The following is a 68016-nucleotide window of genomic DNA, read 5'->3' as shown; positions in this document are numbered from 1 at the left end:
TTTGGGACTTCTCCAGAGCGGCCGTCGACTGCCTGGCCTCCCCCGCTGCTTTCTGTTTCTTCAGTTCATCCTCCAGTTCGGCCAACCGATCGCTAATGGCGATCTGCTCCACCCAGTTCTGCTAGCAAATGTGGGCAGGTTAAAAACTTAATTCAAATATACGAAAAAAAAAGGGGGGAGAGCATACCCCGGTGGCTGACTGAAGGTTGCTGTCGCCGAGCTGCCCGGGAGTTAGCGCGGCTATTCGTCGCCGAGCATCCAACCAAGCTTGGGCGAGAGGGCTCGTCAGGGTGATCATCTTCTCAGGAAACACTGGCCGATCAGCAGCAGCCATGTACTCCTCCGAAGGAAGGCGCAGAACGGTTTTAAGTAAATTCTGGCCGCTCGGCTCGCTCTGAGACGGCTCACCAGCAGACGAGGAGGGTAGCTCGCCTAAACGCCTGATACGGCGCAAAGTTCTTGAAGGGATGGAAGACGACACCTCCGAACTGGCCCTCGGAGAACCCTGAGGGGTCGGGGTACTCTCGAGGGAAACCGTCCCAGACTACACCGGTGCATCCGCGCCCCGCTCGGGTTGTGGCTCATCAAGTGTAGAGGCAGGGGCGGATTCCGGTCGTCGGCGTTTCCTAGTGCGTAGCGGCACATCATCGGCCGAACGACCCTCCACCTCAGTTTCGGTAGGAGGTTCTATGTCGCCCGCGCCCTCATCATGAGGAGTTGGGGCGTCTGAGGCTTCGGGGATAGTTGGCATCCCCTCACCTTCTTCGCCTGCCGGATCAGCCGGAGCAAGGCCCCGTTCGGCGGCCTCCTTGTTCGTCACCGCCTCAATCTGAGCGGCCTTCAGTTTGAGCTTCTCGGTAGCTTTGGCGCGCCACATGACTTCAGCTGCAGGAGCAAAAAATAAATCAGTTAGAACAAAACAAATGGGAAGATAAGGAAACTTACTCATGCTGCAGGGCAGATCGGCTGTGGTAGAGGACAAGCCGAATATGTGCATTACTCCCGGGAGGAGTAGCTTGTCAATATGATAGCGCTGGCCAACTAGCCGTTCGGCAGCATGAAGGTAGGTCGCGTCACCTCTAAATTTGCCGAGCTCCGGTTGCGATGGCATCGCCGTCTGCCACTTGGTGCGAAAATTTGGCCGTTCGGGAAAACGTATATAGAAAAAATGCTCCTTCCAATGTTTGTTGGAGCTCGGCATATTATCGAAAAGGACGAAGCCTATCCTAGACTGGAAAACAAAAGTGCCCCACTCGGCTTGCTTGGGATAGTAGAAGTAGTGGAAGATTTTTGGGGTTAAGGGAACGCCGTTCAGTTTGAACAAAACTATCACTCCGCTCAGCAACCTAATAGAGTTGGGAACTACCTGGCCGAGCGGAATGCGGAAATAATTGCAAACTTCTAAGAAAAACTTGTGGGGTGGAAAACGTAGGCCGGCCAGAAATTGGTCCCGGAAGAAAACAACAGTGCCGGGCGGCGGATCATGAGGTCGATCGGACGGTGTGGCTAACACTATTTGGTGGTCGATCGGTAGGTCATATGCTCGAGTGAGGCGCAAGGCATCTTCCTCGTCGAACCGGCTTTCCATGTTCGAGTACCAAAGACCCGGAGTACCACCGGTCGACTGCGAGGTACTGGTCATGATCGAAAGGCCAGAATGCGGGATAGAAGAGGAGGGTTCAAGCAATGGAGGAAAACCGACTGCAAAAGATGATTAACAGAAAGAAGAAAGCGTCGGGAGCGAAAAAAAGGTCTTACAAGCGAGGAAGATGATCGGAAGATGTCGTATGGTCGTCGAAAAGCCTGAGCACAAGGTCGCCAGCGAAAGGAGGAACGACAGGGGTCTGGAAACGAAGAGGGCGAAATGCGGCGGAAATGGAGTCAAGGGCTTTATATCGCCGCCCGGGAGCGATCTCCACCATCCGATCCAGGTCGTTGATATCGAGGTTGTCATCTAGCCGTCCATTTCAAACGGCGGCTGTCCCATCGGAAGTGACGCAACCGCCATATGCTGACAAATGCACGATCGCCACGTGTCAGCCGGTTACTAGTCGCATTTAATGAGCTCCCCTTACCGTGCGCAGAGCACGTGATGGGTAGCATGGGAGAACAACGGGTGTGGATTCCAAGAAAACACAAGGCATGGACAAAATATCGCCGAACGGACAGATACCACCGCACGGATAAGCATCCTTATGCCTGGCCGAGTGGCCTAATGCAATGATCATTGCTCAGGCAGATCGGCAGTCCAGTCAGTCGGACTTTGCCTCCTTCGACTAGACTCGAGAGGAAGGCAAGTGATCCGGCGGTAAGAATCCGGAACCCCATAAGGAGGGGTCAACGCCATGGGGAGGTCAAAGGGTCCAGTGGCTCGCCGGAAAGGGACGAGCCGACCGGACTCGGAAGCAAGGGAAATCTGATAGTAAAAGGCACCCTGGTAGGGACCAGGGTTCCGACGCTCAAATGAAGCAGTACATAATGACCGAGCGGAAGGACGTGCTGTTGGGGATCGGACGGCCGGCTTGAAGGGGGGTTGGATAGACGGCACCCCCAAATACTCGCTTCCTACGTATTTGTTAGCACAGCGGAATACAAACAATACAAATACAAATACGAAAGCTAAAGACTAAGAATGAGAAAGACAAGCAAACCAATTGACACGATCGTTTAACGTGGTTCGGAGATTAGGGCTCCTACTCCACGGCTGTCCGTAAGGTGGACGATCCCGATCCTTCGGTGGATTACTCCCCGGCAAACTCCGGCTAGCACAATCCTCCTTGTCGGTGGAGAAACCTCGCCACAACTCGATCAAGAACACTTGGATTGCTAGAGCACTAGTTGACTACTAATTAGAGGTTACCCACCACTAATTTCGTCAACCCAAACCAAGCTCCCAAGCTTTGGTTTTATAGGCCACGGGTTGGAAAACCCCGCCTACCAGTCGACTGCTAAAACATGCAGTCGACTGCCCTCTGTGGAAATTCGACCGCTACATCCCAACCGCTCGATCCACACATTCTGCTCGCACCCAGTCGACTGCGCGGTCGACTGCACCAGTCAACTGCTAAAACATGCAGTCGACTGCTACAATACTGCTACAGTAAAACCCTAAAATTAGGATTTTACTCCGAGTACAATCTCTCGTGCACTCGTACCCTCACCTTTATGACTCACTTGACGGTTCTTTGCAGCCTTGACCTCTTGCCTTCAAGCTTACTTCCTTTGGCTCTCGTCCCTCGGATGCATTCAAGCCCGCGGCTCGTCCCCAATGCCATCCTTCGCGTATGCCTCGAAGTCGCTTCCCTCGGCCCTTGTCCTCGCTGCCTTGTCCACGGTCCCTCGGATGCTCCATCCTTCACCGGACCCGAAGCCATCAACCTGAGTCATATGTGTATCCTGCAAACCTGCACAACTCAAATACACATATCAAATACAAGGGTGAACCTAACTTAAACCCTTTGCCCAAACACCAAAACACATGGTCGCACGGACCATTGGGATTGCTCCAACACGTGCCTCCCGGCCGGCGCAAGGAATTAAGGCCGTCCGGACGACGTTCTTCGCCCGGCCGGCCAGCCGGACGTTCCGGTCAGGCGGTGGGTAAAAGACGGGAACATCTTCTGACAGCCGTCAAGTCGTATGGCTACGCCATACTCCTAGTCTGACAACGGGGGGTCCTGTTGTCCCATCGAAGAACATGCTCGGACTGTAGCAGTATGGTGTCAGGTAAGCTCTCTGACAAGTGCATACCGGGGTATGGGTTGCTGACACGTATGCACCTCGGTGGACGTGCATTAGTTCCTTCTCCGTCCTATATAAAGAGCCTATTATTCCGCCAAAGGTACGCATAATACAAGCTTGGCAGCCACTTTTTCCACCACTTACCTGACTTGAGCGTCGGAGGGTCGCCGCCGGGAATCCCTTCCCGGCTCGACTTTGGTGCAGGATTGCCGGAGCTTCGTTTGACCAGCCAGAAATCCACTCCATCGACTAGGAGCGCGCCACGTGCCCAGCGTCCTTTGGTTCAGCGATTCGGATAGGATCACAACTCAAGGAAGTTTTGACCAAGGTAAGAAGAAGAAGAAGACTAGAATGAATACTCAAAAGTCATACACGAAAATCATCAAAAAAAATCCTTTTGTACTCATCCAATGAATACCAAATGTTTTTTTGACTTTTGATCTTCCTTCTTCAATGTATGATTAATCCAAATCAATCATCACTATTCTTCTTTAATGAGTGGATTCAATTGAGTCTAACTCAATGAGTATAGTTCGAATTAGACTCAATCCATTGATTGGATTCATTTGAGTTTAACCCAATGAATCTAATTCGGATCAGACTCAATCTAATAGCCCAATGGTTCATCATATTGTTGGATCCTTGGCAACCAGCTAGAGGGGGTGAATGACCCTGCAAATAAAAATGAACATTCCTTGAACTTTTATAGCTTTAATAAATCTAACACTTGCACAAAAAATAAAAGACTAATTAAAAAAAAGGAAGAGACACAATGGAATATACTTGGTTACAACCAGGGAGGTTGTTAATCCAAGGAAGATGAAAGCGCACTAAACTCTCCATCAGTCGGAGAAGCCTCTTTACAGCAATTAAAGCACTCAGTTATAGAACAAGATTGAAAAGAAATGGATTACAAGTGTTGTTCTGACCTTCTAGGACCAGGGTTGTATTTATAGCCCTGGTCGGGGCGTCTGAAAGGGTTCCAAGGGTCTAGGAGGGGATAAACTTTTATCCCCGTCACACCAGAACGTGCCACGTCGTGTTCCGAATAAAAGTTTGCTCCAGGCGCTTGAATCCAAGTTAACATCATGTTAACTATTTGGTTCGGGTTCTTTCGCTTCGGTTGCTTGCTTGGGTCCGGGTCATCCGCTCTAGCTCCTGCTCCGCTTGGGTGATCTCGGCCATCCGGAATATGGCTCACCCGAACCCAACTTCCCACCTTTGAACAAACTTTCACTCAGACTTCTCGTCCCTTAGAAACGTCGTGCGCCTCCTTCTTGTCCGCCCGGGTACTTGTCCACAGCACCTCGTACCTCAGACGCACTGAGTCCGTCAGCTCTCTCCCATGCCTTCTTTCTCGACATCTTTTGTTCGACTTCCTGTGCTCCTGAGTTCCTACACACTTAGACACAGGGGTTAAATACTAACATGATTTAACTTTACTTGGTTGGTCATATCAAAATTACTATGGGATACTTATAATCTCTCTCTTTTTGATGTGAGCAAATCCCAAGTTAAGCTAGAGTAAATCACAAATAAAATAACAGTTCAAATTTTGAAATTAAAAATAAATTTGCAAGCACAAATTTTTTTAAAAAAATTGTACTACCCTCCCCCTAAACTTAATCTTTACTACTCCCCTTTTGATCACATAAAAAATATGGTACCTTTAAAGACGTTACTTGAAAGGTCTAATACAAAAGTCTAAGGGAAAATTTAAAGTTTAAGTTTGGATTTATCAATGTAAATTAAAATTTTTTAACATATATAAGTCAGATAATATAAAGTTGGAATTATCATAACAAATTTAACATTTAGAAAAAATTTAATATTTTTACAAAAAAAGTTATTTTTCTCAAAAAGATTAACTACTAAATCATTTCTAAAAAAAATTTTAAAAAAGTATTTTTATAACAACTAATTGCTTACTAGTTAGTTAATTAAATATTTATTTCAATAATTAGCTTCCACGTTGTGACGAGACACTAGGCCTTTTTGGATATTGGAGTAACAACCACTTTCTAAATAAAGCCTTTTAAAAAATTAAATATTTAACTTTATGAAAGTAAAAAAAAAAATTAATCTAAGTATGATTTTGAAATCCAAAATAAGTTTCTTGCTACAGGGTTAATAAAAATTTTTGGGGGAATGTATTTTTGGGATATTTTCCTAATTTGACCTTTATGGTATTTGAGATACTAGTTAAGTCCTGAATAATTTCTAAAATTAGACTAAATAAAAGTTGAGCATGCATGACTTTTCAAATTTTCTATTTCTTTTTTCAATTTTTAATTTTAATTTTTATTTTATTGAAATCTTCTAATCGACAAGATATAGCTAAGATTGATTTTGGCTCTTTCTTTCTTTTTTCTAACTTACATCAGTTTTTTGATAATATTTTTATGAATTGAAATAACTTGTCAGGAGGAAGAGTCCATAGCTGACTTACCTTATCGATCTCGCAATCTGAATCTCCCCCTGAAGTGTTGTTTTCTTCCTATGTCGCTCCCCTTCATCGATGCTCTCGATGCTCATTTTGGATGAGCTTGCATCATCTTCTTGGTGACTTGCTACTAGCGCAAGTCCGGCGAGGGCTTCTATTTCCGATTCGGATGATGTGTCACCCCACATCGTCTTTACATTATACTTGGACCAGGTTGGCTTCTTGTTCTTTTCCTTGTCCTTGTCTTTGCTCTTCAATTTTGGCAGTTATCTTTGACATGCCCTTCTTCATTGTAGTGGTAGCATTTTACTTTTCTTTTTCTTTTTGTACCCTGCACTTGATTAAATTTATTATATTTAAATAATTTTTTAAATTTTCTTACCATTAACGTCATTTCATCATCGTCAAGTAATGTCTCGGAATCTGGTTCGTTTGTTTTAGCTTTTAAAGCAATGTTTTGCCTTGATTCTTTCATTAGACCTGCACATCTTGACTCATGAATTTCAAAAGTTGAAAAAAGTTCTTCTAAAGTGCTTACCTCTAAATCCTTAGAGATGAAATATGCATCTACTAAGGTCGACCATTCTGGAGTCTTAGGAAATGCATTAAGTGCGTACCTTAGCGAATCTCAGTTAGTTACCTTTTCTCTAAGATTCGTGAGTCCGGTGAAAAGCTCCTTTATTCTTGAGTAGAGGTGTGCGACGGTTTCACCTTCTTCTAACTGGAGGTTGCTGATCTGGTTTCGGAGTAGGTCCTGTCTCTCTAGTTTAGCCTCCGAGGTCTCTTCGTGTAGTTCCAGGAATTTCTTCTAGAGCTCCTTGGCTGACTCGTAAGCTCCAATCCGGTTGACTTCTTGTGGCGGTAAGACACTCAGCAGATGGAACTCTGCTTTGTTGTTTGTCACAAAGTCAGTTTGCTCATTCTTCATCCATTGATATTCTTCTTTGTCTTTCGGAGCTACAAAACTATATTTTATAATTATTAATAATTCAAAAACTGTTTTAAAAAATACCTCCAATTTTTTCTTCAAGCTCACAAATTCCCCCTCGAACTTTGGTGGATTGATGCTCGGTCTGGCCATCTCGTGTGCTTCGTTCGGTGGTTAGTCCTCCTGAAGCGAACTCGCTCTAATACCACTTGTTGAATCCTTGGCGGCCGGCTAGAGGGGGGGGGGGGGAGTGAATGACCCTGCAAATAAAAATGAACCTTCCTCAAATTTTTATATCTTTAATAAATCTAACTCTTGCATAAAAAAATAAAAGACTAATTAAAGAAAGGAAGAGGCACAACGAAATTTATTTGGTTACAACCAGGGAGGTTGTTAATCCAAGGAAGATGAAAGTACACTAAACTCTCATTTAGGCGAAGAAACCTCTTTACAACAATTAAAGCACTCAATTACATTACAAGATTGAAAAGAAATGAATTACAAGTATTATTCTGATCTTCTGGGATCAGGGTTGTATTTATAGCCCTAGTCGGGGCGCCTGGAAGGGTTCCAGGGGCCTAGGAGGGGATAAACTTTTATCCCCGTCGAATCAAAACGCGTCACGTCGCGTTCCGGATAAAAGCTTGCTCCAGGCGCCCAGACCCGAGTTAACATCATGTTAACTATTTGGTTTGGGTTCTTTCGCTTAAGCTTTGCTTGCTTGGCTCCCGGTCTTCCACTTCAGCTCCAGCTCCACTTGGGTGATCTCAGCCATCCAGAGTAGGGCTCACCCGAACCCAACTTCTGGCCTTCGAACAAACTTCCACTCTGGCTTCTCGTCCCTCGGAAACGTCATGTGCCTCCTTCTCGTCCGACTGCGTACTCTTCCATAGCATCTCGTACCTCGGACGTGTTGGTGCGGTTAGCACTAACGGTCTAACTCAGGTTTTGATGAATGACAAATCAGGTTAAGTTAGGTTTGTCGTGATCTAACACTCTGACCGAGTGTGCAGGCGAAGTCCTGACAGGTCGACGGGCTGATTGGATGTCTGGCACGAAGTCCAAGCGGGTCAATGGGCTGACCAGACGCTTGGCGAGAAGTCTAGCTAGGTCGACGGGCTGACCCGATAGCTGGCGAGAAGTCCAAGCGGGTCGACGGGTTGACCGGACACTTGGCGAGAAGTCCAGACGGGTCGAAGGGCTGACCGGACGTCTGGCAGGTGAGTAAAGGTAAGTCACTAGAAGGGAGTGACTGTGAGGACGCGTTCCCGGGAAGGGAACATTAGGCGTCGATCCGGCTTAGATCCATTTCGAATATCTAAGTCGAGATCGTGACTAGATTCCGGTCTCGGAAAGACAGAATCTAAGTCATACCTTTTATATTGAACTTATAAACTGTGCTAACACTTTGTTTTGCATGATATACATTATCTATTTGCCTCGGACTAACCTTGTTTTGCAGGAAAGCTATTCCCTGGAGATAGGTGGTCCGGACGCCCGGAGGGGATCCGGGCGCCTGGGAGGCAATTTTTATCCTATCGCGTCATCGCCACGTGGAGCTCGCTGGTTGGACCTGCCACGTCTCACCAGGGCACCCGGAAGGGATCCGGGCCGCCCCGAGCCTCATATAAAAGGAGGGTCAGGGGTGGAGCTCAAAACAACAACTGACAAGAAGATCGTCTACTGCTTGCTCTGCTGCTCTGCGCTCCTGCAACGCTAACGAAGCTCCGACAACGCACGTTTTCTTTTCAAGTTATTCCTTTGTTGGTATCGCTTTTATTTTTTCATTAGCAATTTCTGTACTTAGTTTGTAATAAATTTCGAATTGCTAGTGATTGTCCACCGAAAGCACTCAACTAGTGTAGGCCTTGGAGTAGGAGTCAACACAGGCTCCGAACCAAGTAAAATTGGTCTGTGTTAGCATTGGTTAATTTTTCCGCTGCGTTTAACTCTTATCGAAGAATTTTTCGTAATCGATATTCACCCCCCCTCTATCGAAACATCACGATCCAACAGGACGCACTGAACCCGTCAGCTCTCTCTCGTGTCGTCCTTCTCTCTAGCTGTGTCTTTCGTTTGACTTCCTGTGCTCCTAAGTTCTTGCACAGTTAGACACATGGGTTAAATACCAACAAGACCTAACTTTACTCGGTTGATCACATCAAAACTACCATAGGATATTTACACATATTTTAGTCAAACTAAAAATAAATATATCTTCAAATTAACATATTCTTTGTATGTAATCCAATAGGTTCTTGTAACATTGACAATATATCTAATATAAACTTTTAGATACATAAGCAATGAGTGATATCTAGCAATGCATCATTACTACCCAAGTGACAAGAATGTCGAGATCTGATCTAACCTTTCTGTGTCTATTTTATTGTATGGCTTGGTCTTCTATTCTCGATATCTAGATTGATCAATGAGATATAAACCGTGTCATTCTCTTATCAATTATTGTGTTTCTTGATCTCCAAGTAGACTTATTTAACCAAATCAGTTCAATATCTTATATCGACTTATTTGAACATGACCATACATTTTAGTAGTTCTACTTAATCAAGGGATCCACAAATATTATTTCCATCATATGGAAAGGATATATCTCATCTACATCCTCATATCCCTCCACATAACTTATTACATAATCAGTGATCGGCTTTATAGTTCACCTTGTTATAGGTGACGTTTGCCGATATCAAAGCACACAACTTCCTATGTAGGGAACTGTAGTTACTTCAGGTCTAAGGACTATTCATACCAATAGTTACTAAGTCATCAATTATATGGTGGGTCAATTCAGTATATATTCTTTAATATATACCCATGTATAAACTTGATACCTTATATCTATGACTTGTGAGATTAAGTCATCAGTTGACCTACATGCAAGTCTCAACACATTAATATTATTCTTGTATATTAATTCTTGACTAGGAATAGTTAAGAGTAGTGTCTATACATATCTACAGTCTTCCATTGCTAATTCAACCAATTGATACACTATAAACTAGAACCTACTATCTTATGACATTATTATACTTATTTATCTAACATAGATTTGAAGTAAAAGTAATAATCATTGTCTTTTATTAATGAAATATGATACAAAAGTTTCCTTGTCAATCATCTCATAATTGGCTCTAAGGGCTAATATTAACGTGAAGAGCTTCCTATGGGACTTCCCCTATAAGAGACATTCCCACCAGATTAACCTTGTTCCAGGGTTAAGCTTACTTAATTAGCCAGCATACCGTCTTAGCCCTAAGGATGCCGAATAATTATAATAACAAGTTATAGAGCTATTGAGACGAGACTATATTCATGAGAGTATGAGCCCATGTGCAATCTCTACCCTACTAGTGCCAAAGAAAGATGGTTCATGGTGCATGTGTGTTGATAACAGAGTCATCAACAAAATCACGGTGAAGTATAGATTTTTTATTCCTCGCTTAGATGACATGTTGGATTAACTTTTTAGTTTTAAGATCTTCTCCAAGATCAATTTTAGGAGTGGATACCACCAAATTCAAATCAACCCTAGAGATGAAAGGAAGACATCCTTCAAGACACAACATAGGTTGTATGAGTGGATGGTCATGCATTCCGAACTGTCAAATGCACCCAACACATTCATGAGATTAATGCATCAGGTTTTGCAACCTTTCATGGGAAGATTCATAGTTGTATACTTTGACAACATTCTCATTTATAGTCCGACACAGGCTTTGCACCTTGATCACATCCGAACTATTTTTGAGAAACTAAAGGTGGAACACTTGTTTGTTAACAACAGGAAGTGTTTTTTCTTCATGACCTGAATTTCGTTTCTTGGATTTATAGTGTCTGTTAATGGTGTTTGTGCATATCCATCAAAGATAGACATAATCTTAGAGTGACCATAACCAGAAACCATTCATGACATCCGAAGTTTTCATGGATTGACCTCTTTCTACCGTCAAGTCATCCAAAATTTCATTGTCTTGATTGCTCCTATCATTGAATATCTCAAGGGGCGTGAGTTCAAGTGGATTGAAGCAGCTACGATTAGTTTTCAACTGGTGAAACAAAAGATAACTGAAGCAGTCATTCTAGCACTTCCAGATTTTGACAAACTATTCGAAATAAATTATGATGCATCTAGCATTAACATTAGTGGTGTTCTAAGTCAATTAGGATGCCCTACTACAATGAGAAATTATCCGATGCTAAGAAAAATTACTCTACCTATGACATATAATTTTACGTTATTGTGCACTCCGTGAAGCATTGACATCATAATCTCATGCAGAAGGAATCTATCTTGTTCACCGATCATGAGGCTTTAAAGTACATCAATGGACAACACAAAGCTGAGTAGTTGACGCACCAAGTGAGTAAACTACTTACAAGAGTTCATCTTCACGCTAAAGTATCAATCCGGGAGTCTTAATCGTATTGCAGATCGTTCTTCCTTGCTTACTACCATAAGCATTAGGGTTGTCGGCGTTGGAACTTTATTAGATATGTATGTTGATGATGATCCCTCCTTTGGCAAGATATTTCAAGAGGTAACGAATGAGTTTCCCAATAATTTTATTATGCACAATGATTATGTATTTCATGGACTATGATTATGTATTCCAGACTGTTTCTTAATGCATCACATTATCAGTAAATTGTATAACAAAGGACACTTCAACCGAGATAAGATATTAGCCCTCATCTCTTCCGACTTTTATTGGCCCAAGCTAACTAGTGATGTAGCTCATTTCTTGAACTGTTGTTTTGTTTGTCAGCAATCTAAGGGAACCCTCACCAATGCTTGTTTGTATACTCCCTTACCAATTCCCAAGGTCCCTTGGTGTGAGGTCAACATGAATTTCGTATTAGGTTTACCCCACACCCAACGAACCACAGATTCTATTCTAGTTGTGGTGGACCGATTGTCCAAGATGGCTCACTTTGTGACATGTAGAAAAATCGTGGATGTTGTTCGGATTATTACCCTCTTCTTCAAAGAGATTGTTCATTTACATGATATTCCTCAAACTATTACTTCAAATCGTGATACTAATTTTGTCAGTCGATTTTGGAAGACTTTATGGTGAAAGCTAGGTACAAAGCTAAACTTCAGCAGTACCTATCACCTCAAATGGATGGTTTAACTGAGGTAGTGAACTAGAGCTTAGAAAATTTCTGAGATGTCTCACAGGAACCAAACTGAAGCAATGAGATATGATTTTACCTCAAGTAGAATTCACATACAATAGATCAAAGAACATTACCACTGGCTTGATTCCTTTTGAGGTTGTTTATGGACGAAGCCCATCCGAGATACTGGATTTAGTCCCTATTTTGCATCCAGGATAAGCTAACCCCAAGGCTGAGAAGATTGTTGAGCATCTTCAAGTCATTCATGAGTAGGTTAAGAGGCAATTCAAGAAAACAACACCACGTATAAGATCAAGGTAGATCAGCGTCAACGCCATGTTCTTTTTTACATTGGCGATATGGTTTGAGCTGGATTAACTCGTGACCGTTTCACTATTGGTGAATACAACAAGCTCAAAGATCGAAAGATTGGACATTGCGAGATACTATAGAAGATTAATAATAATGTCTACATGTTACGACTTTTTATTCATTTAAAAACTTTTGATGTTTAAATGTGAAACACGTAAGTCATTGTATTGTGGAGCTGGATACACCCACCTTAAACTCAAGGGCAAGTTCTCTTCAACTCTGGGATGCAAGAGGGTATCCAAAGTATTCATATTTGCATCTTTTGAAATTTTTTTAATTAGTTATCTGTTGATTAAGTTTAGTTTACTTTTTTCCCTTAATTATATTGAATTTTGTCCTAAATCTTAGGGAACTAAGTCTTGTTAGTTAATTTATCCTAAATCTTATAGACTAAGACTAGTTGACTATTTTTTTTGTTTAGATATTTTGAGAGTTTTGAGAGCTATATAAACCTATGTTTAGATAATTTTTAGGATAAGTTATTTTGATATTGAATCATTTAGTTTCGCTTAAGTCATGTTATAGTTACATCTCTTTTATTCTTCTATTTCCGTTCTTATTTTCTTGAGAATATTTTAAAACTTAGCTTGTGCTACTTCTTTTTTCGTAATTTCTCTCTTATTTTCTCGTAATCCCTCTGAAACTTCATGTTCCAGAATAATCTATATTCTACTCGGTATCAATTTATTATAACTGTTAAATATTATGTAATTAAAATATTTATATCATAGCAGTCATGAAATTATAACTATTATAATTAGGGTTTAGGGTTTAGATAATAGTTACTAGATTATAACTGTTATAATTTTATAGCATGTAAATTTGTATATTACTACAATAGTGTCTAAACTAAAGATAGTTTTTGAAAAGATATATATATACTTGCTTAGGATAAGACAAATATATATACTTGCTTAGGATAAGACAAAATAAAAAAAGTGTTATTTTAAGGGTAAATTATTCTAAACTCTCTGTATGCAAACTTAACTTTCTCCTTAGTTTCTGTGTTAGAAAAAAATTATTCTTACTTTCTACATGTAATTTTTTTTACTTCAACTCCTTAATGCACATCGATTGACTTAATGATCTTCAATTTTTTTAGGTACAAAAAGTCTAAAATGAAGTATAATTCCTCCTAAATTCAGTATATTTTAACTAGAATTTAATATATTTTCTATCAAATTGAGTACAATTCTTTTTTCGCATGATCAATTGATTGATATACTCAATTCTAATTAAATGATACTGAATTTGGAAGAAATTATATCTTATTTTAAACTTCTTTTTACCTATAAAAAATAACGAGGGATTTTGGTCTAAAAATAATAGTATAATTCCTACTAAACTAAGTGCTATTTAACTAGAATCGAGTGCGTCAATTAATTAGTCATGCAAAAAAAATTGTGCTCAATTTGATTAAAAAAATATATTGTATTTTAGTTTACATATGTTCTACTTAGGAGGAATTATATTTCATTTCATATTTTTTATACTAAAAAAATAAGGATAATTAGATAAATCGATATGCATGAGGGAGTTAGAAGTAAAAAAAATTATTATAGGAATAAAGTTTTTCTAACATAAGGACCAAAGAGAAAATTTAATTTATGATTAGAGATTTTAGGATAATTTATAAATATTTCAATGATTCCAATAAAAAAATCGCTCATTAATTAATTAATTAATTAATTATTTATTATTATTATTATTATTATTATTATTATTATTCCGTCCTTCCACCAAAAATTCTAATTATTTTGAAAAAAGTCCGGAGAGAGAAAAATTTTCAACAAACAAGGACTTGACTATTTAACCCTAAAATTTCTGGAATCACTGTTTGTCGTCAATCTATTCGTTACCTATTGCCCTCTGCGGTTATTGCCGCCGGCGATGTTATAAAATCCTCCGGCGGTTTACTACAATGCAATAATTGCTGTCGCCGTTTATATATAATTATTCTCCATTTCGCCTTCCAAATCTTCCTCCTCTTTGATTCGATCGGCCCAATGGCGGGCCTCGACGCGGTTCACCGGCACCAGGCCTTCCCCTCCCGCCTTCTTCTATTCCTCACGGCGCTCCCCATGACGCTCGCCGCCTTGGCTTTCGTCCTCCAGTGGCGCGGCGGCGTAGATGATCCCGCGTCGCGGTGGCTCGTGGCCGACGCCCAGGGGTTCCCGGGGACGGACAACAGCCCCCGGAGTTCGTCAGGTTCGTCCACACCTTCCGTGGTTGCGCGCTTCTCCTCGGACTGCGCGGACATCCTCAGCTCTAATTCCTCACCTTCCTTCCCTTACTACCGCGGCTGGAAGTTCGATTTCGACAAGGATCTGGAGCCGAAGGTGAGATCTTGCGCGTTTCTGAATAGTTCTTGGGGTGAGTTTTAACTTTGTATGTGCGAAGCAAACTGGAATCCAGATCTCGGTAGGGATTTGGTGAGGTTCATCGGTGATCATGTTGTTTCATTTGTGATTCTGTCGTTGTGCCATGGGATACCTTAATCATGGACGAAGATCTACTAGATAAATATTTGAAGAAGGAGAAGGGCTTCGTTTTGTTGGCCTTCACTGATTTGTTAATTGACTGAAAAATTTAGCTTTTCTTATCATTCTTCAGATATGCATAACAACAAGCACCTCAGCCGGTTTAGAGCAGATTATACCTTGGTTATTTTATCACAAGGTCATCGGTGTGTCACAATTTTTTCTGTTTGTTGAAGGGAAGGCTGCGAAGCCTCATGTTTCAGCTGTTCTTGAATCTATACCTGTAAGTTAACCAGTCTTTTTTGGGGGGATCATAAGATGAATATTCTTATCTATTCTCTAGTTAATTCAAGTACTGCAAGACTCCTCGATTCTATTATTTGGATTTGTATTTTGGCAGGGTGTAAAAGTCATATACAGAACTAAAGAACTTGAGGAGAAGCAGGCAAAAAGGTCAGTTTATTCATTACGGTCTTCTTAAGTTCTTTATTCTTGAAGAAGCACAAAATCAATTAGAACTCACTATTGACTATTCTTTTGAGTGGAAGTATTACAGATTCATTTCACATAATGTCTGAAGCTAAAAATGCTAAAATGAATAGCTCCATTAGTGACTTTTAGACTTCATGAGCTGTGTGACTTTTAGACATCTAAGGTGAAATGAAGCAGATTGTTCTTTCTTATCTATTGAACCTCTACATAGCTTGCATAACATTACACATTACATCTTTTTGCGATGGAAAACTCCAATTGTAGCATAATGAAATATACATCAATGAATTTTTTACCTAAAAGTTTAGTGTCAAATTAAATGTGAAAGAAACTCATCTGCAAGATTCAATAGTAGGAAGTTTTTTTTCTTCTAGAGTTTTTTTCCTCTGTTAATCTGACCTTTGGTGGTGTTGGGACCGAGGGGCATGAGAGACTAATAAAAGTCACCTTCATTCTTTAGGTACATGATTAAATGATGTCCACTTAGATGTGTTTTAAATATGAAAGTACTTCCATCAGAGATTCTTGACATTTTTTGATGGATTATGTTTTTTCTTGAATTTCACACACCTAATAGAAAGATTAATGACTTCCTTTTGTTTCTTATAGAAATGTTTGCTTCGCATGATTTTTCAATGCACGGTAAAATGTTGAATAGACTTCATTTACCTTCATTCTACAGCCGAATATGGAATGAGACTTGGTTAGCGGGCTTCTTTTACAAGCCTTGTAATTATGAACTCTTTGTCAAGCAATCACTCAACATGGAGATGGCAATAGTCATGGCACGGGTATGGGAGCTTTTGTTGCATTTCAACATTCTGCAAAAGTGCATGAGAAGCAATTAAATATTTTGATGTGTCAACAATATTTATTGTGTTTGTCTAACAATTATCTTTTAGGAAGCATGGACTACTTGGAATTATATAGATAACTAAATTTGCTCCTTTCTAAGCAATAACTTGATTTCTTTTGGTGAAGGATGATGGTATGGACTGGATCATTCATCTTGACACAGATGAGTTAATGCATCCAGCAGGTGCAAAGGAATACTCTTTAACTCAGTTGCTTTCTGATGTTCCTGCTGATGTTGACATGGTTATATTTCCAAATTATGTATGTAAGCTTTTGTACTTGTAGAAGAACATGATGTTTTATTGCACCTATGATAGATGTTTTTGGATCCAGGAGAGCAGTGTTGAGAGGGATGAAATCAAAGATCCTTTCAGCGAGGTATATGACTCATTGTGTTTTCCTTATTCTTTTAAACCAGTGAGCATAAATATTACAGTTTGTATTCCAATATCAGTCTATACTTGTTAAACAATTTCCCTAGCTTATAGACTAAACCTCATATCATGTTCTTTCTCCACAGGTATCTTTGTTCAAAAAGAATTACGATCATCTACCAAAAGAGATTTACTTTGGTATGTATAAAGAGGCCACACGTGGTAATCCCAATTACTTCCTTACATATGGAAATGGGAAATCAGCTGCACGAATTCAAGACAATCTTCGGCCAAATGGTGCACATAGATGGCACAACTACATGAAATCTCCAAAGTAAGATGTTTCCTTGCATATGTTTGGACAACGCTCTGCTTTTGCAGTTGCGTATGTTTAGATCAGATAATGGACCATAATTTCCCCCCTAATATCCTAGCCTTTAGTGACAACATTTTTTGGTACTTTATTTTCTTTTGTGGCAATCCAAACAACAGCCCTCATAAGATCCCTTTCCCTGTAGTGAGATCAAGTTAGAGGAGGCTGCTGTACTGCATTACACATATTCAAAGTTCTCCGATTTGACATCCCGACGAGATCGGTGTGGCTGTAAGCCAACCAAGGAGGATGTCAAGAGGTGCTTCATGTTAGATTTTGATAGAGCGGTAAGTGCTTAACATTGCAAGAAATTACTTTGCAGTTTGTTTTCCTTTTTGATTGACGAAGAATGCTTATTTTTTCAAGATCATTTGCCACTACTTCATTTATCTATACACAGCTCACTTATAGGTTGAGTTTTTTATTTATGTATTTTATATCTGTTGTCAACCAACAGGTTATAATAACCATAATGTGTATATCCTTGTAAATTACATTTTGGTCTGTACCATGGGCTTCAGTACTTCACACCAAACCATATTTATAAAAATGGTGATTGAAATGGAGGAACATGCATTTCCTATATATTAGATTTTTATTCAAAAATCTGATAATTTTAGATATTATGGAAGCATGATTCAATAAGAATATGAAATAATCCTCACGGGGTACCCAGTTGGCTAGAGGGTGACAGATTGCTACAATGGGACAGGGATCAATTCTCGGCGGGCGCATGCCCTCGAAGAAAAACTTCTCTCACCCTTTAGCCACTTGGCGGTCGGCTATAAGACGACCCTGTGATTTACCTCTCTTCACATAACTTGGGATGGGTTGTGAGGGGCGCGTAATAAACTTTTGCTACAATAAGAATATCAAACAAGAATTTGGTAACTAAAATGAAGGTGACTAAAGAGGTTTTGTGGGATAACCGTATGCCATTTATACATTTATATTAGAAGTTAACTTGTGAAGATTGCATATCAAGGTGTTGGATAGCTCCAGAAAGAATATTCAAACTGGTATATTACTAGGGATTAAAATACTAAGCTTATGTGAGGAATTCTTGAAATTGAATACAATTGTGATTCATGCACTCTAAATTGTTGGACAAGATGATAAAATAAGAGAAAATAGGTTAAGATGACATGATGAAAATGATAATTAGGTTTATAATTATATAAGTTGAATCAATTGGAAATGAAGTGTAAGGCGTAGTAGAGTAAAGATAAAGGAATTCTTGTTAACCTAAGTGATTTAAGAGTGAATATTACTAGTGATTTATGCTTGCATAAAAGCTCAGCAGCTGCTTTATTTGTCTGTACAAGTTTTTGCCAAATTAAATAACAGTGCAACCTTCCTGTTTTCATTACAGGCTTTCATCATTGCTTCAACTGCCACTGAAGAAGAAATGTTGCGTTGGTAAGTTTCTGAGCTTTCAAATGAAGTTTCTAAAGGATGCTCATTGTACCTACAGACTTTGTTGGAAATCTTTAAGTCTTTTATTTATTTTTTTGTGTTTAATGTTTATTTTTCTTCTAGGTACAATGAACATGTTGTATGGACTGACAAACAGCTAAATCTGAAGCTCCTCAGGAAGGGTATCTTGACACGCATATATGCACCGATGGTAAGTGTCTACATTCCGTATTCGCTATGGTGTTCAAAACCAAAATCCCTAATCGATATCTGCCTGGTTTCTGAGTTTTTCCTCATGGTCTTTGTGTTTCATTTATATGTTTGAAGGCCATTATCCAATCTCTGAGGGAAAATGGTGTTTTGAGCTCTGCAATAGCATCTGCTCATGCATCTTCCAAACTCAAACTCAACTCGACAACCAAGATTCCTCAAAGGAAACCTGATGCACACCCAGATTTGGTCCACGGGCGATCAAAATCACAAGTGACTGCAAGGAAGATCATGGATATCTCCGGCGGCACCATGGACATTGCAGTCCCACCACTATCTCCCCCATGCTTGCACGATTTGATCACGGAGAAATGAAACGGCATCAAACTCCATTTCTTTCCCAGGTTCATATATTTCAAGAACTTGGAAATCCAAACGAGTTTAGTGAGGCTAAGAATTTTTCTATAGGGAATATTTTGAGGCTTTATGAACCCTTTTTTTTTTTTAATATACACGTAGAAGAGCAGTAGAGTGATTTAGGAGATCAGTAACATTCCTCTTGCACTGTTAGATTTAACAAACTCATGTATTATGGATTTCTTAACTGCTTGTATAGAAATTATTGGCATTTCACCTTACTTTTTCATTTTTAATAAAGTAAAAATCTTTGAATCATATTTTTTTTTTCTACTTTCAAAACGTTCAATCAAGAACACCAAACCTTCAATTATGGAAATCTTTTCATATATCATTACAAATCATATATGATTTGTATTTAGATAATCAATAAATATTTCAATTAGATAATTAGATGATGTAAAATTATAATAAATATGTATATTAAATGATGAAAAATAAGATTGGCCAATTAAATTTCAGGCAGTGTTATTCTATGCGTATGACAAGATCCACATCAACAACAAACACCAAGGTCCATTATTATCTTACATAAATTTGAGAAATACAATTTTAAAAAAATGCCCAATTTTTTTTTGATCAGACTGTTAGCCGCGAGCATAATTGACGCATCTCAATCTCCATTTCCCTTCACTCGTTTGAGTTTCTGACACTGGATCACACCTCATCTACCAAGAACTATGCCATTGTCTAACTCTACAATTGGATTATCTACCCGTCTGTGTTAGATCCTGGCCTTCTTTGGTTTGACAATGAAATCATTATCTCCATCATCATCATCATCACTATCGGCTTGTTTCTTGGCCTTGGCATTTCCATTCTTGGATTGAGGTGGGGGTTTCTTGGAGCTTTCTGCTTTGTCCTGCTTGGGTTTAACGGGGGTACCCAATCTCTGTTGTGACAGCCTCTTCAACTTTTTATCATATGTTTTTCTAGCTCTTTCAGGAGACAACAAGCCATGCTCCATCATCCTGCAAATTGGAGATGAAACATCATAAACGTTATGACTAAAACTACATCTGAGTTACACATTTAAATTGCGGATGATTGGTTAACAGATATGGGCATTATGTGTAGCTCCAATAGACAATAATATGGAAGTAAATAGGTTGAGATCCTATGAATATGCTGAAATACAAGAAAAATTGAATCTAATGTACATAAATAATTTAATCAATTATGTTGTAGATGAAAAAATGTACATTGTTTTAAGGCCATTCAGTTAACCAAATTTCCTCCTGTGCAACGAGGCACTTGTCTAACTACATCATAGCCCCACAAAGTCAGTTTTGTAGAAGTGAAGGTTGTCAGTTGGAGAATTGACCCACTACAGGAGCCGCAAGAGTGCCAAGTGCTTGGCATATGACAAGTGACATTATAGCAAAATATTACTAGTGATATCATTTCCGATAAAGTTTTATGGAGAGAAGATTTATGTAACCTACTCTAAATACTTGAAACAAAAACAGCTTGACGATGATGGTGGTGATATTCAATTCGATGAGTGTTCAAGCATATACTCAAGATTTGATTAAAACACCAAATTAAGGGAATTTTTCATAATAGAAATGACTTTAGGCCCTAAAATTGACACTTTTGGAGTAGCTCAAAAGTGGGCACTGCACTACAGAGGTGTGACAGGAGTTTGAAAAAGATTGCAGGATAGACCTTCAATTATATCCATTAAAATGAAGCGTACAATTTAATTCAAGAGAAGGTTGCTTCAACATGGAACCAGATTACCATCTAATTTGATCTATAACAACAAATTTATTGCTTTCTTTCTTTGTCACTCTCATTCATTTCATCTAAATGCTAACAAAGTATGCTACAAAAACTCTGCTTTAATTCTGTTATAGTTCTTAATCCCATGATCAGTCTTCTGTGAGTTATTTAACATATATTGCTTATATCAGACCGGATGTTCAGTTTCCATCATACAGCTAAAAATTAAAAAGCATAGCTTTGCTTGAGTTCCCATCTACCCTATAATTTTTTTCAGGTCATGTCACAGCAGATGTTTCAAAGGAAATCAAATTCTCCTACTAACTACCCAATCATATCTGCACCAGGGCCTGCAATTACAGGGGAATGTGTTTTGTTTTAGAATGACAGTAGGAGAATAGCATAATATGCACCCACCTGCATGATCTAGGGACAATGGGGTGCCCCATCAAAACAAATCAACCACCATTCTTCTTTAGGATATGATTAGGCTCAAGTTTTACCTAAATGCAAGCAGTTGATTTCTTGCATATGCTCTCAGGCAGCATAATGGAGGAGACAAATTCACCAAAAGGGACTTTCGGAACATTTTGCTAAAGAAAAATTGTTAGCACCATTATATGGGTCTCAGGTGTACGATCAAAGAATGAAAGTTACATGAATGGTCTTCTTGTGATGCATTGTCTTCTTACAGATACATGAAGATGCCTATAGTTTATCACCTTAGCAAGTCGATAGTATGATAATTCACTTATTACGGTATGCAAGCAGTATCAGCTAAAGAAAGGAGCTCAGAAGCAATGAACAAGTGTAGAGGTAGGGATAACAGAGAAAACAATCTTACCAAAATTGTGCCATTTCACTTGAGGGAATTTGTTTCGACAGAGATTCATAGAATATCCTCAAGGGTTCCCTCTATGTGAAACAACACCAAAGGAACTATTCACCCAACTGCAAGTTGCAACAAAGGAGAATTGTATGTTTGGAAATCACAAACCTCTTCAGGAGGATCATGCTTCTGGCCGGGCAAAGAATACACTTTCTTCACGGTTTTTGCTCTAATTTTGGTTTTTGTCACAGTTTTGGAGGCGTTGGATGCGGCAATTGTTGTTTTAACCTTCACATTAGCACGAACCAAATGTTTAACAAATGCAATGGAAAAGAAACACAATATGATGCATAAGAATGGAGAAGCTTCCGATCCAAAATCAATGGGTTCCGAAGCATCAAACTGAAGCAGAAACAGATCTGAAAACAAGCCACAATCTCAATCGAAGTTACCAAAATTGAACATTATTTTTCGACTTTTAGGAATTTATACCAATGATGTAAAGGGGAAATGTTATCTTCAACAGAATCCAAATCCAAAACCAGTCAAATAAGGCAAATCGTGCATTAAGCAAATCAATCAAGCAGGAAGAGACAGATCGTACGAACTCCCACACCAGATCGCAATTTTTCTCAGAAAAAAAGAGATCTTTACCTCGGACTTCTTGACTACCGTGGCAGATTTCGGCCTGGCAACCATAGTTGTTTTCCCCGATGCATCGATCTTCTTGTTCGCCTCCGACGCCGCGACGCCTTTCCCCTTACCAGCGCTGCCCCCTCCGGTTGTTGCCACAGCCGAAGACATCACCGGGTCGCTCAATTTAGCACCCAAACTCCGTCAAACAATCGTTTTGGATCCTACCAAGAAGATTGCAGCAGGAGCTTCTCTACGTCTTTCGATCTAAGAATTAGACCCGCTCTGGCTGGCGGCCGCCGTCGTAGCTTTGGAGGAAACGGGGAAACGGATAAAAGGAGAAGACCGGAAGTTTATCCTACACTGCGTCGCATTTTCGTCATTTCCCCGCTTTAAAAAGATTCCGCATCGATTTTCGGTCATTTGGCCTTTTTATGATATTCCAAGTATTTTCGGCGAACAATAGTTTCTTGTGATATTCAAATTATACATATTACTTTAGTCATCGAACGACAGGGTATCCAGGGGATATGGTAAAATTGGTATTGGATTAAGTCTTAGTAAAAAAAAATGTACTAAATGATAACTTCCCAATTGAAAGAAACCCTAGAATTTAAAATGGATAATCTGAATTAAATCCTTAGTTTGATAAAACTAAGGTTTATTAAATTAGAATAAAAAAAAGATAGATAGGTGTAGAGACCACGTAAATTTATATATATAGTATGTTTAGTTTAAATTATCATGTATAGTTAAGTTATAAGAAATAAAATATAATCAAATTTTATTTGATTTAACATAGATAATATAACAAAAAATTATCTATTTAAAGATTTTAATAAATAATCTAGTTTAATTTTTACGTAATGCCTTCCATTATAAAACTAACCCTACATAATAATAATAATAATAATAATAATAATAATAACTATTATTATTATTATTACTTAAACTCTACAAATTTTTATTTTTTCTTTTTCACATTTTCTTTATTTTTTTTTTTTTTTGATGTTTTTACCTTTGTTTTTTACGTTTTTTTAATTTTTTTATGTTTTTTTTATTTTTTAATTTTTTTAATTTTTTTTTCCTTTTTTTATGTTTTTTAATTTTTTTATATTTTTTGTTTTATTATGTTTTTATTTTTTTTACGTTTTTACATTTTTTTTAATTTTTTTATGTTTTTATTTTTTTACGTTTTTACATTTTTTAAAAAAAAATTATGGTTTTATTTTTTTATGTTTTTACATTTTTTTAAGTTTTTATTTTTTTTAAGTTTTTACATTTTTTTTATTTTTTTACTTTTTAAAAAAAAATTATGTTTTTATTTTTTTTACGTTTTAATTATTTTTTTTACGGTTTTTTAAATTGTTTTACGTTTTTTTTACGTTTTTTTTTTATCTTTTTATGTTTTTATTTTTTACGTTTTTTTTATTGTTTTACGTTTATTTATTTATTTATTTATTTATGTTTTTATTTTTTTACATTTTTTTACGTTTTTTCTCTTTTTTTTTATTGTTACAATTTTTTATTATTTTTTAATTTTTAACCTTTTTTCTATTTTTTATTTTTTATATTTTCTTACATTTTTTAATTATTTTTTACATTTTTTCTAGTTTGATTTTTTTACGTTTTTTTTTATTTGTTTATTTTATTTTTTATATTTTTCATTTTTTTCTTTACATTTTTTCTTTTTCTCATATTTTTCTCTTATTTGAGTGTATTTTAGGTAAAAAAAAAAAAATCGCTAATCCTAGAATCAAGAAAATCTCAGTTTTTCGAGGTTTTCCGATTCCAAGTTATATACCCCTTTTCTAACGTGTCGAAAATAGAACATTACTCGTGAATCATGGATTATCTAAATCAAATAAAATTTTCATTGATAACTTTGAATGAATAATTTTGAACCAAACGCATCTTAATAATTATAAGTATAACCGGTGCGGTCTGAGGGATCCAGATACAGCCGTTAATTTAACTGTCAATTTAGATTGAGTCTTTGGATTGATATCTGGCTAAACAATTTGAGCAGAATTTTATCAATTTATCAATGCATTTTAACATAATCAATAGTGCACCAACTCCATGCTTCTGTGATTCCAAATAAGTTAAATGAAAACTCAACAGACTTATAGATTTGATCCATCCATATGGCAGCTTAAATTTTAAAATTTTAATTAATTATTTTTTTTAACAGGCTCATGAATTAACCCATTTTGGATTGGAGTTTTTTCAATCCGATAACATGGGGGCCAGTCCGCCCCGCCTCTGTGACAGCACTGCCCCCAACCCAAGGGCATATAAACAGTTTGCTAAAGACATTCTTCAAAATCTTTGTTGTGGATTTAATCAATCTTAAAGATTCTCAAACACACTTCAGATCTTATAAATGATGTGAAAGAGGACGAGCAGCCATTAGTCCTAATTATAATTGAAATCAACTATATAAGCCCTATTGAAGTGAAGAACATGGCAGGAAAAGGAAAAAACACATAAAGGAAGCCAACCAAACTATTCTAAGATGTTCACGTAAATCCAGCATTTTCTGCAAAAGTTAGAACACAAGAGTGAGTTCAATCTGTAAGATTACAGCAACAAGTTGACAAAAAAAAATTTACAAATCCAAAGGCATTTAGTCAGCACTGGTAGATAGACAGATAGTTCCTTCAAGAGCTGAATCAGTTTTGATGTGCAAGTGATGAGAGCTAGACACAACTACAAAGTTTGACAGAAAAATTACATCTCGCCCCTATAGCCTCCAGAACCAAAATAGTCTCTTCTTGAACCGGCAATGGCTATAGATTTCTGGTGCTCCAGCTTAGGACAATCACGGATTCGATGGCCAAGGCCACCGCAATATGCACAACCCTTGACTCCACTAGCACTCGTGAGAACATCGCCGTCTTCCATCGGATCATTAAGTTCTGCCAATACTGGCGGAATCCTTTGCTTTGCCTCTTGCAGTAGGTGCTTCAAGTCGAGGAGTGTCGTCTCTGTTTGGTTTTTGTTTATGAACGTTGTCGCAATGCCTGTTTTTCCACACCTTCCCGTTCGTCCAATTCGATGTACGTAATTTTCAATTTCAGCTGGCATGTCGTAGTTTATTACATGTTGAATGTCAGGAAAATCAAGCCCCTTGGAAGCAACATCAGTGGCCACCAAAACATCCTTCTTGCCAGATTTAAAAGATGATATTGCATATTCTCTGTCTTCTTGATCCTTGCCGCCGTGGATAGCAACTGCTTCAACACCCTTATGAAGAAGATACTCGTGGATATCATCCACATCAGCTTTATTCTCACAAAAAACCAAGACCGGTGGTGGTGTCTTCTGGAGGCATTCAAGAAGATATACGAGTTTCGCTTCTTGTTTCACATATTCAACCTCTTGAATGACATCAAGGTTTGCTGCTCCGGCTCTTCCAACATTTACTATTACAGGTTTCACCAAAGCATTTTTTGCGAAGTTTTGTATCTTTGTTGGCATGGTGGCGGAAAAGAGTAAGGTTTGCCTTTGTGATTTAAAATGATCGAATACTTCCCTTATATCCTCCTCAAATCCCAAATCCACAAGTCTATCAGCCTCATCCAATGTCAAGTAACTGCAGTAAAAAATGATGTTAGAATCATCATAAATGTGAAATTGAAACAATTCCATATAACAATTGAAAATTGTATGGTTTTTTTTGGCATAATTAATGCAGTATCCTTTAAACTTGGTAATTTAACACTTCCCCAAAAGATACATCAGATCTATATAAATGAACTACATGGATGAGCAACAACATTTCTGCATCCACCAACAACAGCACTATCCAAATACCACCAAATTCTAAAACAGGTTACTTTAAACACACTGAACAATCATACAAGGCAAATTAAATAAACTGTTATCTATATAAGATTAAGAGTGAAAAAGAACCCACACACCTAATGTTTTGGAGTGGTTAGAATTATGGTGGACTCGACATCATAATATCTCGTTACATGAGGCAGATTTGTTTTATAGTGGTAGGAATAGAGTACCTAGATTATAGTAAAGTAACAACCATCTCCAAAGTGGTGTTCAGAATCACATTAATGAAGATAATTAACCATATCTGGATTTCTTGTGTCCTGTGCTCATTAGACGACAAACTGAGCCTAAATTCTCCTTTTGTTAGTTGCAACGATGCAGGATGCTTTTCATCTATCTATACTATGTTATTGCCCATTTCTGTCAATATTGTGAGAGTCAAGGTACTGCAAGATTCACTGATTAGATAAATGTCTACATTGCCTCCAAGGTATTCAAAGTTAGTTATTTTTGTTTACATATTTTTGTTTCCTTTTCTTTACTGTAATTAGGGTTATGTAATCAAAGGGAAAACAAACTAAACATACATGTAAAAAGTTGAGCTCCTTGGTCAGATTGGCATGCTTCACCAAACCGCTTAATTTCTGTTGGTATATGTGGAGATCTAGAATGTCTATTTCTTTGATTTGAATTGGATCATAATCACCAAATTGGAAAATGGCTAAAAGAAACTGTAATTACAATAAAATGTGGGTAGAAGATGATATTACAAGACTGATTTAGAGAGGCCACATGCTATGAGTGAGGGCTTATAGTCAGAAATGAATCCAATGATTCTACAAGGTGTAGGAAAGGGCATCCAAATCCCTATTTCCTCCAGCATAATCATCAGCATGAACAAGTTGTAGCTATGAATCACAACTATATTGTATGAGCTACATGTGTACTTGGATCGTTTCCCTTAATTAAACTATGTGTAATGTAATATTGTCTAATCCATTCATAAAAAGTTATCTTGTCTAATTCTTTCAGGATCCAAGTAGAAATATCAACACAAAAAGTGTATATTTTGTAGCAAATAACTTGAATAATCAAACAAGATGCTGTATTTTCAACTGAGTTTATTTTCACATATATCTTTACAAGATTATAATGAGTTAAAGCTATGTTGACATAGTAAAGGAATAGTACCTGCAGTTATCGAGATTCATCTTTTTCTTAGCAAGTAAATCTTTCAACCTCCCTGGAGTGGCGACAACAATATGCACCCCTTTCTTGATCACCTCAAGTTGCGACCTCATGTCGACACCGCCAATACATAACAACGGCCTCAGCTCTGGGTAGCCATGCTTCTTCAGAGGAAGAAGGAACTGCTCTACGACCTCATAAGTTTGACGAGCAAGCTCCCTCGAAGGGCACACCACGAGTCCAAATGGGCCCTCGCTGGGCACTATTGGCATCATAAGCTCCTCTTGCAGCGCTGTCATAATCAGAGGGAGCACAAAGACCAATGTTTTACCCGAACCAGTGAAGGCAATACCAATCATGTCTCGCCCCGACAGGATTACTGGAAGACCCTGCACCTGGATGGGGGTGGGCTGGAGGATCCCCTTTTCCTTCAGCTTCTGGAGGACAGGCTCCGGAAATCGCATATCGCGGAAGTTACTTATCGGGGCCGGCACGTCGTCGCCGTCAACAAGGATGTGCCACTTGCGGCGGATGGCGTCGGCTTGAGCCGCAGACAACCGTCGGATAGCAAGGGGAGGCCTCCACCCAGTGGGCATCGGCTCCGTGTAGGTAATGCCCTTGGCGAGTTCACGGACAGACATAAGAGTCTTCCGGTCAGAGAGGTGCTCGATCATCTCCTTCTCCTGCTGGACGAGCTGCTCGGTAGGGCTGACCTCGGGGAGCTCACGCTTGAGCTGGGAGGCCTTGACGAGGAGGCTGGGTTTAGCCTCGGCGATCGGGGGGCGTGGATCGGAGGCAGGGTCATCGGATTGGGCGGCGACGGAGGAGGCGGATTGGCTCTTGCGCTGGAGAACCTTCAAAGCTTCCATAGCCCGGCGTTTGTGGACAGGTATGTAATCTTCATAGTCATCATCATCAGAGTTGTCCAGGCGTTCAGGTATGCGTTTTCCGGAGATCGCCATGGGCGAGCGGAGGGAGAGAGTGTCGGCGAGCGGGGAGAGAGAAGAGGGCAAGGTGTCGGCGAGCGAAGGGAGACAGAAGAAAAGAGGGCAAGGTGTCGGCTGTTTGGAAATTGAATACTCCCTGATCCACTTTTTATAACCGAAAAATTTTTTTAAACCGAAATTTTTTAACCGAAAAAATTCTGTTTGGAAATTTTTTTTATAACCGAAAAAATTCTGTTTATAACAAATTTCCAAATAAACAATAAAAAACCAAATAAATTTTAAAAATTACCTTATTTAACTATTTTAAATAAAATTAAATTCTTAATTAAATTTATTCTTTCGACGGTAAAAAAAATATGATGGATTATGAATTGGAAGAAGGGAACATAAATATTTTTTTATGATGACATGCATGTTTGTAATATAATATATGAATTGACTTTTACACTCGAGGGCTTTCTAGGTTTTCATAGCTTGCTGTTTGTGGACAAGGATATAGTCTTCATGGTTATCATCTTCGTCCTAGTATTAAGGTATGCTCCGTTTTTCGTCGGTGGAGGTCATGATTGAAGGTGGAGTAGGAAAAGCGTCCGGAAGGAAAAAAGACGAATCTTCGTCGACGAGCGGAGGTAGAGAGAAGAGCAAGGGCGAACAGAGACAGAGACAAGAGGAGCAAGAGTTTCGACAGTTTCAGGGGAATCGGGAAGTGAATACTCGAAAGAGCCCTAATCCACCCCCTTTCTTATCGAAAAAATTTCTAATAAAACCTTATTTTTCCTTATAACAATTTTTCAAATAAAATATAAAAATAAAAAATAAAAACCTAATAAATTATAAAATTACCATATTTAACCATTTTAAATAAAACTAAATTGTTAATTTAATTTATTATTTTGACAGTAAAAAAAACATGACCAACTATGAATGGAAAGAAGAGAGGATAAACTCTCTTTTACGAAGATTGTGCACACGTGTTGCGTTTGTAATATATGAATCAGCTTTTGCGTTGGAGGATCTTCTGGGCTTTCATAGCCCGGCATTTGTGGACAGGGATGTAGTCTTTGTAGTCATCGTTGTCGTCCTGGTGTTCAGGTATGCTCTGTTTTCCGTTGGTGGAGGTTAGGATTAGAGGTGGGGTAGGAGAAGGCGGTCGAAGAGAAGGAGGATAAATCGTCGTCAGCAAGCGAAGGTAGAGAGAAGAAGAGCAAGGGCAAGCGGAGGCAAAGAGAAGAGGAGCAAGGGATTAGGCAGTTTTAGGGGAATCGGGAATTGAATACTCAAAAGAGACAAAATTCACCCCATTTCTTACTAAAAAAATTCCTAATAAAATCTTAATTTTCCTTATAATAATTTTTCAAATTAAAATAAAAAATAAATACCTAATAAATTATAAAAATTACCTTACTTAACCGTTTTAAATAAAATTAAATTTATAATTTTATTTATACTTTTAATAGCAAAAAAACATGACCGATTATGAATGAGAAGAAGAGAGAATAAACTCTATTTACGACGATTGTGCAAACGTGTAGCGTTTGTAATATAATATATGAATCGGCTCTTGCACTAGAGGACCTTCAGGGCTTCTATAGACCAACGTTTGTGGATAGGGATGTAGTCTTTGTAATCGTCGTTGTCTCGGCGTTCCGATTTGCTCCGTTTTCTATCGGTGGAGGTCATGATTGGAGGTGAGGCATGAGAATGCGCCCGGAAATAAAGAAGATGAATCATCGTCAGCGAGCGGAGGTAGAGAGAATAGGAGTGAGGGTGAGTGGAGGTATAGAGAAGAGGAGCAGGGTTTCAGCAGTTTCAGGAGAATCGGAAAGTGAATACTCGAAAGTGTCCTAATCAACCCCTATTCTTACAAAAAAATTTATAATAAAATCTTATTTTTTCCTTATGACAATTTTCCATATAAAAATAAAAAAAATGAAAATAAAAAACCTAAAACATTATAAAAGTTTCCTTATTTAAATATTTTAAATAAAATTGAATTCTTAATTAAATTTATTCTTTTGATGGAAAAAAAAACATGGCCCATTATGAATAGGAAGAAGAGAGGATAAACTCTCTTTACCACGATGTGTACACGTGTTGCGTTTGTAATATAATATATAAATAAGCTTTTGTGCCGGAGGACCTATAGTGCTTCCATAGCCCGACGTTTGTGGACAGGGATGTAGTCTTCATAGTCATCATCGTCCTGGCATTCAGGTATGCACCGTTTCTGTCGGGGGAGGTTGCCATAAGCGAGCATAGGAGGCAGAGAGAAAGAAGAGAGCAAGGTATCAGCATTTAGAAATTGGAAATTGAATACTCGAGCCCTAATCCACACTTTTATTACCGAAAAAATTCCTAACAGATTTCTAAATAAAAATAAAAAATATAAAACCTAATAAATTATAAAAATTACCTTATTTAATAATTTTAAATAATTCATTCTTTTGATAGTAAAAAAACATTACCGATTGAATAAGAAGAAGAGAACATAACAACACATATTTTTTATATAAAACAATCAGAGAAATTATTGATGAGAAAAATTCTCCATAATACATTGTAGCTGAGTCTCGAACTCTATATTCCTAATTAACTTATAATAAAAATTTTCAATAATACGTCGTAGCTGAATCTCGAACTCTAGATTCTTGATTGAATAATGAGAAAAATTCTCAATAATGCAATACAGCTGAGTCTCGAAATCTAAATAACTAGTTGATTAATGAGAAAAATTTATAATAATATATCGCAGTTGAGTTTTGAACTCTAAACACTGATTAATGCGTTTGTGGAAATTACTAATAAACTATGAAATCATTTTCAATGTGAAAAATAAAAAGGACATTAACGTAACTTAATTTTGAGCTTCACCGAATTAATTGAGACTCAGTAATGGGTCAAGATACTTAGTAAAAATAGTGAGATAAAGATGTCTAATTTAATCAACAAATCTTAATTGTTAATACTTAATAGTTAATAAACTATTTTTAAACAATCCTCCATAAAATTAATATATATATATATATATATATATATATATATATATATATATATATATATATATATAAAATCTTATTTGAGTGCTGAGTCGATGGTCCCTAGGGACGCGACGCTCTCGTTGACTCTGCGTGGCCCTCTGAGTGACGTCGACCTCCGGCGAGAACCTGCAAGCACAAAACTGAGCCGGGAAGGGGTTCCCGGCAACGACCATCCGATGCTCAAGTCAGCTCCTAGCGGCAAGAAATCGAAAGAGAGTGACAAGAACTGTAGCTACAGTAATCAATAGCGCATCCCTCCGTTGGAGGCTGGAGGCCCTTATATAGGGCTTCTCAGGGGCGCGCACACGCTCCCCGAGGCATGCACGCCCCTCAAAGCATACCTAGAATGGGCGTGTCAGAAAAGCGCGTCTGTCTCAATACCTCAATAGCACGAGCATATCTCTGACGTGACAGTGGAAGCTTCCACCGTACGATTCTCTGTCTGACCATGCCGCGGACTCTACTGTTGACCATGCCTCCTATCGACGGAACGGGTCTCTAGAAAGATACCACTAACCACTCTTTGTCCTTTACCAGTCTGCGCGGGCGGCCCGATCGACCAACACCCTCCCTGGGCCGAGTGGAGGTCACCTCGGCTAGCGGCCTCCTGAAGGATGTCCGCTCGGTCGGTTATTTTATGTCCAAGTTCACTATTCTAGGCGAGTGATCTCTAACTGCAGGACTATGCCTCGTCTGTCGTCAGCCGAGCGGGATGACCGCACGACCATTATTCTTTCCCGTTTTGCTTTAAGAGCGTCGGAAGCTCGACGTCGAGCCGAGTTGTCGAGATGCTGGGTTGGCTCTTCCTCCCGCCGATCGGGCACCTACAGGGTGTCGACCGGTCGAGCGCCTACAGGGTGTTGACCGGTTGGGCGCCTATAGGGTGTTGACCACCTTGACCTCCTGCTGGACGGACCCCCTCCCCCGTTTACCCACTGCATCACATGCCTTCTCTTCAAGTCTAGTCGAAGGAGGCTGAAAGTCCGACTGACTGGACGAATGACCTGGCGAGTAGTCGGTCGATCGGCTAATAGACGGGTTGGATCCTGCTCAGTTCCTGTAGGATTGTTCTTCTCTGGTCGTGGCTTTGTGTCTTTATGCTTAGTATCTCGGATACGTTTCCCCGCCGATTTCGAAGGGGTGCGAACCGGTCAGCTAATGTTGACGTTGTCCGAATCTCCTCGTGATGCGTACAGATCAGTTTCATTAAGCCTGAACACGCGCTCATTAAATGATAACCTGTGGGACGACGCCACGTGTCGCCGGCGCAGTCGCCGAACGTCCGAGGTGACAGCTGCTGATGTGACGTTTGGCGGTTCGAATTCAACGGTCGGATGTGCGCTTTGATTTCGGCGACCTAGATCGGATGGCCCTGATCAGCCGCGCCTATCTTTATAAGGCCTCAGCACTGCCGCTTTCTTCTCCGCGTTCTACTTCTGCTCTCCAACCATTTGCTCCGGCAACTTTGTTTGCTTCCAGCGTTCCATTCCAGCGTTCCAGTGATTCTCAGCTTTCTTCTCCAGCACTCCATTTTCCTGTAAGCTCTAATATTCGATTTATTTTTCTCCTGGTCTTTACCGATTTACGGCGCTCCGTCGCCTCTCTTCGATCCTTTTTTGCTTTTTCGTCGAATTCCCTAGCGAATCCCTCTGTTTCTATTTTCCGACTATGGTCAGTTCCTCCTAGCCAGTCGACCTGGCCCCTGGTCCTTTGTACACCACCATAAAGACCAGGTTTGATACGGGTGACTCGACACATCTCATAAATGCTTTTGACCTTCCGCCGACCACGAAATTGTCTTGGCCGAACCGTCTGATTGGCCACATAACCCGTCGACCGACACTATTTGTTTCTTTCGAGACCAGTTTGTGGCCGACCTTCGATTTCCCATCCACCCGTTCATTACCGAAGTTTGCAATTTCTTTCACATCCCGCTCGCCCAGCTCGTTCCCAATTCCTTTTGCTTGTTATGTGGTGTAGTTGTGCTATTCAAAGTGCACAACATCCCGTTGACCCCTCATGTCTTCCACTACTTCTACTACCCTAAACAATCCGAGCTAGGCACCTACCTATTCCAATCTCGCATTGGCCTAGTCTTCTTCGACAAGATTCCCACCTCCAACAAGCACTGGAAGGAGTATTTCTTCTACATCAGACCCCCTGAGCGTCCAAGCTTCCGGACTAAGTGGCAGGTCAGACTTCCCCTTTAGTCGGATTTGAAGAAGTACAAGACACGGCCGGACTATCTTCATACCGCCAATATGCTGGTCGGCCTGAAGTTCGATATTCACAAATTGCTCCCAAAGGCGTTCTATACATCATTGGGCTGAGTCCGAGCCGAGTTTAGCTCCTGAGTAGCCTAGGTACAAGATTTTTTTATTCCCCTTCCTTTGAGTCTAACTGATTCTGTTCTTCTTTTGCAGCTGACATCATGATGCGCGCCCGAGCCGTCGGGATAATGAAGGCCAAGCAGGCCGAGATCGAGGCAGATGCCGCCAAGGAGATGGAGCGGCTCGGCTTGACCCCGGTCGGCTCACAAGAGGGCACGGCTGGGGAAACTGCCACAGCTGGAGAGAACACAACTGCGGGTGATGAGACCGCCGAGCGGACCCCCAGCGTGGGTGTGGCAACCGAGCCAGGCTCAGTTCACGATGTGCCGCCCGTCATTCCCACTGAGGGATCGGGATCCTCGGGCGATGAAGTTCCGCTATCCCGCAAGAGGCGCCGAGCCGACGTGCCCTCCTAGTCCGCCACGTCCATTGTGCAAACTTCTGCGGGAGGCATCCCATCTACAGCCGCCACAACAGTGGAGGCTACCTCCTCCGATCGGACCCCATCTGTGGCCGAGCTGTAGGAGCCACTTCCCGTGCAGCCACTCGCCTCCCTTCCTTCGGCTGGGAGGAGGATAACTCGCTCAGCCATTCATCCCATTCGTCCCACCCAGCCCTCCGGTCCGGCTGCCTCTGCCCAATCAGCGTCGGGCGGGAGACGATTCGTCACTGTTACCCTTCGTCTACCGACCGAGGATCTTCGCTCGCCGAGCGATCAGGCCAAATCTCCCCAACATCAAGTCTACATCCGGGGTCGGCTCGGCCGTGTATGGGAGGAGGCGAGGGCTCGAGCGGCCATGAAACCCCCGGGCACGTTGGCCGACAACAATCTGGAGATGCCCACCGGGGTTAGTACTTTTGGTTATCACTTCATAAGTTATCTCCGATTGACACTAATATTCACTTTGTAGTACTGGGTGGAAAGTATCGTCATGTGCCAGCGGTTGGCACAGGTGGAGGATGAGCTGAAGAAACTCAAACTTTCAGGGGAAGGTTCTTCCTCCCGGGGGCCGTCACCCGCTCGGTTGAAGGCAGAGCTGGAGAAGGCCCAACAACTTTTGACAGAGGAGCAGCAGAAGTCGGCCAAATAGGCCAATAGGCTGAGTCAGATCAAGGTTCAATTGAAGACCTACGATAGGAAGCTGGAGTTGGCCTCCACGAGGAAGCAACGGGCTATCGCCGACCTGGAAGAAAAGAACAAGGAAGCTAGGCGACTGGCCGAGAAGCTAAAGGAAGCGGAGAACTCCTTGGTTGCTGAGCGGGAGAGCCGCTCGGCCAAGGAGACTGAACTACAAGGCCACGTGAAGCGCCTTGAAGATGAGCTGCTGGCGTCGCGTGCTGCTTTAAAGACCTATAAGGAGGCTGAGCCGGTTCGCTTTGCTGCCATGAAGCATCAATACCTCCGCTCGGAGCCCTTTCTGGAGAAGGCGACAGACCGTATCGTCCATTCGTTTGAACTGGCCATTACCGCCATGCTCGCTCAATTGAAGACGAACGACCACCTCTCTGAAGGTTTTTCCGACCGGGATGTCAACCGAGTCCAGCTCCTGGAGGATATCCCCAACGAGACCTTTGAATATATCGAGTGAGCGAGGAGCCGCTATTTTTAAAAGCCTTGTTTTTTGTAAGCCTTAATGGTCTTCCTACCGTTCGACAATGTCTATGAATGAAACCTTGTCTTTTTCATATGCTGTCAGCTTGCTATGTATGTGGTCGCGTAGTCCCGATCGGCAGTGACACCCAGGATATTATTGAAAGATTCTCTTGGGATTATACCTCTGAGGTATAGAATCGCTGCGTGACTTCAGCTTTAGTGTCTATGTTAGACGATTTTTCAAGGCCGGGGTTTAACATCGCCGCTCGACGGTCTCCCAAATGGGGTATTTATAGTCGTCGCGTCGACTTTGGGGTTTAACATCGCCGCTCCGACCCTGGGGTTTAAAGTCGCCGCTCGACGGTCTTCAAGGCGGAGTATTTATGGTCGTCGCTCCGACCTAGGGTTTATAGTCACCGCTCGACTCTTGGGTTTAACGTCTCCACTCGACGGTCTTCTGAGCGGGGTTTTTATAGTCGCCGCGTTGACTCTGGGGTTTAACGTCGCCGCTCGACGGTCTTCCGAGCGGGGTTTTTATAGTCGCCGCGTTGACTCTAGGGTTTAACGTCGCCGCTTGACGGTATTCCGAGTGGGGTTTTTATAGTCGCCGCGTCGACTCTGGGGTTTAACATTGCCGCTCGACGGTCTTCCGAGCAGGGTTTTTATAGTTGTCGCGTCGACTCTCGGGTTTAACGTTGCTGCTCGACGGTTTTCAAGGCGGAGTATTTATGGTCGCTGCTCCGACCTTGGGGTTTATAGTCACCTCTCAACTCTTGGGTTTAACGTCGTCGCTCGACGGTCTTCAAGGCGGAGTATTTATGGTCACTGCTTCGACCCTAGGGTTTATAGTCGTAGCTCGACTCTTGGGTTTAATGTCTCCGCTCGACGATCTTCTGAGCGGGGTTTTTATAGTCGCCGCGTCGACTCTGGGGTTTAACGTCGTCGCTCGACGGTCTTCCGAGCGGGGTTTTTAAAGTCGCCGCGTTGACTCTGGGGTTTAACGTCGTCGCTCGACGGTCTTCCGAGCGGGGTTTTTATAGTTGCCGCGTCGACTCTGGGGTTTAACGTCGCCGCTCGACGGTCTTCCGAGCAGGGTTTTTATAGTTGCCGCGTCGACTCTAGAGTTTAAAGTTGCTGCTCGACGGTCTTCTGAGCGAGGTTTTTATAGTCGCCGCGTTGACTCTGGGGTTTAACGTCGCCGCTTGACGGTCTGGTGAGGTATTATGGACTGGACGTTCGGCGATAAAGTCAGTGAACATTGCGCTTTTGGTTTTCAGCCTGTAATGAAAAGGCGCAGGAGAATGCAAAGGTACAAGATATTAGTTACATTATTGCACCTTTCATCCAGCTCAGTATGGCTGCAGGTGGTTAGCACTCCACGATCACTCTAGTCGCCGCTCGTTCTTGTCTTCCAGATAATATGCCCCCGGGCAGACCTTTTCCACAACCTTGAATGGTTCAGCCCATGGGGCCTCCAGTTTGGTGACGTCGCCGACCGGCTTGATTTTCTTCCAAATGAAGTCTCCGACCTGAAATGATCTGGGTACCACCCGCCTGTTGTAGTTCTGTTTCATTCTTTGTCGATACGCCATCAACCGGACGGCTGCCTTGGCTTGCGTTTCGTCCACCAGGTCAAGCTCCAATTGCCTCCGTTCGGCGTTGTCCTCACTATAGCGTCGGATCCGGTTGGACTCTATTCCGACTTCGACCGGTACGATGGCTTCTCCTCCGTATACCAAGTGGAATGGGGTGACCCCCTCCCCTTCCTTAGGCGTTGTACGGATCACCCACAATACAGCCGACAGCTCATCCACCCAGCTTCCCCCTTCATGATCGAGCCGAGCTCGTAGAATCCGTAAGATTTCCTGATTCGCTACCTCGACTTGCTTGTTACTCTACGGGTATGCAACAGAGGTGAAGGCTTGTTGTATACCGTACCCCCTCGCACCATTCCTTTAGTTGCTAACCTGAGAACTGTCTCCCGTTGTCCGAAATGAGCCGACGGGGAATACCAAACCGACAAATGATATGCTTCCAGATGAACTTCATGACCATCTGTTTAGTTATCTTCGTTAACGGCTTAGCCTCGACCCACCTGGAGAAATAGTCGACCGCCACCAGTAAGAATTTTCACTACCCGGGTGCCATAGGAAACGACGCTACGATGTCCATACCCCATTGGTCAAACGGGCAGGACACGGTGGAGGACTTCATCTCTTCCGTCGGTTGATGCGAGAAGTTATGGTATTTTTGGCATGATAGGCACATGCTGACTATCCGAGCGGCGTCTTCCTGGAGTGTCGGCTAAAAGTACTCGGCTAAAAGGACTTTTCTTGCTAATGAGCGACCGCCCGGATGTCCTTCGCAGGACCCTTGATGCACCTCTTGTAATACATAGTCGACATCTTCCGGACCAACGCACTTAAGTAAAGGCCTAGAGAATGCTTTCTTATAAAGCTGCTCTCCGATCAGGATGAAATGCCTGGGGATATGGTAAAATTGGTAGACGGACTTGATTGGATTAAGTCTTTGTAAAAAAAATGTACTAAATGGTAACTTCCAAATTGAAAGAAACCCTAGAATTTAAAATGGATAATCTGAGCAAAATCCTTAGTTTGATAAAATTAAGGTTTATTAAATTAGAATAAAAAAAAGATAGGGGTAGACCACGTAAATTTATATACATAATATGTTTAGTTCAAATTATCATGTATATATAATTTTAATTATGTAATTATTCAAATAATTAAGTTATAGGAAATAAAATATAATAAAATTTTATTTGATTTAACATAAATAATACAATAAAAAATTATTTATTTAAAATTTTTAATAAATAACCTAGCCCTACTTAATAATAATAATAATAATAATAATAATAATTATTATTATTAGTACTTAAACTCTACAATTTTTTACTTTTTCTTTTTTACATTTACTTTTTCACATTTTCTTTATTTTTAGGTGTTTTTACCTTTTTTTCTTTGTTTTTTACGTTTTTTAATTTTTTTTATGTTTTTTAATTTTTTAAGTTTTTTAAATTTTTATTTTTTTTATGTTTTTTATTTTTTTATGTTTTTTTGTTTTATTATGTTTTTTATGTTTTATTTTTTTTTTACGTATTTACATTTTTTTTTTATGTTTTTATTTTTTTTACGTTTTTAGATTTTTTTAAAAAAAATTATGTTTTTATTTTTTTACGTTTTTTCATTTTTTTAATGTTTTTATTTTTTTTTACGTTTTTACATTTTTTTTAAAAAAATTATGTTTTTATTTTTTTTTTACGTTTTTACATTTTTTTTATTTTTTTACTTTTTTAAAAAAAATTTATGTTTTTATTTTTTTTACGTTTTCTTTAAATTTTTTTACGTTTTTTTTTGTTTTTATGTTTTTATTTTTTTACGTTTTTACGTTTTTTCTATTTTTTATGTTTTTTAAATTTTTTTTACGTTTTTTTTTTTTTTTACGTTTTTTTATTGTTACAATTTTTAATTATTTTTAAAATTTTAAACCTTTTTTTTCTTTTTTTTATTTTTTTACATTTTTTAATTATTTTTTACATTTTTTCTATTTTTTTATTTTGATTTTTTACGTTTTTTTAATTTGTTTATTTTACTTTTTTTATTTTTCATTTTTTTTTTACATTTTTCCTTTTTATCATATTTGTTTCTTATTCGAGTATATTTTAAGTAAAAAAATTTCATTAATCCTAGAATAAAAAAAATATCAATTTTTCGAGATTTTTCGATTCCGAGTTACATGTTTCTTTGCTAACGTGTCGGACATAGAACATTACTCGCGAATTATGGATTATCTAAATCAAATATGTTGGTGCGGGAAGCATCCGATGATCGAACTTGTGTTTTGATAATGGCAAAGGATTCAAAGTTAAGGTGTTTTGTGATTTAACATGTCTGCTTGAGTATTTCAGGAAAGTCCTAGCTGCGGTTAGGCAAAGGGAAAATCTTAGGGGGTGGTAACCCTAGGTCATAGGGGGCGGTAACCCTATGCGGAAAGTCTTAGCAGGTCGATGGCTTCAGGCAAAAGTCCTAGGGGGGTGGTAACCCTAGGTGGAAAGTCATGGTATCGCGAACCAGGTAAAAGACTGGACTAGCCGGGAAGCGGATGTCCAGCAGAAAGTCCGGAAGCGTCGAGTGCTGAGCAAAAGTCCAGTCGATCTGGAGGATCGCACTGGCAGCAGGTAAATCTCCTGAATGGAGTAGGTGAGGACGCGTTCCCCGTAGAGGGAACAGTAGGCGTCGGGTCGACCTAGGATTTCCGGTCGGAAATCCGAAGTCAGATCCGGACAGTCCGGAGACTGTCACAATATTCTTTATCATATTTATACTGTCATTTTATGCTAACTTTGTGCTGCAGGGTGGTTTTTGTGATTAACATATCTTGCAGGGACCAAAGTGCACAATTACCCTCGGATGAACAGTGTCCGAGGCGCCTCCATGGAGTTTGGAGGCGCCTCGGGTGCAAAACCTGATCTGGCTGCGTAACCAGCTTGGAGGCGCCTCCATGGAGTTTGGAGGCACCTAGGGTGCAAAACCTGATCTGACTGCGTAACCAGCTTGGAGGCGCCTTGGACAGAAGACTGAAGGCGCTTTGAAGGGTGTTGAAGGCGCCTTCAGGTCCCAGCAATCAAAGGCTTATCGCAGCGAACTGATCGGGATAGAACTTAGCTTCAAGGCGTCTTGGAGCTTGTTTAAGGCGCCTTGAACACTGTTTAAAAGCAGGGTTCGAGCAGCACTTCAAAACAACAACTTCCAGGCTTCCTTTCTTCGACGTGCTGCTAACAAGATCATTCCGAGGTGCTGTTGCGACATACCGACGACCTGGAACATCAACTTCGATTCTGTTATTGTCGGTATAATTTCTTTTTGTGCTTACAATTGTAAATCACTTATTGTACTTTTAACGAACTTATAGTTGTTGCCCACGGAAAGCGATCAAGAATCGCGAGCCTTCGAGTAGGAGTCACCTTAGGCTCCGAACGAAGTAAATTCCTCTGTGTTTGTGTTTCTTTATTTTATTCCGCTGCGTTTTAATTACTCGACGATTGTTTTACGATTCCGATAATCAAAAGAAATAGCTGTGAGCGCTATTCACCCCCCCTCTAGCGCGTCTTGATCCAACAAAATAGCATTTTCATTGATAATCTTGGATGGATAATCTTGAATCAAACGTATCTTAATAATTATAAGTATAACTGGTGCGGTCTCAGGGATCCAGATACAGCCGTTAATTTAACTGTCAATTTAGATTGAGTCTTTGGATTGATATCTGGCTAAACAATTTGAGCAGAATTTTATCAATTTATCAATCCATTTTAACATAATCAAAAGTGCACCAACTCCATGCTTTTGTGATTCCAAATAACTTAAATGAAAACTCAACAGACTCATAGATTTGATCCATCTATATGGCAGCTTAAATTTTAAAATTTTAATTAATTTTTTTTTTTAACAGACTCATGGATTAACCCTATTTTGGATTGGAGTTTTTTCAATCCGCTAACATGGGGGCCAGTCCGCCCCGCCTCCGTGACAGCACTGCCCCAACCCAAGGGCATATAAACAGTTTGCTAAAGACATTCTTCAGAATCTTTGTTGTGGATTTAATCAATCTTAAAGATTCTCAAACACACTTCAGATCTTATAAATGATGTGAAAGAGGACGAGCAGCCATTAGTCCTAATTATAATTAAAATCAACTATGTAAGTCCTATTGAAGTGAAGAACATGGCAGGAAAAGGAAAACACACAAAGGAAATCAACCAAACTATTCTAAGATGTTCACGTAAATCCAGCATTTTCTGCAAAAGTTAGAACACAAGAGTGAGTTCAATCTGTAAGATTACAGCAACAAGTTGACAAAAAAAAAATTACAAATCTAAAGGCATTTAGTCAGCACTGGTAGATAGACAGATAGTTCCTTCAAGAGCTGAATCAGTTTGATGTGCAACTGATGAGAGGTAGACACAACTACAAAGTCTGACAGAAAAATTACATTTCGCCCCTATAGCCTCCAGAACCAAAATAGTCTCTTCTTGAACCAGCAATGGCTATAGATTTCTGGTGCTCCAGCTTAGGACAATCACGGATTCGATGGCCAAGGCCACCGCAATATGCACAACCCTTGACTCCACTAGCACTCGTGAGAACATCGCCGTCTTCCATCGGATCATTAAGTTCTGCCAATACTGGCGGAATCCTTTGCTTTGCCTCTTGCAGTAGGTGCTTCAAGTCGAGGAGTGTCGTCTCTGTTTGGTTTTTGTTTATGAACGTTGTCGCAATGCCTGTTTTTCCACACCTTCCCGTTCGTCCAATTCGATGTACGTAATTTTCAATTTCAGCTGGCATGTCGTAGTTTATTACATGTTGAATGTCAGGAAAATCAAGCCCCTTGGAAGCAACATCAGTGGCCACCAAAACATCCTTCTTGCCAGATTTAAAAGATGATATTGCATATTCTCTGTCTTCTTGATCCTTGCCGCCGTGGATAGCAACTGCTTCAACACCCTTATGAAGAAGATACTCGTGGATATCATCCACATCAGCTTTATTCTCACAAAAAACCAAGACTGGTGGTGGTGTCTTCTGGAGGCATTCAAGAAGATATACGAGTTTCGCTTCTTGTTTCACATATTCAACCTCTTGAATGACATCAAGGTTTGCTGCTCCGGCTCTTCCAACATTTACTATTACAGGTTTCACCAAAGCATTTTTTGCGAAGTTTTGTATCTTTGTTGGCATGGTGGCGGAAAAGAGTAAGGTTTGCCTTTGTGATTTAAAATGATCGAATACTTCCCTTATATCCTCCTCAAATCCCAAATCCACAAGTCTATCAGCCTCATCCAATGTCAAGTAACTGCAGTAAAAAATGATGTTAGAATCATCACAAATGTGAAATTGAAACAATTCTAAATAACAATTGAGAATTGTATGGTTTTTTTGGCATAATTAATGCAGTATCCTTTAAACTTGGTAATTTAACACTTCCCCAAAAGATACATCAGATCTATATAAATGAACTACATGGATGAGCAACAACATTTCTGCATCCACCAACAACAGCACTATCCAAATACCACCAAATTCTAAAACAGGTTACTTTAAACACACTGAACAATCATACAAGGTAAATTAAATAAACTGTTATCTATATAAGATTAAGAGTGAAAAAGAACCCACACACCTAATGTTTTGGAGTGGTTAGCATTATGGTGGACTCGACATCATAATATCTCGTTACATGAGGCAGATTTGTTTTCTAGTGGTAGGAATAGAGTACCTAGATTATAGTAAAGTAACAACCATCTCCAAAGTGGTGTTCAGAATCACATTAATGAAGATAATTAACCATATCTGGATTTCTTGTGTCCTGTGCTCATTAGACGACAAACTGAGCCTAAATTCTCCTTTTGTTAGTTGCAACGATGCAGGATGCTTTTCATCTATCTATACTTTGTTATTGCCCATTTCTGTCAATATTGTGAGAGTCAAGGTACTGCATGATTCACTGATTAGATAAATGTCTACATTGCCTCCAAGGTATTCAAAGTTAGTTATTTTTGTTTACTTATTTTTGTTTCCTTTTCTTTACTGTAATTAGGGTTATATAACTAATCAAAGGGAAAACAAACTAAACATACATGTAAAAAGTTGAGCTCCTTGGTCAGATTGGCATGCTTCACCAAACCGCTTAATTTCTGTTGGTATATGTGGAGATCTAGAATGTCTATTTCTTTGATTTGAATTGGATCATAATCAGCAAATTGGAAAATGGCTAAAAGAAACTGTAATTACAATAAAATGTGGGTAGAAGATGATATTACAAGACTGATTTACAGGGGCCACATGCTATGAGTGAGGGCTTATAGTCAGAAATGAATCCAATGATTCTACAAGGTGTAGGAATGTCTATTTCTTTGATTTGAATTGGATCATAATCACCAAATTGGAAAATGGCTAAAAGAAACTGTAATTACAATAAAATGTGGGTAGAAGATGATATTACAAGACTGATTTACAGGGGCCACATGCTATGAGTGAGGGCTTATAGTCAGAAATGAATCCAATGATTCTACAAGGTGTAGGAAAGGGCATCTAAATCCCTATTTCCTCCATCATAATCATCAGCATGATCAAATTGTAGCTATGAATCACAACTATATTGTATGAGCTACATGTGTACTTGGATTGTTTCCCTTAATTAAACTATGTGTAATGTAAAATTGTCTAATCCATTCATAAAAGGTTATCTTGTCTAATTCTTTTAGGATCCAAGTAGAAATATCAACACAAAAAGTTTATATTTTGTAGCAAATAACTTGAATAATCAAACAAGATGCTGCATTTTCAACTGAGTTTATTTTCACATATATCTTTACAAGATTATAATGAGTTAAAGCTATGTTGACATACTAAAGGAATAATACCTGCAGTTATCAAGATTCATCTTTTTCTTAGCAAGTAAATCTTTCAACCTCCCTGGAGTGGCGACAACAATATGCACCCCTTTCTTGATCACCTCAAGTTGCGACCTCATGTCGACACCGCCAATACATAACAACGGCCTCAGCTCGGGGTAGCCATCCTTCTTCAGAGGAAGAAGGAACTGCTCGACGACCTCATAAGTTTGACGAGCAAGCTCCCTCGAAGGGCACACCACGAGTCCAAATGGGCCCTCGCCGGGCACTATTGGCATCATAAGCTCCTCTTGCAGCGCTGTCATAATCAGAGGGAGCACAAAGACCAATGTTTTACCCGAACCAGTGAAGGCAATACCGATCATGTCTCGCCCTGACAGGATTACTGGAAGACCCTGCACCTGGATGGGGGTGGGCTGGAGGATCCCCTTTTCCTTCAGCTTCTGGAGGACAGGCTCCGGAAATCGCATGTCGCGGAAGTTCCTTATCGGGGCCGGCACGTCGTCGCCGTCAACGAGGATGTGCCACTTGCGGCGGATGGCGTCGGCTTGAGCTGCAGACAGCCGTCGGATAGCAAGCGGAGGCCTCCACCCAGTGGGCATCGGCTCGGTGTAGGTAATGCCCTTGGCGAGTTCACGGACAGACATAAGAGTCTTCCGGTCAGAGAGGTGCTCGATCATCTCCTTCTCCTGCTGGACGAGCTGCTCGGTAGGGCTGACCTCGGGGAGCTCGCGCTTGAGTTGGGAGGCCTTGACGAGGAGGCTAGGTTTAGCCTCGGCGATCGGGGGGCGTGGATCGGAAGAAGGGTCATCGGATTGGGCGGCGACGGAGGAGGCGGATTGGCTCTTTCGCTGGAGGACCTTTAGGGCTTCCATAGCCCGGCGTTTGTGTACAGGAACGTAGTCTTCGTAGTCATCGTCCTCGTCCTGGGGTTCAGATAGGCTCCGTTTTCCGTCGGAGGTCGCCATCGGCGAGCGGAGGCAGAAAGAGGGCAAGGTGTCGGCGAGCGTAGAGAAAAGAGGGCAAGGTGTCGGGCCTGTCGGCTGTTTGGAAATTGAATACTCCCTGATCCAACCTTTTATTACCGAAAAAATTCTGTTTTTTTTTTCTTATAACAAATTTCCAAATAAAAATAAAAAATAAAAACCCAAATATATTTTAAAAATTATCTTATTTAATTATTTTAAATAAAATTAAATTTATTCTTTCATCTTTACATTTTCCCTCTCACTTATAGTATGGGGAAGGAGTGGACTTTAGGGAGGGGTATTATTAGTTTTTTAATTTAATTATATGAATTGTTTAATTGAGTGTTTTGCTAAATTTTTTTTTTTTTTTTTTTTTTTATAAGAATGTCTCTGTTTCAAAATTATACTGAAATATAATAATGAATAAGAATATATAATAATGAATAAAATATAATTTTATTTTGAAACTCAAATTGCATGATAGAAATTTTTTATTTTTTCAACCGAATTCTTTTTAAACATTCTATTTTAATAAATCAATTCTTATCAGAATTTTGTTTCAATCAAATTCTTTCTAAACATTCTATTTTAATAAATCAATTCTTACCAGAATTACCTTTCAACCGAATTCTTTTTAAACATTTTATTTTAATAAATCAATTCTTACCAGAATTACCTTTCAACCGAATTCTTTTTAAACATTTTATTTTAATAAATCAATTCTTATCAGAATTATGGATATTACAATGAACAAAAACCAGAAATGGAATTTTTATTTTTTTCTTTATTTGTTTCCCTCTTTTTTTTTTTTAACTTTAATGTTAGAACATAAAGTCGTTCTACTAATCTAATTAGATTATGACAATATATACTTTCTATTGAAAGTAACTAGTTGTTGTCCAAACTAAAGAAAAGAGGTTCTACACATAAGAAGATTAGATCCTTCTTTCGTTACACGATTCACGTATCGTGTATTTCACCTTTCTTTTAGACTCCTCTCCATTCCATTTTTTAGGGTAAAAAAACATGACGGATTATGAATTGGAAGAAGAGAGGATAAACTTTTTTTACGATGATGTGCACACAACGTTTGTAATATAATCTATTAATCGCCTTTTACACTCGAGGGCCTTCTAGGCTTCCATAGCTTGCTGTTTGTGGACATGGATATAGTCTTTGTAGTCACCATCTTCATCTTGGTATTAAGGTATGCTCCGTTCTTCGTCGGTGGAGGTCTTGATTGGAGGTGGAGCAAGAAAAGGTGCCCGAAAGAAAAAAAGATGAATCATCATCGACGAACGGAGGCAGAGAGAAGAGGAGCAAGGGCGAGCAGAGCTAGAGGCAGAGACAAGAGGAGCAAGGGTTTGACAATTTCAGGGGAATCAGAAAGTGAATACTTGAAAGCGCCCTAATCCACCCCCTTTCTTATCGAAAAAATTCCTAATAAAATCTTATTTTTTCTTATAACAATTTTTCAAATAAAATAAAAAAAAAGGTAGCCCGGTGCACGAAGCTCCCGCCATGCAGGGTCCCAGGGAAGGATCCATTGTACGCAACCTTACCCTACACAGCCTTATATTTTATATTTTCAAATAAAATAAAAAATAAAAAAATAAAAACCTAATAAATTGTAAAATTACCATATTTAACCATTTAAAATAAAATTAAATTCTTAATTAAATTTATTATTTTGACAGTAAAAAAACATGATCGACTATGAATGTAAGAAGAGAGGATAAACTCTCTTTTACGAAGATTGTGCACATGTGTTGTGTTTGTAATATATGAATCGGATTTTGCATTGGAGGACCTTCTGGGCTTTCATAGCCCGACATTTGTTTATAAGGATGTAGTCATCGTCGTCGTCCTGGTGTTTAGGTATGCTCTGTTTTCCGTTGGTGGAGGTAGGAGAAGGTGGTCAGAAAGAAGGAAGATAAATCGTCGTCAGCAAGCGAAGGCAGAGAGAAGAAGAGCAAGGGCAAGCGGAGGCAAATAGAAGAGGAGCAAGGGATTAGGCAGTTTTAGGGAAATCGAAAATTGAATACTCGAAAGAGCCAAAATCCACCCCATTTCTTACGGAAAAAATTCCTAATAAAATCTTAATTTTCCTTATAATAATTTTTCAAATTAAAATAAAAAATAAATACCTAATAAATTATAAAAATTAACTTATTTAACCCTTTTAAATAAAATAAAATTTATAATTTTATTTATTCTTTTAATATAAAAAAAAACATGACCGATTATAAATGGGAAGAAGAGTGGATAAACTCTATTTACGGTGATTGTGCACACGTGTTGCGTTTGTAATATAATATATGAATCGGCTATTGTGCTGGAGGACCTTCAGGACTTCTATAGACCAACGTTTATGGACAGGGATGTAGTCTTTGTAATCATCGTCGTCGTCTCGGCGTTCCGGTTTACTCCATTTCCCGTCGGTGGAGATCATGATTGGAGGAGAATGCACCAGGAAACAAGGAAGATGAATCATCGTCAGCAAGAGGAGGCAGAGAGAATAGGAGTGAGGACGAGCGGAGGTATAGAGAAGAGGAGCAAGAGTTTCATCATTTTCAGGAGAATTGAAAAGTGAATACTCGAAAGTGCCCTAATCAAACCCCATTCTTACAAAAAAAAAATTCTAATAAAATTTTATTTTTCCTTATGATAATTTTCCATATAAAAAATAAAAATAAAAGAAAATAAAAAACCTAATAAATTATATAAATTACCTTATTTAACTATTTTAAATAAAATTAAATACTTAATTAAATTTATTCTTTTGATTAGTAAAAAAAACATGACATAGGAAGAAGAGAGGGTAAACTCTCTTTACTACGATGTGCACACGTGTTGCGTTTGTAATATAATAAATAAATCGACTTTTGCGCTGAAGGACCTTCAGTGCTTCCATAGCCCTGACGTTTGTGGACAGGGATGTAGTCTTCAAAGTCATCGTCGTCCTGGCGTTCAAGTATGCTCCGTTTTCCATCGGTGGAGGTCGCCATAGGCGAGCGGAGGAGGCAGAGAGAAAGAAGAGAGCAAGGTATCGACGTTTTGAAATTGGAAATTGAATACTAGAGCCCTAATCCACCCTTTTATTACCAAAAAAATTCCTAACAAATTTCCAAATAAAAATAAAAAAATAAAAAACCTAATAAATTATAAAATTACCTTATTTAACAATTTAAACAATTTATTCTTTTGACAGTAAAAAAATATGACCTATTGAATCAGAAGAAGAGAACATAAATTCTCCATAATACGTAGTCTCGAACTCTATATTCCTAATTAATTAATAAGAAAAATTTTCAATAATACATCGCAACTGAATCTCGAACTCTAGATCCTTGATTAAATAATGAGAAAAGTTCTCAATATTACTTCACAGCTGAGTCTCAAACTCTAGATAACTGGATGATTAATGAGAAAATTTTATAATAATATATTGCAACTGAGTTTTGAACTCTAAACCCTGATAATGTGTATGTGAAAATTACTAATAAATCATGAAATTATTTTCGATGTGAAACTAAAAAGGAGATTAACGTAATTTAATTTTGAGCTTCGTTGAATTAATTGAAACTTAGTAAAGGGTCAAGATTCTTAGTAAAAAATACTGAGGTAAAGACGTCTAATTTAATCAACTAAATCTTAATTGTTAATACTTAATAGTTAATAAACTATTTTTAAACCATCCTCCATAAAATTATTAATATTATTATATATATAAAAAGTAATTCAACCACTTAATTAACTAATAAGAAAAATTCAACCATTTAATTAAACAATCCTCCATAAAATTATTAATATTATTATTTCGTAGTTGAGTATCGAACTCTATATTCCTAATTAACTAATAAGAAAATTTTCAATAATACGTCACAGCTGAGTCTCGAACTCTAGATATCTGATTGATTAATGAAAAAAAATCAATAATATGTCACAACTTAGCCTCGAACTCTAGATCATTAATTGATTAATGAGTAAAATTTCTGATAATATACCGTAACTGAGTCTTGAACTCTAGACCCTAATTGATGTGTCTGTGAAAATTACTGTCACGCCCTGGAGGAGTCCTTGTCCGAAGAAATTTCGGCAGCATCTCCCCTGTACGACGGACAATCTGAAACTTTTCTACATCCTCATATACCTCAGCCACATGCGGCTGGAATAAAAACAATAATAAAATACAACCACACAAACATCCATGCAGTTTATATATAAGTAAATAAAAGTAAACAAAATAATAATACCACGACTCGAAACCAACCTTACTCCACTACACCTATAAAACACAAATCCGACAAACTCACCTCTTCTGCCGTCCAGGCAGGCATGTAGTAAAACATATCGAATAAAAATCCATCGACATCACAAAATCCATACAATGTCTATACCATCAACCAGAACAAGTTTAGCATAATCTAAGTAAGAAAACCAAAAGACCAACAATATCTTTGAGATCTGCAGGGACTAGCAACTGGAACTCTCTCCTGACAGCATCAACCTGAAAAATAACAACAATGGAGGCGGGGTGAGTCCAACACTCAGCAGGTACAACTGATATGCAAAGTAGGGAAATAACATCTAGTACTAATCATACGTACAGTCTCCTGATATAAAAAAAAATAAAAATGCAACTGAAGTAAACAGGAGAGAAACTGTACTAACCAGGACCTGGATATAAGGACAAACAGTCTGAGTGGTATAGAAATCCTGTATGCATGTCAAACATAGGTATCCAAACAATATGCAGCATATAAATGCAGCAAACACAAACACAAGCAATAAATGCATCATGCATATGATGCCAATGATGCGTCCTGGTCACCCCTGACGCCAGTCGATCATCTCACACACAATAGTGAGGCCAAATGGGTAGGACTGTGACAACCGTGCACTCTGTCGTCACTACTCTTGATGAGTGACCGAGTGGACGAGATGCTGTCAGAGTACACCTATCCTCCTACCCCAAATCATAAATGGGGGAGCGCAATGCTCTCAACTCCCGGTACACGATGACGGGGAGGAATCCCTACCGGCTGACACGTTGCATCACGCTACCCATGAGCGGACCAACGGAGCCAAACAAAGTCCCTGCTGCAACACACACTGCCTGAATCGACCACTAACTCATGAGTGGTGGTGTGTGCAGATCCATGTAACTGGCGATGTGCTCAACAATAATGGAGCGGACTATCGCACAGCATGCAATCAAGCAAATGGTGCATGACACTAACTACAAAATATCCTGAGCTAATCCATATATATATAAATATGCACCATAGGTCAACGAATCAAATCAAAGGTACACTGAAGGTATAAAACCTAGGTCTTGAACATGGTGAAGCATGGTATATCACTACCCTTATAAGCATGTATTAACAGGTAAGGAATACATGAGATGCAAAACAAGCAATTAACTAATCATGTAACAGGTATCGGGTAGTGATTAACCGAAACAATTAAGAAACATAATTGTTGCTATTTGTTAAATTCACTACTATGCATATCAAAGACATAAAGTCAAAAGTACCCACCTCCAATCGTAAAGTCCAATCTGGTCCAAATACGATTTTGAGATACTCGTCTCGCGTCAAAGTCCTGTGATATCAATGTGTATATTTTTATTTAGCTACAATCCAAAGAAATGGCTAAATAAAATCCTTAAGGCTAAATTAGGGTAAACCCTAATCAACCTAACCATCCAGTATAATTCATCTACAACAAAATAATCATACCTAACCAATATCAAGTTCAAAATATGAACTATAATTTATCATATATCAAAACGTACCTAAATCACTCCATAATAAATTATATATATGTAACAATTTATACCTAAAACAACATGTATCAAGAACGTGTTGTTAGAGTGTATACTAAAAGTCTAGCTTTTGGTATAAACATTTATCTAGAAATAAGAATCACATTGGTCAAATGACTACATTTATGATAAATGTAGTTGTTCAATTAATTTATATTGTAGATAACATGGTGTGTGGTGTCACACACAGAGGATCATGTTATCAGTACCTTATAAATTATAAACAGTAGCTCACGTCCATAATGGAAAGGAACAAACCATTGGAAGGTCGTAGTGTAATTAGGTATTAGTTTATCTTAACTATATAATTACACTAGTACACTTAGAGTGTATTGAGTAGGACCATTAGAGGTCGTTTCTTTTATACTGACTTTATAAAGAAACAAAGACCTCAGTTATTATGGAAGTGTGTGCTCTTAATCCTAATATAATAACAAGCACATATATTTGATATTTATTTCTTTAATTTATCAATGGGTGAGATTTAGTTCGATGAATCAATAAGCCCGATAAGTTGGGAAATGATATCACTTATAGTGTGTATTGTTGATTATAGAAGGAAACTGTGTCCTAGTGATCTAGGTTGAGAATGTCCTCAAGAGGAGCTCATAAGGATTGTCATGTTAAACCCTGCAGGTGGACTTAGTCCGACATGACGATGAAGTTGAGTGGTACTACTCTTGGAGCTAGATATTAATTAAGTGAGTTGTCAGTAACTTACTTAATTAATGGACAATTGTTATCTTAAACACAGGGAGACTAATACACTCATAATAAGAAGGAGCCCAAAATGTAATTTGGGATTGGTGCGGTAGTTCAATAATAGTTCTTTAGTGGAATGAATTATTATTGATGAAATTAAGTTGTGTGTTCGGGGCGAACACGGGATGCTTAATTTCATCGGGAGACCAAAACCAATTCCTCCTCTCGGTCCCTATCGTAGCCTCTAATATATAGAAATTTATACCCACCGCATACCCACCTTCTTACCCATCCAATGGGGCCGGCCAAGCTAGCTTGGAACCCAAGCTAAGGCCGGCCAAGACCAAGTGGATGAGCCATGTAGGTGGCCGGCCAAAGCATGGGTCCCAAACTTAGGTGGCCGGCCACTAGAATATTAAAAAGGATTTTTATTAAAATTATTTCTTATGTGGATATCATGATTTTAAAAGAGAGTTTAAAAATTAAAAAATTCTTTTTATAGCTTTCTACAAAAGATTAAGAGAAGAGATTAATCTCTTTCCTTATTTGTAGTTTAAAAGGATGGTTTTAATTTTTGGTAAAAACTTTCCTTATTTGTAAATCATCTACATGTTTAAAAGAAAGTTTAAAATTTGAAATCTTTCCTTATTTGTTGATTAAAGGAGGATTTTAAATTTTAAGAAAAACTTTCCTTTTTAACCATGTTCATGATTTAAAAGAAAGTTTAAAAATTAAATATTCTCTTTTATAAGTTTCTACAAGAGATTAAGAAAAGATTTGATATCTTTCCTTATTTGTAGATTAAAAGAGATTTTAATTTTTAGAGATAATTTTCTTTTTATCCACATGTTTAAAAGAAAGATTTTAATTTATAAAATTTCCTTTTTATTAACCAATCATGAAGGGATTAAATTATTGGAGAAATTTTTATAAATTTCCGGAAACAAATTAGGAAGTTTTAATTCTTGTTTTAATTAAAACTTTCCTTGATTTGAGGCTTGAGGTGGCCGGCCATTGTATTTGAAAAAGAAAATTATTTTTAATTAAATAATTTTTCCTTTTCAATGGAAAAAGAATTAAGGAAATTTTTATTAAATTTTCCTTATTTGCCAAGACCAAGGATTATAAAAGAGGGGATAGAGAAGGCTTTATGGTTAATGATCTCTATTCTTTTCCTTCCTCTCCTCTTTGGTTTTGGTGGCCGGCCCTATTACTCTCCTCTCCTCTTGTTGGCCGAAACTTATCTCTTGGTGGAGCTTTTGTTTGTGGCCGGATCAAGGAAGGAGAAGAAGGAGAGAAAGCAAGCCTCGTTTCTAGTATCCCTTGGAGCATGGTGGTGGTGGCCGAACCTCTTCATCCTAGAAGAAGTTTTGATGGCCGAAACTTGCAAGGAAGAAGAAGGTGCTTGGTGGTTCTCATCTCGGAAGATCGTTGCCCACACAACGTCCGAGGTTAAAAGAGGAATACGGTAGAAGATCAAGAGGTCTTTCTAAAAGGTATAACTAGTAATTTTTGTTTCCGCATCATACTAGTTATTTTTGGAAATAATACTAAATACAAGAGGCATACGATTCTAGAGTTTTGAATTTGTTTTCGATATAGTGTTCTTTTGTTTTTCTTTCCCTTGTGATTTGATCGTTCTTTTCGGTTAACCTAAAGTTATTTTAGGAAATTAAATATTATCTTTCCATAAAAGGTTTTGTCTAGTCGGTGGTGGTTGCTCTCATATCCAAGAAGGTCGTGTGCCTCGCCACGTCAGTACTGGGAACCAATTATGGAAATTAATATTTAATGGAATTAATAACTTAAGGTGATTTGGGTCGAACGTGTTAAGTTCCGCAGGAGACCCAAGTCAAAACCTAAAAGAACGAATAGATTAAGTTTTGGATCAAACGTGTTAAGTTCCGCAGGCGATCCAAAATTTAATTTAAAAGAACACATGGTAGCTAGGAAAAGGTTCAGACCTTTGTACAAAATTTTTGTACAGTGGAACCTCTAGGTTTTCCGAGTAGCAACCAACAATTGGTATCAGAGCTAGGGTTTTGCCTCTGTGTATTTGGTATTAGGTTAATTATGCACATGTCATACATAATTTAGGCAGGTTACTAGTAGGATGTGCTAACTTTGTGGATGCAGGATCTAACTATTATGGCTTTTAGTTATTATGTGTGTGATTGGACCCTTGGACATGTCAAGGGCATTTTATTGTGTGTGCATGATTGTATTATAAAATACAGCAGGAGCTGTATTTAGTTTTATTAGGATTTTATTTTTGATCTAGTTACATGTACATTCCTTTTATGGAATATAGGATCGATAGATGTAAATTTTATTTTATGTTCGATCTAGTTTACATGTACATTCCTTCGAGAAATATAGGATCGAAAAATGTAAAATTCTATTTATGTCGCGGATCGAATCTTGCAAGGCGTGGATTCTTTTGAGGACCAGAGGCGCAGCGGAACAAGGAGCAAGATGGATGCGACAACTAGACCTGGTGGCGGTGGCCAAAGATGGCAGCAGCTAGGGTTGGCGACACACGGAGGACAACAATAGATAAAAGCCATAATAGTTGAAAATTAATTTTTCTATTTATTGCTTTTTATGCTGTGTTGTGTGTGCTTGTCAGTATGCATGTTAGGTAGATTAGCATAGTTAAAATTCCTCATTTATAAATAACTAAGTGGGAGAGGGATTTTTAAGTAAATCTCATGGTCTCCATTACTGGTTTGTAAGTGATGCAAACAAGCTTGCGCGTTGGCTCTGAGTGCCTTCCTTCATAACGGATGAGCTTGTTTGTGGATCACTAGAACAGACTTCCATTTTTGGATGACTATAGGAAGTTAATTAAGAGCGTGTGATCTTCCCCAACGGAAGGGGCATAATCTTATTAATGGACTTAGTGTCAAGTAATGGTATACACTTAGACACATCTAACAGTATCCTCCCCATCGGAGTCACTGCTATTATTTGTGTGACCAAATGATACCAACTATTAATTTTATTTGTCAAAAAGTTAGGTTGACAAGATAATAAAATTAATGGGTTAAAACCCTCCTTTTACAAATGTTGAATTTGTATACGTCCACACTAACGTGGCATGCAAAATTTACGGTATTTGAGGTGTTGGTGAATTTAAATAATATTGTTTGAGGAATCAATATTTTTTAAATTCAAAAGTTTTTGACCAAATATTTGATCAAAGACAGATCAACTATTAATTTTATTCGTCATAAAGTAAAGTTGACGAGATAATAAAATTAATGAATAAAATCTCCTCTTCGATTTTGTATACACAAAATTCATGGTAATTTTAAGGAGTTTATCTTGACCAAATATTTTTGTGATTCTTAGGATTTAAAATGTTTGTCAATCCCTAATAGTCATACTATAGAAGACTTAGTAGTCCCAATTGTAATGATTGGAAATAGGACTTGGACATTAAGGTAGACTGTCTTCTTAGAACTAAGAACAATATATGTGTAATTAATTCATTAGTTGAAACATGTTTAGTGGTGTTATCTACCAGAACCTGGAGTGTAGATACAGATGCCATCAATCATGTCCGCAATTCATTGCAGGGTTCCAGGAAACCCGACAACTAAATGAAATTAAAACACCGTCCACATGGGCACTACTGTAAAAATGGTAGTTGTTGCAGTGGGAGATGTTTATCTTTTGATAAGAATAAAACATGCATTTTTGAGTAATTGTCTTTACACACCAAGTTTAGAAAGAACTAGTTTTCAGTTTCTAAACTATTCAAAGAACTTGATATTCTGTCTCTTTTAATAACAAAGTTGTTATTAAGAAAAAGAGGGAAGTTATCTGTTCTGGTACGTTGGTTGGCAATTTATAAATCCAATAACTCTCACGATACAACAAATGGAAATTAGTAACACATTTTCTAATTTTAAGAGAAAGCAACCTTCGGAAATGAACCATTAATATCTTTGGCATCTAAGGCTAGGTTATATTAACTTGAGTAGGATTCATTGGTAGCTGATGAACTTTTGGGTTCATTAGTAGTGGAAATCTTTCCAACCTATGAGTCTTACTTGGAAGGAAAAATAACCAAGAAGCTTTTAAGTCTAAGGGGTATGGAGTCAAAGATATGTTGAAATTGGTTCATTCTGATTTGTGTGATCCTATGACTATCCAGACAAGAGGTAGTATTGAATATTTCGTCTATTTTATAGACAACTATTCAAGATACAAATAAATTTACTTAATGTACCGCAAGACTAAGTACTTTGATTAGTTCAAATAGTACAAGGCTGATGCGGAGAAATGTTAAAGTAAAAGTCATTATGGTAAGAACATAGTGGCAAGTACCTCTTGGGAGAATTTAGGAGTCACTTATCAGAAGTAGGGATTCAATCCCAACTAACTGCACCTGGTACACCCCAACAGAATGCTGTAGAAAAAGGAAGGTATAGGACTCTTATGGAAATAAGTAGATTGATGAGTTATTTAGAATATTACTAAAATCATTTTTAGGATATACTCTGGAAACGGAAGTGAATATAGTACCTTCCAAAGTCAGAACTCTCTACTCATATAGAATTGCTGAATAGGCGTAAGCCTATTTCGAAGCATATTCGGATACGGGTAGTCCAACACATATGCTGAAGAGAGACAATGATAAGTTGGACAGGAATTCACTTGTTTGTGGGTTATCCTAGAGAAATGAAAGTAGGTTTGTAGTCTTAAAAATCAGAAGGTCATTGTTAGCATCAATGAACGATTTTTAGAAAAGGACTATGTAATAAACCACATGCCCATAAGAAAATTTGTTCTTAAGGAAATAATAAAAGACATGTCTAATCTAGTACCAATTGTACAAGATGAGATACCACAAGGAAACTGCAACACGTATCACAAATGATACACAATTACAGAAAGTGCCTTGTCGTAGTGGGAGGGTTGTTAGGCAACCTAAAAAGATTCATGTTTTGGGAGAGTTTTTGGACTCGATCCCTGGAGGACATGAACCTGATCTCCGGACATATGACAAAGCACTCCAAGATAAAGATGCAATATCTTGGCAAAGAGTAATGAATAACAGAATTAGAATATATGTATTCTAATAAAATCTGGAAGCTTGTAGAACCACCAAATGGTGTAAAAGCCTTTGGGTATAAAAAGGTCTATAATAGGAAAAGAGGGATAGACAGGAAGGTAGAAACTTTCAAAGCAAGGCTAGATGAAAAAGGAAACTTTTTCACTGGTAGCCATGCTTAAGTCTATCCGGATACTTTTATCTATTTGGTAAGTGGATGACAAGACAACATTCCTTAATGGAAGTCTTGAAGAAAGCATCCATATAAAGCAACCAGAAGGGTTTATTGCAAAGGGCTAAGAGCATCATGTGTGCAAGCTCAATCAGTCTATGGACTGATGCAAACCTTCAAGGTCTTGGAACACCCAGTTATCAAAGTAATCCAGACCTATGGATTTATTGAGTAAACGGATAAGTCTTGTGTATACAAAAGGTGTGATGGAAATGTGGTGGTATTTCTTGTACTATACGTAGATAATATTTTTGGTAGTTGGAAACAATATCAAAATGTTGTCAGAAGTAAGGGTATGGTTTTCCAAATAATTCGATATAAAGGACTTGGGAGAATATATATATTTTTGAGATCAAAGTAATAAGGGATCGCAAGAAAAAAATATATTTTACTTATCCCAAGCTTGATACATCAGAAATCCTTGCTCGTTTTAAGTATGCAAAACTCCTAGAAAGGTTTCTTACTTTTTAAGTATGGAGTGTCTTTATCTAAAGAGATGTCTCCAATGACATCAAAGGAGATTGAGGACATGTAGGCAGTTCTTTATGCTTCGGCAGTTAGACAACCTAATGTATGCTATGCACGAGATCAGAAATCTGTTTTGCCAAGGACATAGTTAGCAGATATCAAAGTAACCCTAGACAAGGACATTGGACTGCAGTAAAGCATATATATTAAAGTACCTTAGAGGAACTAGAGATTATATGCTAGCTTACAAGGCAGTTAATTTGGTCCCTGTGGGTTGCATGGATTTTGACTTCCAATCGGATAGGGACAATAATAAGTCAACCTCGGGGTTTTTTGTGTTTACTTTAGGAGGTAAAGTCATAACTATGGAAGAGTGATAAGCATAGGTGTTTTTCTGGACTCCACCATAGAAGCTTAGTATATGGCAAGCCTCTAAGGTAGCAATAAAAGGTGAATGACTCAATAACCTCAAGATAGACTTAGATATGATTTTTGATTTGTCCAAAGATTATTACAATTTATTGTAATAACATTGGTGCAGTAGCAAACTTGAAGAAACCATAAGTCTATAAGGCAAGAAAACACAATAGAGCGCAAGTACCACCCAATACGAGAAATCGTATAAACGAGGAGAAGTTGTTGCCGCCTAGATTACATCAGATGATAACCTAAGGTCCTAAAGGCAAGAGCTTTTTGAAAGGTGATCCGGTGGTAAGAGCCCGAGACCCCCTAACGAGGGGTCAACGCCACGTGGAGGCGGGTCAACGCCACGTGGAGGCCAAAGGGCCATGTAGCCCGCCGGAGAAGGGTGAGCCGACCGGACTTGGAAGAAATGGATAAGGCCGATCGGCCGACCAAATACATTCGGTAGTAACAGGCGCCCTGACCGGGTCGGGGTTCTGACGCTCAATGAAACAATGTCTCAGAGCCGAGAGGAAGCCGCTCGCCTGGAGGCCTTCCCGGCATCGCAGCACAAGCGACAGGCGAGATATGAGGGGCGTGCCGTCCGGCCGGCGCAGGGGATGAAGGCCGTCCGGACGATGTTTTCCATCCAGCCGGCCGGACGTACGTCCCGGCCGGCGGTAAAGGAGAACAGGAACATCTTCTGACAGCTGTCAAGTCATATGACTAAGCCATACTCCTAGTCTGACAACGGGGCGTCTTGTTGTCCCATCGGAGGCGCGATGGGACTGTTGCAGTATGGTGTCAGGTAAGTTTGCTGACAGGCACACACCGAGGCATGGGTTGCGGATGGCACGTGCCTCGATAGGCGTGTGGGAGCTTCTTCATCGTCCTATATAATGAGCCATAGACTTCGCCGGAGGTATGCATTCTACAAGCTGGGGAGCTCCTTTTTCCACTACTCACCTGACTTGAGCGTCGGAGGGTCGCCGCCGGGAACCCCTTCCCGGCTCGACTTCTGTGCAGGACCGCCGGAGCTTCGGAGGCCTGTGCCATCGACTAGGAGAGCGCCACGTGCCCAGCGTCCCTTGGTTCGGCGATTCGGACAGGATCAATTTGGCGCCGTCTGTGGGAACGCTCCTGCATCCGATCGGAAACAATGGACAAGGCTGGACGACAACACGCGGTGACACTTTCGACTGAGGAACTAGATGCTCTGATCGAGATAAGGGCCGCCAAGCTTGTGGAGCAAAAACAGAAGGCAGCAGCCGAGCGGCCGGAGCAGCAAGCAACTTCAGCGTCTGGTGGCCGAGCGGAAGCACCCCCTGCCACCGTCTCATTTCATCGGGCTCTGTTCCGCACCCCTGAAGCCGTGGCAGCCCACCGGGATAGGGGATCTTCTTCGGATGAAATGCCTAGACGAGATAACAGGAAGGGGAAAGCCCCCCGAGCGGACGTGTCGCCCGAGTGGATCAATCGCCAATTTTCAGAGGCTATCTTACGAGACCCTTTGCCAAAGCACTACGCGCCTCCGACGATCGGCGAGTACAATGGAACAACCGACCCGGATGATCATCTGGGTAAGTTCGATAACACAGCTACTCTCCATCAATACACAGATGGAGTAAAGTGCCGAGTTTTTCTTACCACTCTCTCGGGCTCGGCTCAACGGTGGTTTCGGAGATTGCCGGACGGATCCATCACAAGCTTCAAAGATTTCCGAACGGCCTTCCTCCACCATTTTGCAAGCAGTCGACGCTACCAGAAAACGAGCGTGAGCCTGTTCGCCATCAAGCAAGAAGCCCGTGAATCGCTTCGAGCTTATATCCAGCGGTTCAACCAAGTGGCGATGGACATCCCAACGGCCACCTCATAAACCATGATGAACGCCTTCACACAAGGCCTGGTGGATGGGGATTTCTTCCGATCGCTCATCCGAAAGCCGCCCCGAGACTATGATCACATGCTACACCGGGCGAACGAATACATCAACGTGGAAGAGGCACAAGCAGCCAGGACAAAAGAAATTCCAGCCGAGCGGCCCCCTCAGTCCGAGCGGAAACAACAGGCCGCTCATCAGCCGCCCAGAGGACCGAGGGCCTAAGCAATCAGAGCCCACCATGTCCGATCCCACGTGCAAGAGGTAGCTGCCGCTCGGTCAAAGCCAAAGAAGAAATGGACCCCGATGTTCTGCTCCTTCCACCGAACGGATACGTACAACACAAGGGATTGTCGGAGTCTTCCCTTCGTGTCTCATCCTGTACCCCGGAATGCCGGACGACGGTCTCCCTCAGTCGACAGGCGGCAGAGAACTCATGAGGCCGATTGGACGTGAGTTGATAGGCCTCGGCAACAGACTCCCGATCGGCATCGTTCTCCAAGGCAGGAGAATCGCCGAGCGTCCAGAGAACGGTCTCGACCGTCCGCGCGGGAAGAGGAAAATAGAAGCAATACTTCCCGAGGCGAGATCAACGTTATTGCTGGCGGGCCGACCAGAGGAGACTCCAACCGAGCTAGAAAGGCGAGCGTCCGGCAGCTCCAGATTCATGCGGTCATCAGAGCCAAGAACGAAGGCAGGCCCGAAATTAGTTTCGGCCCGGGACTGGAAGGAGTTAGTACCCCACGACGATGCTCGCTCATCAAAGCGGAATAGCCAATTACACTATTCACCGTATTTGTTGACACAGCTCAGTCAACATCATATTCAAGAAAGCGTTTGATCAGCTACAAATTGATCGAGCCAAGTTGCTACCCATGACAACTCCGCTTACGGGTTTACGGGCAACAAAGTTCAGCTGATCGGACAGGAAGAGCCGCTCAGGAGGACAAGGATAACAAACTTCGTAGTGGTCGACTCTCCCTCGTCCACAACGTCATTTTGGGACGACCGCTCAAATAATTCCGAGCGGTCGCCTCAACCTTCCACCAAGATCAAGTTCCCCGAGAGGACAAAGTGGAGAAGCACGGAGATCAACTAGCAGCTCGGCGATGCTACATCGAGATGGTCCGAGCAGAAGCCAACTCCGCTCGGAAGGCGCCCCGGATCGAGGTAAATGCCATCACCAAAAAGCCACCCTCTTTAATCTATGAAGAAAAAGAGGAAGTGCAGATACACCTAACCCGACCGGAAGCCACGACCTTCATCGCATCCGATCTGGAGGCGAATCAGAAAAAGGAGGTGATCCAATGCCTCAGAAGAAACCATGATGTTTTTGTTTGGTCGACACACGAACTGCCTGGGATTTCACCAAGTATCGCGCAGCATGAGCTCCACGTCCGACCGGACGCACGGCCAATAAAGCAAAGAAAAAGGGATTTCAGTGCCGAGCAGAATTCTATCATCCGATCGGAGGTGGAAAAACTTCTGGAGGCCGGCCATATACGCGAGGTGCAGTTCCCGAGCTGGTTGGCTAACGTAGTGTTAGTCTCCAAGCCGGGCAACAAGTGGAGAGTATGTATAGATTTTCGGGATCTCAATAGAGCTTGCCCGAAATATTTTTATCCTCTGCCCCGAATAGATCAGCTAGTGGATTCTACGGCCGGCTGCGAATTAATCTGTATGCTCGATGCCTACCAGGGCTATCACCAAGTGCCGCTCGCCCGTGAAGATCAAGAAAAGGTCAGCTTCGTGACGGCCGACGGCACTTATTGCTACAATGTGATGTCGTTCGGATTGAAAAATGCGGGAGCCACATATCAGCGCTTAATGAATAAAGTATTCAGAGAGCAGATCGGGCGGAACCTAGAAGTTTATGTGGACGACATTCTCATCAAATTCGTCCGAGCGGCAGATCTCTTCAAAGACATGGAGGAAACCTTCCAGGAAATATGGAGTCAAGTTAAACTCGAGCAAAAGGGGGGCGTTTTCTGGGGTACATAGTGACCGAGCGGGGAATTGAAGCAAATCCCAGCAAGGTGAAAGCCCTACAAGACATGCCGCTCCCAAGAAATACAAGGGAGGTACAACGTTTGACCGGTCGGATAACCGCTCTATCCAGATTCATCTCCAAAACGGCCGACCGGAGCCTTCCTTTTTTCAAGATCTTACGCAAAGCTACAAAATTTCACTGGGACGAAGAATGCGATCGGGCGTTCGAAGAATTGAAGACGTATCTTAATTCCTTACCTGTACTTGCCAAGCCGATCGGGGGTGAGTCACTTTATATTTATCTGTCTTCAACTAAGCATGCTGTAGGCTCAGCACTGGTGAGGTCTAGAGGCGATGAGCAGCCGGTGTATTTTCTGAGCCACATTTTAAAAGATGCTGAATCTCGCTACACTGGGCTCGAAAAGCTAGCCTTCACTCTGGTTCTCGCCGCTCGGCGCCTTCGTCCATATTTCCTGGCGCATACCATTATTGTCAAAACCAACAGTCCGCTCGGACGTGTCCTACTAAATCCGGAGGCATCCGGACGGCTCATTAAATGGACGACGGAGTTAAGTGAATTTGATATCGAATACCAGCCCCGTTCGGCGATCAAAGCACAATCCTTGGCCGATTTTGTGACTGAGGTGCAAAGGCTGGAGCCGGAAGCTATGTGGAGAATATATGTGGATAGATCATCCACCCGGCTCGGAAGCGGGATTGGAATATTGCTGCTCTCCCCACAAGAAGAAAAAATGCACCTATCCGTCCGGCTGGAGTATAAAGCTACAAACAATGAGGCAGAGTACGAGGCCCTCATAGCTGGTTTGCATGCAGCACGATATGTGGGAGCCGGTCGGGTAACACTCCACTCGGACTCACAGTTAGCCGCTCAGCAGCTCTCTGGTACCTTCGAAATCAATAGCGCTCGGCTCAAGCTCTACGCTGAAGCCTTCGAGAAGCTCAAAGTTGATTTTCGAGAAGTTATTGTTCAGAAGATACCCAGAGCAGAAAATCAAGCGGCTGATGAGTTAGCCAAGCTTGCGAGCTCAATAACGCCGGTTGCCATTCAGCAGCCAATTGAAAAAGTACTGTTGGTGGCGCACGTCGACCAGATGGAAGGCCTCACATTTCCAAGCGACTGGCGGACGCCCATCATAGAGTTCCTCCGCTCGGGAGACACACCGTCCGACCGGAATGAAGCCCAGTTGCTAAGGAGAAGAGCCGGTCGGTTCACACTCATCGGCGATCAGCTTTACAAAAAGGCTTTCTCACGCCCGCTGTTGAAATGCGTGAGCTTGGAAGACTCGGCTTACATCCTCCAAGAAGTACATCAAGGATCATGCGGAGGACATCCGGGCGGACGTTCACTAGCTAAGAAGATCCCGCTATTGGATACTTTGGCCGACCTTACAATCGGGCCGACGCGGTGTCGACGCGTTTTCATGCCAAAAGTACCATAACTTCAACCACCGACCGGCAGAAGAAATGAAGGCATCAACAGTTTCCTGTCCGTTCGATCAATGGGGAATGGATATTGTTGGTCCATTCCCGATGGCGACCGGGCAGCGGAAATTTTTGCTAGTAGCGGTTGATTATTTCTCCAAGTGGGTGAAGGCCGAACCGCTAGCCAAGATCACCGAACAGATGGTTAAAAAATTTATCTGGCAACACATCATCTGTCGGTTCGGCATCCCTCGCCGCTTGGTCTTAGACAATGGGCGGCAATTCACTGGGAAGATGCTAGAGGATTGGTGCAAAATCTACGGCATCGAGCAACACTTCACGTCCGTGGCTTATCCCCAAAGCAATGGTCAAGCCGAAGTGGCCAATAGGGAAATTCTTCGTATTTTGCGCACGCGGCTCGACCATTTGGGAGGAAGTTGGCCAGATGAAGTGTCGGGCGTCTTATGGGCCATCCGAACGGCTCCAAAGGAAGGGACGGGCGTCACGCCTTTCCACTTGGTGTATGGCGGCGAAGCGGTCATTCCTGTTGAAGTTGGCATCGAGTCCGCTCGGATCCAAAATTATGATGAGGACAACGCCGAGCGGAGGAACATGGAGCTAGATTTGGTCGAAGAAGAAAGAGCCAAGGCGTCCGTTCGGCTGATGGCGTACCGGCAACGGATGAAGCAAAATTATAATCGTCACGTAATCCCCAGATCATTCCAGGTCGGCGATCTTGTTTGGAAGAAAGTCAAGCCGGTCGGCGACGTCGGCAAATTGGAAGCACCGTGGGCGGGCCCCTTCAAGGTTATTGAAAAGCTCCGCTCGGGCGCATATTACTTGGAGGATGAAGCCGGGCGGCAGCTGGATCGACCGTGGAGTGCAAATCATCTCCAGCCTTATCGAGCTGGATGAAAGGTGCACGAATGTAATTCATTTTTGTGTATGTGCTAGTCGCCTATGTACTTGTAATGCAGGAAGCAAAAAGATGAAAACACATTAAGCGTTCTCCGCCGAACGGCTTACTACGTGAAGACCCCGTGCCGATCGGCCGGGGCGTATGAATATATAAGACAAATGATCGAAGGTGAAGACCCCTCGCCGTTCGGCAGTGGGAATTGTACCCGAGCCAAAGGCTCAATATCTAAGGCCCCGGGCCGTTAGGCCGGAGGTATATTGTACGAGCCGCACGCTCGATATCGAAGACCCCTCGCCCCTCGGCAGGGCGTATATAATCAGTTAAAAGTTAGCCGTGAAGACCGTCGAGCTCCGACGTTAAATATCGAGAGACGAGCCGGCGTCTATAAACGTCCGAGCGGAAGACCGTCGAGCTCTGACGTTAAATATCGAGAGACGAGCCGGTGTCTATAAACGTCCGAGCGGAAGACCGTCGAGCTCCGACGTTAAATATCGAGAGACGAGCCGGCGTCTATAAACCGTCCGAAGGAAGACCGCCGAGCTCGGACGTTAAATATCGAGACGAGCCGCTTATAAACCTCCGGCGGAAGACCGCCGAGCTCCGACGTTAAATATCGAGACGAGCCGGCGTCTATAAACGCGTCGAGCGTTAGACCGTCGAGCTCCCGCGTTAAATATCGAGAGACGAGCCGGCGTCTATAAACGTCCGAGCGGAAGACCGCCGAGCTCCGGCGTTAAATATCGAGACGAGCCGGCGTCTATAAACGTCCGGGCGGAAGACCGCCGAGCTCCGACGTTAAATATCGAGAGACGAGGCGTCTATAAACCTCCGAGCGGAAGACCGTCGAGCCCGACGTTAAATATCGAGACGAGCCGGCTATAAACGTCCGAGTGGAAGACCGCCGAGCTCCGACGTTAAATATCGAGAGACGAGCCGGCGTCTATAAACGCCCGGCGGAAGACCGTCGAGCTCCGACGTTAAATATCGAGACGAGCCGCCTATAAACGCCCGAGCGGAGGACCGCCGAGCTCCGACGTTAAATATCGAGACGAGCCGCGTCTATAAACGTCCGGCGGAAGACCGTCGATCTCCGACGTTAAATATCGACGAGCCGGCGTCTATAAACCCTCCGAGCGGAAGACCGTCGAGCTCCGACGTTAAATATCGAGAGACGAGCCGGCGTCTATAAACCCTCCGAGCGGAAGACCGTCGAGCTCCGACGTTAAATATCGAGAGACGAGCCGACGTCTATAAACGTCCGAGCGGAAGACCGTCGAGCTCCGACGTTAAATATCGAGAGACGAGCCGGCGTCTATAAACGTCCGAGAGGAAGACCGTCGAGCTCCGACGTTAAATATCGAGAGACGAGCCGGCGTCTATAAACGTCCGAGCGGCCCGCATTGCAATAATCTAGTGCAAACCCCTTTGAGATAAGGCGCAAAGCTAATTAAAAATGTGAGCAAGTGAACGAATGACGTTCGAGCGCCGAGCGGCTACCTAGTTGCGTAACGAAAGATGTTATTGAAGGCAAGCCGCTTGAGTCCACGCTATAGCGTAAAGCCGAGCGGAGGAGTTATAAAGAGCACTTGAAATTCGACGAAAGAAAAATTTCTTGTCAAAACAGAAGTTGGGGGAACAGAAAAGATTATCTATTATGCACGGGGTGAACCAAAAAAAGTTACTACAAAGACAAATTGAGCCGAACGGCTGGAATACAAAAAAAAAAGGTACAAAAAAACGCTTATCACGCGTCAAAGTCAAAAAGAGTGTCTGGGATGGCGCCCATCACGGTCGCAAGGTCCTCGGGGGGGATGGCCAGCTCGGCGGGCAGGTGGCCCTTAGTCTTCAGGTAATCTAACGCCGCCTTGATCGCTTCTTCAAAAGTGAGGGATATCTTGTCAGTGAACTTCTCTCCGAAATCTTCCGAGCGGAGATATGCCTTCCTCACTTCGTCCGAACGGGCCGGCTCCCCCTCTTGATATTCTTTGAGCGCGGCATGGGCAGCGTCGTTGGCAGCTTGGAGATCCTTCAACTCTCCATCAAACCTAAGGAGGTCGGCCGAGCGGCTCTCTTTCTCGGTGGCCAGCAGAGCATCCAGATCCTTAATGCGCTGCTCCAGCCCTCTGATCTCCACCTTCATTCGGTCCATGTCTTCGATGGCCTGGAGCTTCCGAGAGGTCGCCGTCTTGATGTCTTTATCTCTTTGTTTGACCATCGCTTCGAGCCGAACTACCTTGCTGGCTAGATCAGTAGCGCGTTTCCGTTCGGCTTCCAGCGATTTTTTAGCCTTCTCCAAAGCGGCCGTCGACTGTCGGCTGTCTCCCGCGGCCTTGAGTTTTTTCAATTCATCCTCCAGCTCGGCCAACCGATTGCTAACGGCAATTTGCTCCACCCAGTTCTGCGAGCAACAGTAAACGGGTTCAAAAAACTTAACTCAAATACACGAACAGAGAAAAGGAGCATACCCTCGTGGCCTGCTGAAGGTTACTATCGCCGAGCTGTCCGGGAGTCATCGCTTTTATCCTGCGCCGAGCGTCCTCCCAAAATTGTGCTAAAGGGCCTGTCAAGGTGATCTGCTGCTCGGGGACCACTGGCCGATCAGCAGCTGCCATGTATTCCTCTGAGGGGAGGCGCAGGACAATTTTAATTAAATTCTGGCTGCTCGGCTCGCCATGAGAAACATCGGCCTTACCGGACAGCCCACCAGTGGACGAGGAGGGAAGCTCGCCCAAGCGCCTGATACGACGCAAAGTTCTTGAAGGGCTGGAAGGCGGCACCTCAGAAGCTCCCCTTGGAGAACCATGAGGGGTCGAAGTACTCTCGAGGGAAACTGTCCCGGACAGCACCGGTGCATCCGCGCCCCGCTCGGGCTGTGGCTCATCAAGTGTAGTCGAGGCAGAGGCGGATTCCGATCGTCGGCGTTTCCGAGCACGTAGCGACACCTCATCGGCCGAACGGCCCTCCACCTCGGCTTCGGTAGGAGGTGCTATGTCACCCGCGGCCTCATCGTGAGAGGCAGGGCGTCTGAGGCTTCGGGGACAGTTGGTGTCCCCTCACCTTCTTCGCCGGCCGGATCAGTTGGAGCAAGGCCCCGTTCGACGATCTCCTTGTTCGTCACCGCCTCAATCTGAGCGGCCTTCAGTTTGAGCTTCTCGGTAGCTTTGGCGCGCCACATGACTTCAGCTGCAGGAGAAAAAAATAAATCAGTTAGAACAAAACAAATGGGAAGATAAGGAAACTTACTCATGCTGCAGGGCAGATCGGCTGTGGTAGAGGACAAGCCGAATATGTGCATTACTCCCGGGAGGAGTAGCTTGTCAATATGGTAGCGCTGGCCAACTAGCTGTTCGGCTGCATGAAGGTAGGCCGCGTCACCTCTAAATTTGCCGAGCTCCGGTTGCGAGGGCATCGCCGTCTGCCACTTGGTGCGAAAAGTTGGCCGCTCGGGAAAATGTATATAGAAAAAGTGCTCCTTCCAATGTTTGTTGGAGCTCGGCATATTATCAAAAAGGACGAAGCCTATCCTAGACTGGAAGACAAAGGTGCCCCACTCGGCTTGCTTGGTTCTAAGGGGATGCCGTTCAGTTTGAATAAAACTATCACTCCGCTCAGCAGCCTAATAGAGTTGGGAACTACCTGGCCGAGCGGAATGTGAAAATAATTGCAAACTTCTAAGAAAAACTTGTGGGGTGGAAAACGCAGTCCGGCCAGAAATTGGTCTCGGAAGAAAAGAACAGTGCCGGGCGGCGGATCGTGAGACCGATCGGCCGGTGTGGCTAACACTATTTGGTGGTCGGTCGGCAGGTCATAGGCTCGAGTGAGGCACAAGGCGTCCTCCTCGTTGAACCAGCTTTCCATGTTCGAATACCAAAGACTAGGAGCATCGCCGGTCGGCTGCGAGGTGCTAGTCATGGTCGACAGACAAGGATACGGGACGAAAAGGGAAGGTTCAAGCAAGGAATGGAAGAAAACCGACTGAAGAAAGCGATTAACAGAAAGAAGAAAACGTTGAGAACGAAAAGGAGGGTCTTACGAGCAAGAAAGATGATCGACGGGGGCCTGAGGGTTGCCGAAGAATTGAGGGGCGAGGTCGCCGGAGAAAAATAAAAACGAGCAGAGGAGCGCCGGAGGAAGATGCAGCAACAAGGCGGCGGAAACGGAGTCGCGGGCTTTATATCGCCGCCCGGGAGCAACCTCCACCGTCCGATCTAGGTCGTCGATAACGAGGTCCTCATCCAGCCGTCCATTTCAAACGGCGGCTGTCCCATCGGAAGTGACGCCACCACCATACTCTGACAAACGCATGATCGCCACGTGTCAGCTGGCTACTGGCCGCATTTAATGAGCTCCCCTTACCGTGCGCAGT

The 68016-nt window shown here is 41.1% G+C and overlaps 4 protein-coding genes across 4 annotated transcripts; 1 reads left to right on the top strand and 3 right to left on the bottom strand.

Annotated features, from left to right (window-relative positions):
* Positions 1–14464: 14464 nt before the first annotated feature.
* LOC122056021 (glycosyltransferase-like At2g41451) lies at positions 14465–19501 on the top strand. The gene is made up of 11 exons (XM_042617756.1): positions 14465–14965; positions 15240–15389; positions 15507–15559; positions 16281–16389; positions 16580–16714; positions 16787–16831; positions 16974–17161; positions 17346–17487; positions 18573–18619; positions 18740–18827; positions 18944–19501. The coding sequence occupies exons 1-11, from the start codon at positions 14633–14635 to the stop codon at positions 19199–19201; spliced, it is 1548 nt and encodes a 515-aa protein (XP_042473690.1). The 5' UTR covers positions 14465–14632; the 3' UTR covers positions 19202–19501.
* A 185-nt stretch (positions 19502–19686) lies between these two features.
* On the bottom strand, positions 19687–22831 carry LOC122056020. The gene is made up of 4 exons (XM_042617755.1): positions 22452–22831; positions 21966–22085; positions 21813–21883; positions 19687–20214 (listed from the first exon to the last, which is right to left on the bottom strand). Exons 1-4 carry the CDS (start codon positions 22599–22601, stop codon positions 19968–19970), a joined length of 588 nt encoding a protein of 195 aa, XP_042473689.1. The 5' UTR covers positions 22602–22831; the 3' UTR covers positions 19687–19967.
* A 2100-nt stretch (positions 22832–24931) lies between these two features.
* On the bottom strand, positions 24932–28473 carry LOC122056019 (DEAD-box ATP-dependent RNA helicase 35-like). Its single transcript, XM_042617753.1, has 2 exons — positions 27414–28473; positions 24932–26028 (listed from the first exon to the last, which is right to left on the bottom strand). The coding sequence occupies exons 1-2, from the start codon at positions 28370–28372 to the stop codon at positions 25164–25166; spliced, it is 1824 nt and encodes a 607-aa protein (XP_042473687.1). The 5' UTR covers positions 28373–28473; the 3' UTR covers positions 24932–25163.
* A 12624-nt stretch (positions 28474–41097) lies between these two features.
* Positions 41098–44814, bottom strand: LOC122056018 (DEAD-box ATP-dependent RNA helicase 35-like). The gene is made up of 2 exons (XM_042617752.1): positions 43766–44814; positions 41098–42195 (listed from the first exon to the last, which is right to left on the bottom strand). Exons 1-2 carry the CDS (start codon positions 44722–44724, stop codon positions 41331–41333), a joined length of 1824 nt encoding a protein of 607 aa, XP_042473686.1. The 5' UTR covers positions 44725–44814; the 3' UTR covers positions 41098–41330.
* Between the last annotated feature and the right edge of the window lie 23202 nt (positions 44815–68016).

This window comes from Zingiber officinale, chromosome 3B (assembly GCF_018446385.1).
Source record: "Zingiber officinale cultivar Zhangliang chromosome 3B, Zo_v1.1, whole genome shotgun sequence".
Taxonomy (NCBI): Eukaryota; Viridiplantae; Streptophyta; class Magnoliopsida; order Zingiberales; family Zingiberaceae; genus Zingiber; species Zingiber officinale.
This window is presented reverse-complemented; position numbering and strand designations above follow the sequence as displayed.

Bases quoted from the DNA above. Each gene is read 5' to 3' on its own strand.
- LOC122056021 (XM_042617756.1), top strand. From the start codon at position 14,633: ATGGCGGGCCTCGACGCGGTTCACCGGCACCAGGCCTTCCCCTCCCGC. The intron at 17,162-17,345 runs GTAAGATGTTTC...CTTTCCCTGTAG, and splicing joins AACTACATGAAATCTCCAAA to TGAGATCAAGTTAGAGGAGG. The intron at 18,828-18,943 runs GTAAGTGTCTAC...ATATGTTTGAAG, and splicing joins CACGCATATATGCACCGATG to GCCATTATCCAATCTCTGAG.
- LOC122056020 (XM_042617755.1), bottom strand. From the start codon at position 22,601: ATGTCTTCGGCTGTGGCAACAACCGGAGGGGGCAGCGCTGGTAAGGGG. The intron at 22,086-22,451 runs GTAAAGATCTCT...GCTAATGTGAAG, and splicing joins CGGTAGTCAAGAAGTCCGAG to GTTAAAACAACAATTGCCGC. The intron at 20,215-21,812 runs GTAAGATTGTTT...TCCAATTTGCAG, and splicing joins AGTGAAATGGCACAATTTTG to GATGATGGAGCATGGCTTGT.
- LOC122056019 (XM_042617753.1), bottom strand. From the start codon at position 28,372: ATGGCGATCTCCGGAAAACGCATACCTGAACGCCTGGACAACTCTGAT. The intron at 26,029-27,413 runs GTACTATTCCTT...TTTTTACTGCAG, and splicing joins ATGAATCTCGATAACTGCAG to TTACTTGACATTGGATGAGG.
- LOC122056018 (XM_042617752.1), bottom strand. From the start codon at position 44,724: ATGGCGACCTCCGACGGAAAACGGAGCCTATCTGAACCCCAGGACGAG. The intron at 42,196-43,765 runs GTATTATTCCTT...TTTTTACTGCAG, and splicing joins ATGAATCTTGATAACTGCAG to TTACTTGACATTGGATGAGG.